At 31.4% G+C, this 72,089-nt stretch overlaps 6 protein-coding genes and 1 pseudogene across 7 annotated transcripts; 4 read left to right on the top strand and 3 right to left on the bottom strand.

Moving 5' to 3' along the window:
* The first annotated feature begins 23,357 nt into the window (after positions 1-23,357).
* Positions 23,358-25,337, top strand: 1-3-1B (syringolide-induced protein 1-3-1B). The gene is made up of 2 exons (NM_001250174.1): positions 23,358-23,931; positions 24,688-25,337. The coding sequence occupies exons 1-2, from the start codon at positions 23,546-23,548 to the stop codon at positions 25,010-25,012; spliced, it is 711 nt and encodes a 236-aa protein (NP_001237103.1). The 5' UTR covers positions 23,358-23,545; the 3' UTR covers positions 25,013-25,337.
* Positions 25,338-30,549: 5,212 nt separating this feature from the next.
* Positions 30,550-31,955, top strand: LOC100306197 (uncharacterized). Its single transcript, NM_001248346.2, has 3 exons — positions 30,550-30,586; positions 31,052-31,310; positions 31,582-31,955. The coding sequence occupies exons 2-3, from the start codon at positions 31,055-31,057 to the stop codon at positions 31,644-31,646; spliced, it is 321 nt and encodes a 106-aa protein (NP_001235275.1). The 5' UTR covers positions 30,550-30,586; positions 31,052-31,054; the 3' UTR covers positions 31,647-31,955.
* Positions 31,956-33,844: 1,889 nt separating this feature from the next.
* Positions 33,845-35,609, top strand: LOC100305928 (uncharacterized). Its single transcript, NM_001248142.2, has 2 exons — positions 33,845-34,054; positions 35,162-35,609. The coding sequence occupies exons 1-2, from the start codon at positions 33,961-33,963 to the stop codon at positions 35,449-35,451; spliced, it is 384 nt and encodes a 127-aa protein (NP_001235071.1). The 5' UTR covers positions 33,845-33,960; the 3' UTR covers positions 35,452-35,609.
* Positions 35,610-36,205: 596 nt separating this feature from the next.
* LOC121174356 (ribonuclease H2 subunit A-like) lies at positions 36,206-39,381 on the bottom strand (annotated as a pseudogene).
* Positions 39,382-44,909: 5,528 nt separating this feature from the next.
* LOC100807364 (uncharacterized) lies at positions 44,910-47,011 on the bottom strand. The gene is made up of 3 exons (XM_003555834.5): positions 46,079-47,011; positions 45,752-45,906; positions 44,910-45,508 (listed from the first exon to the last, which is right to left on the bottom strand). The coding sequence occupies exons 1-3, from the start codon at positions 46,659-46,661 to the stop codon at positions 45,254-45,256; spliced, it is 993 nt and encodes a 330-aa protein (XP_003555882.1). The 5' UTR covers positions 46,662-47,011; the 3' UTR covers positions 44,910-45,253.
* An 11,807-nt stretch (positions 47,012-58,818) lies between these two features.
* LOC100806837 (coatomer subunit delta) lies at positions 58,819-65,700 on the top strand. The gene is made up of 12 exons (XM_003555833.5): positions 58,819-58,933; positions 59,030-59,076; positions 59,653-59,692; positions 61,400-61,623; positions 62,035-62,277; positions 62,368-62,542; positions 62,716-63,020; positions 64,170-64,368; positions 64,452-64,605; positions 64,920-64,982; positions 65,082-65,178; positions 65,428-65,700. The coding sequence occupies exons 2-12, from the start codon at positions 59,074-59,076 to the stop codon at positions 65,515-65,517; spliced, it is 1,593 nt and encodes a 530-aa protein (XP_003555881.1). The 5' UTR covers positions 58,819-58,933; positions 59,030-59,073; the 3' UTR covers positions 65,518-65,700.
* Positions 65,701-66,919: 1,219 nt separating this feature from the next.
* LOC100806307 (vesicle-associated membrane protein 727) lies at positions 66,920-70,916 on the bottom strand. 2 transcript variants are annotated; one of them, XM_003555832.5, is made up of 6 exons: positions 70,583-70,916; positions 69,980-70,223; positions 69,675-69,873; positions 69,464-69,584; positions 67,468-67,530; positions 66,920-67,312 (listed from the first exon to the last, which is right to left on the bottom strand). In XM_003555832.5, exons 2-6 carry the CDS (start codon positions 70,167-70,169, stop codon positions 67,169-67,171), a joined length of 717 nt encoding a protein of 238 aa, XP_003555880.1. In that variant the 5' UTR covers positions 70,170-70,223; positions 70,583-70,916; the 3' UTR covers positions 66,920-67,168. The 2 variants fall into 2 exon arrangements, with proteins under 2 accessions (XP_003555880.1, XP_040869159.1); XM_041013225.1 differs by having other exon boundaries at positions 69,464-69,873; positions 70,583-70,864.
* Between the last annotated feature and the right edge of the window lie 1,173 nt (positions 70,917-72,089).

Genomic DNA, 72,089 nt, shown 5'->3' with positions numbered 1-72,089 from the left:
CTTTATGTAATATCATATTCTTCTCTATTTTAAAATATTTTAGAGTGATAAAAAAAAGTATCAGTTTGTTGCAATAATTTGTTAATTATTATTAGAAAACTTGGTTGGTAATTTTTTTAAATCATTTAAAGAATTTATATGAAAAACTATACGAGATCTACTATAAATTAGTTAATGCATAAATTAACTTTAACTTAAGGAGAAATTCATTTTATTTTTTATACTATAAGTGTTTTTGAATAAATTTATCGAAGCATTCCCTAAAAACCTCACATACCTCTTGGTTATACCAAAATAATATAATTGATTTTTATTTAAGTGAACACTTTAAAAACTTATACTTGTAGTGATGTGTAATTAGTTAACAGTAATTTTGTAATAATAATATATCACAGATAAAATTTAAAATTTATTCTATAAAAATCTTTAATATTTTTAACTAATATTATTGAGATATCTATTAGTAAAACTAAAAGATATCGGTTATCAAACAAATTAAAGTGGAAATCACATCTCGTTAAACAGGTCTTAAAGACTTAAACTATGGGGGAAAATACAGATAAAAGTAAGAAAGATGATTAATTAATTTTTAATGAGAAAGTGGGGACATTTGATTAAAAGCAAAAAAAAAAAGTGAGAGAAATAACCTTTTCAATTGAGGATGTCCTTTGTTGTGGAGTGAGAACGAAGATAAGGGCGGTTTTGGAGTGAAAAGCGTGGGAGATTTTGTTCTAGGTTTAGGTCTAGCTTTGACAGGGTGGAGTGGATTATCAGAGAGTCCACGCATATTCATCTTTATTATCTTAAATAGTGTTCAAATGTTACTTTCAAGTCGAATAATATAATATTGATTTAAAGAAATAAAGCTTTTTCGTCACATATTTTTCATACGTAAAACTGCAAAAAGAATAATTTTCTTATATATATATATATATATATATATATATATATATATATATATATATATATATATATATATTTATTGTAAATATATTTACACTTATAATTAATTAAAATTACACCAAATATTATAACTTTGAAATAATTATTATTAACATGCGCAGCTCTGCCTTGTTTCGATCTAAAGGGGACCATCCCTCCTAAAAATTAAGACATAAAAACTTTGCAAAAATAATCTAAATATATTTAAGAGATAATGTTTTCTCATAAGTTGCCAAACACTATATTTGTCACCTCTCATTATACTTTTGTCACACCAAATATTAAGATCTAAACAGAAATCCATATATCTATCTCGTTGATTTTGGAAGTAGTAGTAAGTATCCATGACTTTCCATATTTCAAATTAACAAATAGTTTTTCTTAATGAGAAATAGTTGGTAATTGTTACTAACTTGGGTATTTGATACCATACTTAATTGTCTATAAATATAGGGTTAATTTTTCTTGCAAGTATCTTCTTTCCACATATATTATTATTATGTTAAAATCTTTCCTGACTCTATCATTAATTAGAGCTTGTGTAAGTACAATTATCTTTTTTCTTATATTTCATTGAATTTAACTATCATTCAATTTAAATATGATCCGAAATCTCTTAAATCACCTCAGATAACTAGTCAGATTAGTTCACATTATAATTTTAATATATATAGCTTAAAAGGATGATTTTAACAACAAATATAATAAATTTTCTTATAAGTTTCCAAACACTATATTTTTTACCTCTCATTATACTTTGTCACACCATATATCTTAAGGATCTAAACAGAAACCATATATTTATGTCATTGATTTTGGAATTAGTAGTAAATATCCTACGACTTTCCATATTTGAAATCAATAAATAGTTCTTGTTTTTTTGAAATATCAAGAAATAGTTGTTAATTGGTACTAATTTTGGTATTTGTTACCACACTTAATTATCTATAAATATAGGGTTAATTTTCCTTGCAAGTATCTTCTTTCCACCTATATTATTATTATGTTAAAATCTTTCTTAACTTTATCATTGATTAGAGTTTGTGTAAGTACAACTCCCTTTTTTTATATTTTATTGAGTTTAACTATCATTCAAAGATCCATTCAATCTAAATATGGCTCGAGATCTCTTAGATTACCTCAGATAGCTAGTCAAATTAGTTTACACGTTAGTTTTAATATATATATATATATATATTTATAAAAGGATATTTTAAACAATAAACATAATAAAATTGTCCAACATGCTAATTGTGAAAATTTTACTACGTTTTTATTTACTCGTTGATATCTTTTAAATTCTTCGATTGATTTATGGAAAATCATGGTTATTACTTCAATTAAAATTATAAAGTGGTTATTTTTTATTTAATTAGTGAGCATACTCATGTCTAGAAATTTTAGGGTATTAGGCAAAATCATTTGAAAGACTTAACGTATGAATATAAGAAAGATAAAACAGAAAATACTGAGAGATCTAAAATATTTTAAATAAAAAGTATTGTTGAAAAATTTGTGAAATAAAACAAATAAATAGTTATTTAACTTTGGACATGGTCAATGTGATTAACAAAAATGAAACTGTCTCTAATTTCATTTATAGATTCCAACTGCTTATTTACAATTATGTATTTTTAATTAATGATATCAAGTTATCAACCTTTTGTCTGATAACCTTTTTTCCTTTTTTTATAACGTTTTTTTTCTTTTTAAAATATTATGTGTTGTGTATTTTTAATGCGGGGTGAACTTCATAAACAAATAAAAATATGGAACATTCAAAATAACAGTAATATGGAACATTCACTGTTTTTTTTTTTTTTTTTGCTCTAGTACTTATCATATATAAATATAAACTGTTATCATTATTTTTTCCCCTATCCATCTGTAACTTTTTTCATAATCACGAGCATTTTATGAATTTAATTGTTTTATTGTTTTTTTTACAAGCATTAGTGTTAGTTTGGTTAACCAATATAATTAATTATGTTTTGAGTTTAATTTTTATATATTGTTAGTGCAGAATATCTTACACAGATATCTAATAGATTTATCTTATCACCAAATTATATTAATAAATAAGATTACAAGATAAAATAAATAAATCCTATTAGATCTATCTATAAAACAATTATAACAATAATGCACATAAACTAAATTCTTAATTTTTCTCACCATAATATATACTTTAATGTAAAATTTGAGCTAAAATTATTTTTGGCTCGTGAAATGAAATTAGTTTTACTTAATTGTAAAACAAAAAAATCCACAAAATACATGTGTGTATATAAGATTTCAGTGGTGAGCTTGGCACAGACAAGCACTCATTTGGAGCACTAATTATAATGTGCACAAACTAATCCAATTTTCACTTGGGATTAGTTAAGCAAACCCTTATTTTGGGTTAGTTCATGTTAATAGTAAAAGATAAATTTTTACTAGTTCGAGTATTATTTTTTGCTCAAAACTAATTAACCGAATCTGTAATGTAATCAACCATTACTTGTTTTAGAATCATTGGTGTATATGATAAGATTCGTTTTTCTACTTTGGGTGTATAAGTTGTTGTGCTAAGTGTGGGCTTGCGTGGGGTGCAGGATTGCAAGGCTAGGATTGGTTTCACACATTTTTGTATTTATACACTCTTGTGCTTTTAATATAATTATTTTATTGCTGACAAAAAAAGTACTTGTTTTAGAATAGTTAATGTTAATTAAAAAGAAAATCCACCAATTTGTTTAAAATTTACTAGTTTAAGTATTACTTTTTTGCTCAAAACCAATCCACCCAATCTGTAATGTAATCAGCATTACTTGTAATACTCTTACTGTTGCACAAGCAAGAAAATTAGAGCAGAAATATTTCAAAATGCAAATGAAATCAAGCGTAATTAAATAATAAATGTTTACAAAGTAATACAAATTTTTATTAGCATTGCGTTTTGGATTGATTATAATCAATTTAAGATAAAATAATTTTATTAAAAATATTTATTTATTTTAGTTGACAAAATATATTTATTATAGTAAAAAGCACTTGTTATACTAAAAATATAATATACCTGTCGGTGTCTGCTTTATAAGTTGTTAGCATATAGTGCATTAATTGAAGAAGACAAAAACTGACATTGATATTTTTTTCGCTCCACGACAAAAAATAATCACTGACCTAGACAAACTAGGCTAGCCATATTGGGCTTTAGCCCAACAAATCCAAAAGGCACGCTACAAGTCTATTCATACAGCATTGTAGAGGGCACCATCTACTGATATAGATTACTATTTCCCAATAGAATTCAAAATACTACAGTAAATCCATCACTGGCTAGAGAGTGAAAATGAAGCATAAGTTTCAAAAGAAACTATAGGATTAGGATGTGCGTTGCATACCAACCATTGAAATTAATAACCTTTCATTTTAAAAGAATAAGTTATTATGTAATATAATAAATTAAACGGATAGAATAATTCTAGAGGGTTGGAATCCAAAACCCTAACCAAATATTTTGAAGAGATAAATAATTAAATGATATGCTCAAAATAGTTGAAAGTATCAAACATAAAACATACTTATATCTTATTATTTTATAAAAAATAAAAAAAATTGGGACATGGCTCCCCGCCTACTTGTAAATAGCTACGCCAATGGTTTGATAAGAATGTTTAAACCTTCAATTCAAATGGACATAAATTAAAAAGCAAACTTATATTGAGTACTCTTGAAGAAATATGTAAAATAAAATAGTTTTTTCAACTCTCCACAAAAATCTACATGTAATTGTTAGAAAATTCTAGTGTTATTTTTTTAATTAAAAGTAGAAATTTATGTTGGCGATTTTTAATTCAAAACTTTACCATATAGATTTACGAAGAGAATCAAGTTGAGACGTAACAAAATCTAGCCCAACCTATATAATTTTCACCACTAGCCACCAATATATTTCCGTGATTGACCTATTGGCAACAAGAGTTGATGGATTTCTCCATGGATATACACTCATGAAGATCGAATTCCTTTGGAGGCAACGTTACATAGAGATATTCCTTCATAGATTTGGGTATCTGTGTCATTAACTCGCGCCCACAGATGGACATTCCAGAATCTGCATGCGATAGAACTCCGGGTGCGCATCTGGAACTGGAAGCAAGCAACCCTGAATTCTTCAATGGTAATTAAATGGCCATGTCAGGTCCCTATTGTCCACATCCCAAATACTTACAATGACAATTACTACTAGCACTTAGTTATGACTCTACATTAATTTATAATCTATAATCTGCATAAAACCTCTTTCAGTTTAATGTATATCAACAGTATCAATTACACTTCATGCATACGTCTGAATAGTATTACTACCTAGTAATTTGTGATATGGGGAGTAATTACACACTTACACCTTTTTATGAGCCTACCGATGAACAATAATGAAATTGACCTTTCATACATTTTACTGATGGTTCTATATCTCCCTTCATTCAAAACTAAAATAAATTGACTTTCAATTTCCTTTTTCTTTAGATAAATATGTAGACAAAATACTAGAAAGTAATCTTCTTAAATATTTATTATGTAACTGTAAACTACAATGTGAACCACAAGCTCATTCCCTTATCATCAATACTGTACAAGAAAACCAAATAAGTTAAACAAAAAAAACACATTACAAATTAAGCTCATTCCCTTATCCTCAATCTCCTATTAAAATTTTCACGTTCTTTTATCATGTTTGTTGTTGTGACCTACAAGAAGAGAAATAATGTTGCTATGTGAGACAAGCAAACACTAGCCACCGTGTCTGAGACCGACCTTTAGATTATGTTGGGAGTAGATCTAATGACACATATATAAACCATGCCATTTGAACCATGCGTTTAGAGATCGTCATGCATCAAGCTCGTTGTCTAGTGTTTGGATTGCGAGTTGACACCATCAATGTTGTGTGGGGTCACTAATGTTGTTGTTATTAGTCTTCATTCAAATGTGTAAAGCACTCTTGTTTTTTCATTTTTTATGCATCACTAGAAAACGAAGCATGAATGATTAAAATTAGTTAAAAAATTATTATTCTTTCATTGATATACGGTAAAAAAAATAAATGATTTTTTTCGTTAATTTTTTTATTGTAGTGTCTTTATTTTATTTTACTTTTATCTTTTTTACTTATTAGATTTCTTAAAAAAAAATTAACCGATAAAAAAGAATGTATTAAAAAATATGAAAAAAAGTGTGTTATTAATATTTCTCTTATTAAATAGATTCACTCTTTACTAAAAAAAAATGAGGTGCTTTTACGATAGTAAAACAATAAAGATAACCTTCCTTTTTTCTCATTTCATTCACACCTTTTGCTAAAAAAAACTGACTTTCTTGATCCCATTCGCATGAGTTAAGCGCATTCAAATCCCGAGGCTCTTTGACTCCAAAGTAAAAAGGTTTAATAATTAATTTTAGCGTAAGATATTTTCTCTCACTGAAGATATTTTAATTACATTTTCCTTTTTTAAAAAAAAATACACACTCTAGTATATTAAATGATGTTTTGATCACTCATGTTATCACATAAAAAAATCACTCATATTATCAACTTTAAAACTTAATGGAGAATTTTCATTTCAATTTTTACCATCTCAAAGTTTGTGCTTAAGATACAAAACCAACCATTGATAATAGTAAAATATAAAAAAAATGGAACTAAAGGATTCGTTTAATTAAAATTGAAATGGTTTGAAATACAACATTTTTATAAATGAAATGGGCTTGTTTATGGATTACCAACCGTTGCAAACATAATTGGGCTATTTTGGATCGCCAGCATAAAAAATGCTAAGGAATTGATATGGCCCCTCCAAAATTGTTTTTGGACCCTACCAATCAATATAAAATACCAAAATACTTTTTATAACACAAATGAAATTATAATTTTGTTGTGTTACACAAATTACAATATAAGGGAATCATAATTCTGTTATATCAAAGAAATTGTAATCCAAATCGTAATTTCGTTGGGCTACAAATTATGAAATTAACACCTAAGTCATTTCTATTTGTCAAATAATGGAAAAAACAAAAAAATGTACAACAAGAATATGATTTCACTGGAAAATGTACAACAAAATTATGTTTTGTTTATACATTATTTGTTAACCTTCACTTATATAACGGAATCGTGATTCCGTTGATATTTTTTCCACAAACTCAGTTACACAATGAAAATGTATTTTTGCTGCACTAACGGGGTTGTGAAAAAAATGTACACCAGAATTGTAATTCTGTTGCACAATATTTTTCGCGCTCTTATTAGTGCACGAAAAGTATATTTTCATTGTGTATTGTAGGGAAGGGTATTTTTGGAAATTTCAAAAGATGGTAGGGGTTAATAGCAACTGTGTTAGGGCCAATAGTAACCCCCAAAATGCTATGGCACTCAACTAATTTTATTTGGGGCCAGTGAGGGAAATCAATGAATCTTGCCTATTTCAGTGGTGTGCAACTAGTTAATGGATCATACTAATGTCTACACATTGTGGTTTGGGTTTGTGTCCCTTGAAAAGAAAGATAGCGGCTCGCTACCCAAGACTTGTGATTCTGAAGTTAGGGAGGGGTCATTGATGAAGAAAAAGAGGCTCAAATAACTGCGGCATTCCGGGATTCTGAAAGGTCAAAGAGGCTGCTGATTTTGTTGTTACAGCACGAAAGGCTTATTAAATTCTTTATTCTGGGATTTCTTTCTTCATGCATTCACATTAATCCGTACTATTCTTTGGCTCTACGGATATGTGAACCAGGTTGCTTTTATTGTTAAGGCTAAATGTTTTGTTTTTATCGGTTAACATTAATTTATTATTTGTTAGTTTTTGTTAATGACAAAATTTGAATCCACAAAATTCCTCTTTTCCTTTTCACTCTACCATCAAATCAAATAACACTTTGAGACTAGTGTTTGGTTCAGTTATTTAAAAAAACACTAATTATACTCATGAGTTTTTTTTTTTTTTTTACAAACACCTAATTTATTTTCTCAAAAAATATTTGATTGAAGAAAACACTCATCAAATAAGTTTTTTTGAAGATTACAAATATAAGATATTTTAAGAGGAAAAAAAAGGTTTTGACCGTGTGGCATATATAATTTTACACTATCATTAATTACAAATGACCATGTATGCATTCCTCATGAACCATTTTGTGTTATGTGTTGTTTGGTTTGGACTTTGATGGAATCAGTTGAAGCATAGACCTCGCGGAAATTAAGCAAATTAGCTTCTAAGAAGCACCACCACCAAGCATGGCAAGATATATATATTTGGTCTATTTTTAGGCATACCAGAAAGAATGCCGATAATTTTGTGCTTAGCGGTTAGCAGGTCCCTTTGCTAAATTTGTATGCACTGAATATGAAAAAAATGGAAGATGGGCCCGCTGTTGTGAGTGCATTCTTTGACTATACAGCACAATTTTCCCATCTGTGTTCAATGAATTGCATTAGGCCGAAATATATACATTGGTTAATGGTCATGGAAAGTGCATGATTCTGCCTTTAAAATAGTATAAATAAAGATATATCTATTTTTAATTTTAATGAATTAAGATTATAATATATTTAAATCAAATAAAAAAAATTGTATCTATATTTATATATTCTAGAGACACATTGACTTAAAAAATAGTGTGTGAAATTAATGAAAATAAAATAAATAGTATTATGAGAAAAACATATAGTCTCTTCCCTTCACTCTTGAATATATAAGTCAAAGAAAATAAATTAATTCATAATCCTTAAAAATATTAGTTTGTACATTTAACTTTATTAATTTCGTTTAAAAATATTGTTTTTCTTAAACTGTCTTTTATTAAAACTTGATATTAAGAATAAAAAATAATTATTACAAACATAATTTCAATTAATTAAATAAAAGATATTTTAGAAATGATTTCATTAAATAAAGTGAACTTAGTTAAGTAAAAATTGTTTAAGTAGAGAGTATCGACTATCAATGACGCATTTAATTAAGTGTCCGGTTCTTTTAAATTTCAATAAAAATTTATGTAATTTTTGTCTCAATCCTTCATAAGAGAAAAATCCAATGCTAAAGTATGCACGGCTTCGTATCAATTTAATAAATATCGATAATGGATACAATTTGGATAGATTATTATTTTTTATACCCATATTTAGAAAAACTATTTATTTCCGAAGTTATATTAACGAGAATAGTATTTTTATTGTTTATTCTCATTGTCTTTTTGTAGTTACATATTAGTATGTAAACATGTTTCTCACACTTATAAGATTATGTTAACATATAAATATGAAATGGGTTGAGTAGTAAATTTTTCGTATCCCCGCTTACCCTTGTGAAAACTTCCATTTAACAAACAATTCATCTACTCCTTATAGATATCTTTTGCAAATCGCCGTTGAATTTGATCAGTTCAATTGTAATGCCTGAAAAATCGATTACTCAAATTATTTTTGTATTTTTCACCCACCAAATGGTTCTGCAAACGCCATTTTATAACATGGTACATAACATAGATTTCTAAACTGTAAGCGCCTTGAACATAGAATTCCTTCTTTCATGTGGGAATACACAATGGAAAGAAGGGCTCACTCTTGTCATTTCTAAACTGTATAGCACTATTCCTCTATAATACAATGTTAGGTTCAAAATTATATGGCGCGGTGATTAAAAGGCATAACTACTTCGCAACGCATCAACGAATTAAGCAAGAAATAAACAATGACAATGAGTAATGAACACATATCAAGAGCATAAAGAATAATATAATACTTGGGATAAGGAAACAGAAAACGTTGTTCAGCTTGAGGCTGAGCTGAGCTGGTTTTCTGTTCTTGTTGGCCTACGTAGGTTGTCTTTCCTGTTTTCTTTAATGGGAGCAACAGAGTTTTTTTTTTATGAGACCCTTATTAAAAAAATTAAATAAATTTTCAAGTTAGCCTCGGATATTCTATCTATTTAGTATTTAAATATAATAAATTTTAAGGATTTTTCGTTAGTTTCCAGTTTTGTAAAATGTTATTTATTTTAGTTTTTTTTAATGTGAAGCAACAATAGAAAATAAAGTAAAGAAATGACCGATGAAATCCCTACTAACTCAAGAAATTGTATTAATTTTTTCTTTTTTCTTTTCTGTTCTTTCCTCCGGAAACCTCTCGTCCCAAAAGTTTCACCGTATAATCAGTAGTGTTAAAGTTCGGGGACATGTTTTTAACTTATTGTGCGCGTCTAATTATGAACTGATACGATTGTGCAGAATAAAATTTATCATTATTGACAAATTGGCTTTTACGGTGAGAGCCTTTAAACAATTCTTAACTAGATTCCCTATCTACTTGCTACGTTTTAATTTTCAGCAATTGAACAATTACAAACAATTTTCTCATGATTTTGTTCCATTGAAAAAGCTGGAGAGAAGAACGACTGTTCAAAACATTTTTATGGATGATTGCTTAGTCAGATTTCTGTTTCCAAAATAACGGCTACTACGGTCAAGCTCAGTTTCTAATTCAACTCAGGAAATTATTAATGATTGACAGCACTACTCTTCTACTCAAACTCAGGGGCAAAATCAACAAATTGAGTTCTTTTTATAAATTAATTATCAAAATGGGTCTGTTTCATTTTTATTTATTAAGGGAGTCTGTTATTTTACTACAAAAGGCTTATCTGAGGGGCGCGTTCCACCGAACGCGACACGTGGCGTGACGCTTTGTAATAAAATAACATATCCCCTTGATAAATAAAAATGAAACAGACCAATTTTAATAATTAATTTATAAAAGGGACCCAATTTAATGATTTTGCCCAAACCCAGTGCCCTTTTCTCATCTATCGTGGCTAATTTTTTGAAAGTGGATATCGAAGGCAACCGTGATTGCATTATCTCGCGAGTCGAAGTAATCAAACATTCCCTTATGTTGATTCAAATAACAGTAGTATTTAAGTGAGACGCAATTTTTATTAGTCACCTCATAAATTAGATTTTGAAGTTAATTTAATTTTTAACCCAAATTAAATCTCCAAGTTCAAATGTTGGAGAAAAAGGTGGCTTTAAACTTTTTTTTTTCCTTTTTTTGTGATGGAGGCTAGATAAATGAGTACAACAGATAAGTTCATAATTTAACTAAGAATTAAAAGTATTCTGAAATTTAAATGAGTAATTTTTTTTATTATCATGTTATAAAGTATTTATTATTTTTGTTCAAAACTAATATTTATTTAAAAATTTAGCTTACTAAATCTTCAACCGAATAACTTTTCCTAAAAATATTTTTTTTTCTTTCACAAAGTTCAAAATTTAATAAATTTTAGTATCGTTTTATGCAAACTATAAATAAAAAGTATGACCACTTTTCTTACCCAAATCAACCATTCTTAGCATGTAGTAAAAGTTTAATTATTGCTCTGGACTACAATCAGTGATTATTTTACTTGTCATAGCAATCAACTGTACCCTATTTTTTGGTGTTTATCAACTTATATTTGTTTTTTTTTTGTCAGCCAATAAAAAATGTTTCATTAAGGGGGGTACAAGAGGTAGCAAAGGATAAAAAAAAATGTTTCCACATCATCCAACAGGTTCAATGCACCCAACCTATTAATGACAGAGCATATCTACCTTAGTAATAACCCCCAATGCAACAGCTGCTCATGCATGTGTATATGCAGAATACCACGTTAACAGAAAATGCTTTGTAAATAACTACACAGCTTGAACCTGTACCAAACCAATCCCTCGCATTTTACCATTCCGTCGCCCTCAAAAGTGGCCCAACCTCCTAAACATACCAATCGAAAAATGATGATTTAAAGTTGTTAACCTTTGCATTGAGCCAACTCCAAGCCTTGAATTTGATCAACTTGGTCACCTTATCAAAATCCAACATTTCTTGTTTGAATAATATGTTGTTCCTATGGCACCACAGCACCCATAGAACAACACTCCACACCACCCTCCAGAGCCTTGTTTTGTCCCTCCCAAGCCAAAAGCATTGATGCTGAAAGAAATGATCCCTACAATCCAAGTGTTGCGCCGAAGACACCCCCACCAAATTGTAGAAATGGCCCCAAACTTTGTAGGAAAAGTGGCATTTAAACAATAAGTGGCTTTATGTCTTCATCTTCTTGGCAAAAATGACACATGTGATCTGAGCTCCTCAACAGAATGTTCCTATCTCTCAAATTCAATTTCGTTGGCAATCTATCTTTAGACAATCTCCAAATGAAAGCGGCCACTGTAGATGGAATTGGAAAATTTCACAATTGATCGAAGAAAAAAGAATCTACATGGCCAGGCATAGGGAGAAGCACCTTGTATACCTCCTGTACACCATATAACCCTGTAGATGCATTTTTCCATGACAAAGTATCCTCCACTTGCCTGTTAAGAACAATCCCCTCCAATTCGGGCAAACAACTATTGAGTGGAGGTATTTCCCAATCAAACCACCCCCTCCTCCACCTCAACTCCCTAACCCAAATATCATTCTCCCAACACCCCATATCCCCTATAGAAGCATGTTTTTGTACTGAGTTAAAATATAATCTACTATACTTTACTTGGAAGGAAGAACCTCCCGTAGCAATCATGTCCCAAAACTTCAATTTTTTTCATCACCCACCTTCCATACAACATTCTTATCAAACCATTGATTCCCTACACCAATCCCACACACATCAGCTAAATCTTTTCACCAAGTGGAATCACTCAAGGACCTCCTCTTGACAAGGATTTGGTTGTCTAGCCCATACTTCGATTTTAACACTCTTTGCCATAAAACATTTTGATAAGTTAATCTCCACCTCCACTTGCCTAGCAAAACCATATTGAATACTTTAACATTTTTAATACCCAATCCATCTTGTGTGCCTTCGGTAAACACACCTCTTACCACTTCACCCAAGCAATCTTTCTCCCACCCTCCACACCTCCTCTCCATAAGAAATTCCTTTGAATACTAATGATTTTTTTTTTCAACACAAGAAGGAATTTTAAAAAAAGACAAAAAGAACAAAGAGAGGAAAGACAAAACCGAATTGATAAGTGTGATCCGAGCACCCAAGAAAAGTGATTTATGTTTCCACTTAGCTAACCTCCCTCTCGATTTATTTAGAATAGGCTCCCAAAAACACTCCCTCCTAAGATTACCCCCAATTGGCATGCCTAAATAAGAGAATGGCAAATTCATCAGAGTACAATTTAGGATTAAGCCATACCTATGCAACTCATCATGTTCAACACCAATTCCCGCCCAACTTTATTTGTGATCACGGAAATCACAAATTCGCAACATAAACACCTACTTGAGCGCCAAGCTTTTAGTGAAGATCTTAAATGATTGACTCAATTGACTTGTCCAACATGGTTGGTAGTAGTTTGAGAGAAAAAAAAAATAGGAACAGACTTTTGTATAGATTATAATTTATTTTTTAAAAAAAGCCTCACATATGATCATGATAAGTGTGAAGTTTTGTTCATCTATATACTAATAGGCATTTCTTCCTAGCTAGTTATCATAAGTTACTTCACATTTAACTTTTAAGTTCAATTTTTATTTTAAATAAACTATTACGTATTGTTTTCAATTTAAATATATATTAAAATTATTATTATCTTTAATTATTATCATTCCTAAAACATATATTAAAGTGACAGTTCTCATTTTCTTTTTTTCAAAATTATATATTACACTACTACCAATCTCAATGGGTGAAGAAACTTATAATATATTCATTCAGCAAAATAACTTATAATATATTCCAAATATTTTTCGTTATTTTTGAAGATAACATGTGCTGGAATGAACATATACGTACATGTTTAGTTTGAGTTATTTCACATAAATAATCCCTTTTTTAGGTGAGATTTTCGAATGAAAAAAAAATCTCTTGAAGTTTAAATTGAAACAAACATGTCCGGCCAATAAAAAATAGCTTTGAAGTTAATAGATAAGTCAATTAAAGACATTGTTAAATATAGATGTTTAGAGGAAATACCCAGTGAATACTAACACGTGAGATTAAGTAAATTCATTGACACATGCAAGAAGTTTAAAAAATGATTTCTACAAGTTAGTGACGGAAAATTTTTGACAATTAAGAATGGAAAAAAAAAAGATGTATTTTTTTTCAATATTGACTATTATCCATACTTATACTTATCTTTAAACACTGAATTCACCTAAAAGTTCAACAATATGAGCTAAAGAATACTATTAATTAATATTCAACATAGAAAAACTTCATATCGTATCTGAAAATATAATACAGAAGTGAATGATTTTATTTTATGGAAAATATTCCTCTTCCCATCATTATTTGGAATAGATTTATCAAGTGAGATTTTCAACAGTTAAATCACGGGCAATTGCATATCTTAATTAATGATTTTCTTTCCAAATGCAAGTGCAAAACTATCACTAACGATAAGGTGCACGCCAAAAAACAAAAGAAACTAACGATAAGGGCATAATATATGATTAGTTTCTGGGCGGCTTCTATATTCGCAACGAAATTTGAAGATTGAAGAAGGCAATGCTAAAGAAGAGAAGAAAGACGGCCAAGTGAATGAGGTGGCAATTCGATCTTATCCAAAAGGAACCTAGACGCCCACGAGTCAAATTCCAAGTGGGAGCCACGTGGCAGAAAACCATACAATACAATTTGTTTGAGTTTGAGTAGTTCCGATTCGGTCCGGTTCGGTCCGGTTCCGTTGGATTGGATATTTTTTTAAACTGAAGTTGGTACTTTCTAGAGCGAATCAGAAGAGGGACCCATGCTCCGTCAGCAAGCCGCATTTGAAAGCTGACACTTGTCTTTAACACGTCATTATCATTCCCAAGAGCCAGCCATCGCCGACAACTTCACAGTTCTTCACACTCTCACAAACCCCCCCTTCAACTCTATCTTTCTTTTTCACTCCAATGTTTTCAATAAAGATGCTTTAACAAGCACCGAATACTATCAAACATTTAATTATTGTTTTAATTTATATACTTTAGCTTTTTATACCATTATTTTTTGTATTATTGTGAACAAAAAATATATGTTACAGTTTGTTTGGTTCGACGGAAAATCACCTGATGAAAGTTATAATGAAATAAAAAGTGTTGAAAACATGAGTCCCACCGAAACAAACAAGCTAAAATGTACAACAAATCAAATGAGATTTTAGAAATATCTTTCACTTTCAGTCTTCTGGTTGTCTTTCAGCAACATGTTTATAATTGATTTACCATAATAATCAAATAAGGTTAGAGCATAATCAAATAGCGTCGTTATCCTTGCCTAGGAATGAATTTGCTAGTAGCATGTGGGTAAGCATAATCGGACTATGAGTAAAATTGGAAATTCATAATTATCTGATTTTACTTTTTCCTTTTATTACCCACATAGTTATTTTAATTTAAATATTTCATTTCTCATACTTACATCTTTTTTTCATTTATTTCTACCAAACACCAACTTAATCAGCATGTAACTAGATTTAAATAATTTAAGTGAATACTTGTATACGAACTTTTAGATGAACTTCTTATATTATTATTCTATATTTTCAACCAATAAGTTTTTCATATGTGTTTAATATTTTAATATGTCATTATTCATATTGATATAGAAAATGACAATAAATAAATTAAAGAAAAATGTCAAGTTTCACTACTGTAATTATAAATAAATATTTTTATAGCATTAAGAGAACATTACTTCGTGTTATTTATGTAATGAATCTTATTGATAAAATTTTATTGTTGTTGTTGATATTATTGCAAGGGAATAAATACATTCTCTTGTGATTTCAAATCAAGAATAAATATAAGCATAAATTGTATACAATGCACGAAAGATCCAGGACAGTTATACTTTATTTTTTTCCCAGTCTGTAGAAGTAAGTTATCGGCATACTTCTTTAAAAAAATCGCCATTAATTTGCATACTTTTTAAGAAAAAATTCTTTCATATGGTTTTTACTTTGGGTATCTTCAGAAACAAATATATTATCAAATTAGCAAGTTCTTTTTTTTCGCTAAAGAAATTAACAAGCTATGCTTCTTCTTCTTTTTTTACAGAATTCTTCTTCTTCTGTTTTTTTTTTTAATTAAACAGAATTCTTCTTTTACTCGTTATGCACTCTGTTTTTCCAACGTTTATCAATCGTCCCAAGTTCTGACGACTCACCAGTAGTTCTACGGTCTACCTATTTGAGATTTTTTAAAAAAAAATACGTTTTAATTTGGAATACTTGTACGGATAGAATGTGACACACTAGGAGTTTACACTTTACACTTATTTGTCAGGTACACAGTTGGTAACAAGACAATGAATTCGTCTTAAAATAATTATGTGACGTACAAGTTCAGTGTTGAGTTAATATTATTGGTCCACCTCAAAACACAAGAAATATATATTTAAAGATTACAAGACAATAAGGGAGATTTTTTTTTTAAAAAAAAAAGCTCCATATTTGAAAAAATTATTAGGTGATTAAGATCGCCTGATTGAAAAAAAAAAGTAATTTTTAAGTAAATTGAAAATTTATATAAAAAAAATTCAAAACTAATGTGATTATTATTATTGATCAATAAAAATATTTATAAAAAGTAAAAAGCGAAGAGAAGGAAATTATATTTTCTATTTTAAATATTAGAAATTCAATTATTATTATGTTATAAGTTATCATTATTATAATTATTTGTAACAAAAATTCTTTTAAATATATAAATTTTATTATATTTGAATTCTAAACTATTTTAATTCTAAACTAAAAACTTACAAAAAATTATCGTAATCTATAAATAAATATGAAAATAGAAATTTAATAATTCCAACAATAATTGCATATACTATGATATTTTAAATTGATTAAAGAAAATTTAAAATTTCTTAAATTAAGAATAACATTATTAATTTTTATTAGGTTGTTAGTGAGTAGATTTTTTTATTGTCTGCACATCACATAATTATGGATTGAAACTATAAATAACATGATGATGTTGAATCATATAATAAACGATCTAATATTTGACCTGCAATCCATGTTGTTAAAAATCAGTTAGAAGTAAAGATAGCAAAACTAAGGTGGATAAAAATAAAAGAATAAGTGAAAATAAATCAGAAATAAAAAGTGTTTGGATAAAACGAACGTGAGAGATGAAGAAATATATGAAAATATATAGAATTGCAATATTTTTAAAGTTATCTTCCTCCAAATGTCCTTTCTCTCGACATCCAAAATTATTTTCATTCAGTCATTCACGCTATATTATTTTCATCCGCTGTACCAAAAAAAGATTTTTAATGCACTTTACTCTTGTAAAGAATTTTTTAATGGTTATATTATTATTTTTTTGCTTGTGTAATAGTACTACTTATAAATAATGATATATGAATACTTTCATTTTCATGTTACAAATATTTATTTGAAACCCTTTTTATTTTATTTTTTTATCATATTATATCACATACTACAAAAGCGATCATATTTGTTTCTCTTGGATTTTATCTTTTCTTATTCCTAAACGTCAAGAACATTGGGGTGTCACTAAACTTTTTCTCTACTTATATTATTACAAAAGCGATCATATGACATCGTCGATAAGTAGAGTAAAATAAAAAAAGAAAAAAAAATATAATGATGCAATTTATGTCAAGTTGAGTTTTCGTATAAATAAAGCTACCACTTTACTTTATTCCATACAAGATATCAAGTGAATTGATGTTAACCGATTAAAAAATTTTAAAAATTAATTATAGTAGTTTTTTTTACAAAATTAATTATAGCAGTTATGTTTAGCAAAAGGCTCCTACATTACTCATATATATATATATATATATATATATATATATATATATATATATATATATATATATATATATATATAATTGTATGCTATAAAATAGAACTTGGTTAAAATATTTTTTGTACATATTTCGTTTACTACCAATGTAGGGGAGCGAATCTCGTCCACGAACGTGAAGAGAATAATTAGATGAAGTGCTTGTGATGCTCTCTTTGCTACGTTATAGGTGCAGTGATCTGTAAAATCTTTGATGTTTCAGTTAGTTCTTGAAAGAGTCAAGAGTTTAATAGAATTGAAATAGTGTGCATTTTGTATCCATTGTACTTTGTCGTTTCTTAATGCCCCCTTGTTGCATGGGTGGTACCACCGTACATGAATAATACGCCATATATCTAATTGTGAGGCGTTTATTATGAATATTTTCCAAATGTGATCTAGTTAGTGCAACTTGTATTATTTTTGTTGTTGTGCTTGATCTTGCGTGTTTATTGTTAGGTCAGGATAATAATTAATCTACTTACTTGAGCTGACGTGTTTCATCGAGAGATCTATATATGAATTATATTAAATTCTTTCCTTTTTAAAGTCAAATTATTATTTTTTCTTTCACAAGTTGTTTTATTCGTGCATTGTATGTTTAATTTTATATTTTATATTTTTAGTTATAAAATATACAAATTTAAAATTCTAATAATTTTGTAGTACACCACTGTAATGAATAGAGTCATTTAAAGTTTTTTTCCATCTATGTATAGTATAGAAGCTCTTCCACTATAATTTTGATACGATATTTTGTCTAAAGTTTCGTTAAAAAAAAAACTATTGCACTATTTGAATATTTGTTAATTTTATTCTTGCGTGTTCTAATAAAAAATATTTGAATCATACTACTCTTGCACTATTCTTGCATTTTTTTTTTAAAAAATAAAAACAAGTATTTTCTCAAAACAACTTTAATTGAGCATGTGAAATACGTCACATTATATGCACCTTCATTGAATCTCACTCGGTGTTGTTGCTATGCTGAAACAAATTTTATTTTTTATGATTTTATACAGTCGACAGTGAACACACTTATAGTGCAAATCAATCAAACAAAAGCACTATCTCATAAATGAAGAGCAGTACTATTTATTACGAAAAATAATACTCCTGTATTTACCAATTAATTACCAATTTATTCAAATACGTACACGTGATGGTGGAAACTGGAAAATGTCAAGTTGAAGTGCCCAACACGTATGGCAAATGGCTGAGAAGTTCTGGTGAAGAATGAATTAGTTCGTGCGATTTTGTGTTCATGATGGGTCAATATCACACGTTCAAGAAATTTAAAGCGACTTAAAGATATTTTTTAAAGTTTATTTACTTTTCCTATATAACACAAACAATAATTTCATTCTATTAATTAAATAGTCAAAATTAACAAATAAGAACATGACGGCTAATCAAGTTGGAGCTTTCCATGCTAATTGGAATAGATAATTGTTGATTCTAGGGATAAACACACACACACACGAAAGATTCTTCAGTTAAATTTGATTGAACAAACAGTAAACTAAAAACGGTTGGTGTTGGATTCTATTCGCCGAAAGAGTAATTTATTGGTGTCGGTTTGACTAAGACCCTTTTTTAGTTTTTATACAGAAAAAGATGAAGTCCCACTAAAACTAAAACACATTCTTTCCTCTACAGGCCCGCGAGGTTTCAGGAATTGGAATAAGAAAACACTGGGTAAACACAATAAAATGGAAATTTCCTGTATTCATTTATCACATACACGTACGTTTGTTTTGAAGCCAAATTGAGAAGTAGGTAAAGCCAATACGTTACTGCGAGCAACGCGTGTAATCTCTTCATGTGTGCATGCATTCACTACCCAAATAAGTGTACTCTTGCCCACATCAGGGAATAGAATCGTATTCACTTCACCACACACACGAAAGTGACTACTATGCAAAGCTCTATAGCGAATATCAATAATTCATTATAACAGGAACAAAATCTGGTTAATCATTTTCTGTTTTCATTTTCTGAAAACTGTTTTCATTTTTAAAAGATTATAATTCTGAAAATATGTTTAATTTGACTTTTTATTTTCTGTTTTTAAAAAATAAAAATACTGAAAATTTATGATATATTGACTTTTTATCTTTTTTGTATTTTTAAATTTACTTAAAATTACATTAATTGACATCTCATTTTCATTTTACTCGAAATCGAAATGAGATTACTGTTTTCAACTGAAAATACTGAAAACGAAATTTTATTATTTTCATTTTCTGGTTGTTTTCTGTTTTCATTTTTACTAAAAATGTTTTCAAAAATCCAATCAAACACATTTTCATCATTATTTTTTATTTTTAGTGAAACTGAAAATTCACTGAAAACAAAAAAACAGGCAAACCAAACATCCCTTAATAATTTATAGGCGCGATAGTTAGAGAGCATGGTTTAATAAATCGGCTGCATATATCAGCATCAGCCACTTTTGAGGGCAACGTTGCTCACGAGAATGACAATCCGGCTCATGAACTTTAGAGAATGCTCCCAGCAGCTTCGAATTTTGAATGGTTGATTTTAGAGATTGCGAATGCCCTTGGAGAAACACTTTGATTATGTATTTATTTAATATTTTTCTGTCTTATATATTAAGACTTTATATCATAAATAAATTTATTATTCATTTCAAACTAAGTTTCAAGACATAATTGAAATAAAATCCACTTTACAAATGGATCCAATTGAAAATTAAACAAGAGAATTTTAGTTTTACTTTTTAAGCATACGTTGAAGACCTCGCAATTTAAAACCAAACATGCATGCCTCCCAAGATTGTTGACCACCTACAAACATTGTCACCTTTAATTTAATAAATTTTAGTTTTAGGAGAGTTTTAATACTGAAAAGGAAATAGCACATATTGAGGAGACGTTTGCATTGTGTATTTATAGAAAAATGAAAATGGTTTGCGTGGTAGGATAATGTTACGTTTTGTCGGTCGATTAATTGCCTTTACACATCCTTAGGATAGAGGAATTGTCTATACTTGTGTCAAAAAGAAATTTTGTAACTTATAATGTATGATATGTTATGAAAAATGTATTAAATTTGATATTTGGTGTGCAAATCGTTAGCGGGCTTAAGTCAAGTGAGGTTTCTCTTGGTCTTATAGACAAAAAAGAACATGTTATCCCAATAAAATATAAAATTCAAATGTTCCTACCGAATGCCTATTTCTACTAACAAGTCGATAGTTGTTGCGAAATGTCACGGTGAAAAACCTAGATTGTTTGTTTCAAGATATAAAAATCGAGAAAAATGAACTTTGGAATATGACGCTGTCAATTCACAACAGTATAAAATTTTCATATTTACCTTGTTTCTAATTTCTATGGTGAAAGGTGGGTATGGGAATGAAAGTTTTTTTTACAATAGTCATGTCTCCATTTCATTCTTCTACCTTTTTTTCCAATTTGAATTAAATAGGGTTTTTCCTAAAATTATGAAATATCAATCAAACATGTTCATTAGAAAGATATTGTTAGGCATAATATTCTTAAAAATGTAATAATACACCTTGAAACAATCGCTCCTGAAATGGACGATTTGTAAATGTATGTTTAGAATAAAATTTGCAAATTTAGATTTGAATAAACTTCATCTTGCAAACTAAATTTTTAAAAATAACCTTCATTTTTCTTCCATTTCAAACTAAGTTCTAGACAAAATTGAAACAAGACTCAATTTACAAGTAGATTCAACCAAGAAACAAACAAGAGTAATTTCTAAATTTACTTGTTGAACTACATCTTAATATGGGTGATGACCACATACAAATATTCTCACACTTAAATGAGTTTTAGTTTGCTAAGGTAACTTTTCACCTAATGTAATTCTTAAAATTTGGAGTTGATTGACGTTAGGGTAAACGTAGTCTGGATGGATTCCATGATTTCACATGTTGAACAGTAGATACCCTATGTTAGGATAATATAATGAAAAATCTCTTAAACAAAAGAGTCTGACGTTCAAGTAAATACACGAGTGAATTAATAATGGAATAAAAAAAAGAGGAGATAAAACTTGTATTTATATTGTTGGATGGGAACTTCGGGTCTTTGATGGTAAGAGTTGTTAGAGCGGCATAACAACTCTTGTAGATAATTCATTACTTATAAATAATAGTTAGTAGATAATTCATAATTTATAGATAAATAACTAATAGATAATGCATAGTTTATAGATAATAACTAATAGATAATTCATCATTTATAGATAATCTATCACTTATTGATAATTCATTGTTAGTAGATAAATATATACCTACATCTTGATAAAAAAATAATAACATTATCACTAAGATTCAAATACATAGATATTTGTTAATAATTTGTCGGTCTAATAGCCGGACCGGTGAGGGAGCTACACCTATGTTTTGGTGTAAGGAGTAACTAGAAGGGCTGACTGCGCATTCTAACACCACATCGATTTGGTAGATCCTGAATGTTACACTTACAAAATCATAAACTCTGACTTCTAAAACAAGCAAGAGAAATTCCCAATTTTACTTTTTGAATCTACGTTTAGGGCACCTCGTTGCATAACGCATGTATAGAAGAATGAAGGTGGTTTGTGTGGCAGGATGATGACACGTTTTGTCGGTTCATTAATTGCTTTTACGTAATTTAAACATAAAGAAATTGTCCATATTTATGTAAGGAAATAATTTCATAACTTACGTGACCAATATGTTTCGAGAAATATGTAAAATTCGACATATAATTTTTACATTATTAACTAACACAAGTCAAGTGAGGTGTCTCTTAATGATCACAATTCTAAATTGAATAGCTCAACACATATTTTTGTGATTGGACTAATAGTATATTTAGATTGATAAACAATTCATTTCAAGAATAAAATCATGGTCAAATCACCACAAAAGCAATTATTTATTATTTTTAAGAAAATCACAATGAGTTCAACTCACCATCTTATCAAGCATGTACAAAATTTTAGATCTTCATTTGGCATGGTGCGAAGCTAGAACAAGATTTAATCAATTTTTTTAAGAACAAATTAAAAATTTATATCAATAACTTTCACCGAAATTTATTTTAGAAAAGTAAAAAAAAAAACTTATTGATATTAATTTCATTATTTTAAGTCTAAATAAACACGCTCCCGTAAAATACAATAGTTTTTTTAAAATGGGTAAAAAATCATAAAAAAAAGATAAAAAATGTCAATGAGATGATATATTTCTCTAAAATGATTAATTTTAGTTTTATTATTATTATTTTCAAAAAACAGATGAAACGGGGACTTCTTTCTTTCTTAGCTTGCACTGTACAGATTCACAAGGAAACAAAGAAGGAAAAAAAAAAAAAAAAGCAAAAACGTGTTGCTATTGAAGACCTGATGAGCTGGACCCACCACAACAGATTTTCCCAAAACCCACCAAAAACTAAAATAGCTTTTTCACGAACAATTAGAAGAAAATAAAATACTTTGTTTCCTGAGCCTTTAATTAATTTCGCGTCCCCTATAAATGAATCGCGTTTGTTTTCTTAAATCCCCCACCAAACCAAACAAACGAAGAAGCGAAATCTCCTAGAAAGCGAGTTTCTCTCTTCTCTCTCTCAATTTTCACATAGTCAGCGAAAACAAACAAACTATTGGAACACGAAACACAAACATCATAACATAAGCAGCAGCAGCAGCACCACCCACCTTGTTCATTGTTTTGAATTCAACTGAGAAAAACGACAAACGAGGATGTTTCAAGAGAGCAGCGCGACACGGTGGCCGACTCAGCCGACTCAGTGGACTCGCTACCACGACAAGCTCTTCGAGCGGGCTCTGCTGGTCGTGCCGGAGGACCTGCCGGACCGGTGGGAGAAGATCGCCGACCAGGTTCCCGGCAAGTCGGCGGTGGAGGTCAGGGAACACTACGAGGCCCTCGTTCACGACGTCTTCGAGATCGACTCCGGCCGAGTCGAGGTCCCGAGTTACGTCGATGACTCGGTGGCGACACCGCCCAGTGGCGGTGCTGAAATTTCTACTTGGGACAACGCTAATCAGATCTCATTCGGGTCCAAGCCTAAGCAACAAGGCGACAACGAAAGGAAGAAGGGCACGCCTTGGACTGAAGAGGAACACAGGTTTGTTAACGCGTCAACGATTTCGCTTCAATTAGATTTTTTTTTTCTGTGTTTGGGGTTTTTTCTCTTTAAGAGAGCTGTTTAGGTGTGGTGAAATTTTCCAAGCGACTTTGAGTTTCTGTTTGATGTTGTTTTGACCTGGATTTTTTTTCTTCTGAATTTTATTTCTTGATGACCGTTCGGTTTTATAATCCGAGGACTTGGTTGTGTATTTTTGTCTCTGAGAACATGTTATGTCCGAAGATTTGAATTTTCAGCTTTACGTACTTGGCTGGCGCCTCTTTATGAAAACCTTGTTTTAATTTCTTTTTAAAGTTTGGCCTGTATAATTTCACTCTCTTTAATTTAATAATTCTCTCACCAAGTGTGCTGTGAAATATGATGAATTGTGAGTCCTCTGTTTTGTCTTTGTTTGAATTATTGTGAGAGTTTTATCATCTTCGCTGACACGAATGCATTTTTTGTTGCTTATTTTCCAACGCCTGACTTAAACCTTGGATTTTAGGAAAACTGAATTAGAATTAAAAAAAAAAAAGAGAGGCAAATATCAAATGTCTGCATTGCAATATTTTTTTGTTTGTCAATTTGAAGATGGTGTAAACCCTCATTTGCTGTTTCTTGCACGTTGGTTCAGTTAAACTCGCACACACAACATCTTTATTCCACTATCTGTAGGTTTGAGTCCTTATTGCAAGTGCCATGAAGGTGAAGGGCAATGCTAATTTCATGGTTGCTGATCTACCTTTTTTGTGACAGGCTGTTTCTCATTGGGCTCAGTAAATTTGGGAAAGGAGATTGGAGAAGCATTTCAAGAAATGTTGTTGTGACAAGAACACCAACTCAAGTAGCTAGCCATGCCCAGAAATACTTTCTCCGCCAGAATTCGGTGAAGAAAGAGAGGAAGAGATCAAGCATTCATGACATAACCACTGTGGACAGCAACTCAGTTCCTGTGCCCATTGATCAGAACTGGGTTCCTCCTCCGGGTGGTTCAGTGCAGCAATCACTGCAATACCCATCAAGCAACATGCTCGATCAAATGGGTACATTTGGGTATTCAAACTATGGCTTTGGCATGTAAAGAATACTAGACTAGAAGCCGTATGTTCTGTATATAGTGCTGTAGATTTGATTCATAAGTTCCCCTATGTAAAGTTTTATGGTTTTGCTAGCTGACAAGGGTGATTAGGAGTATTGCTAATTATTGAATTCATTAGTGTAGGTTTCGTTTGAATACCTTTGTGGATCCTATAAATGAACCATGAGGATGAAAGGGTAGTGAATACTAATAGTGAACCTTTAGGAATGAATTCAACAGGTATGGAAATTCTTTGTATGTGCCCAATTCAATTACTGCTTTGCAATTCGGATTATAAGTATTGAAATGAAACCCTAAACCTTGGCCATTTCTTCAGTGAGTTCAGTTGAGTGAAAGCTTACTGAGTATGCATTATTGCATTCAATCAGCAAACAAAGCCTGTTTCGGTTGCTGTTTCTTGATGGCTTTTTATGGTTAAAGCCTGCAATTTTATTGAAGTTAATGAAAAGAGTTGCAGAACTTTTATGTAGAAATGTAGAATAAAGGCTTGTGTTTCAGAGGCGCCGTTGTTTACTGATCTTGTGCCCACTAGGTCATTTTAATTTTTTTTCTCCTTTCTTTGCTGAAGACAAAACTTCACCAAAACCATGGCACTTTAAAGCGCAATATAGGAGAATCTTCAAATAAGAAAAGAAAAGTAAAAAAAAAAAAAAGGGCTGAATCAAGGATTTAAAATCATTTTCCATCTTGGTTTAACATAATTAGAATTCTTCCCACAACTGGGGATTCCCCATTCGGGGTCCTGTGGTCGGGAAAAAATTTTCCCCGGGGATGGAGATGAAAACCTCCCGCAGCTAATTTGGGAACAAGGATTATGCTTTTCGCCCCGCAGGGTCCTTATCCTGCGTATATATAATTTTACTTATATACCCTCATAACTTATAATATGTATAACATAAATATAAGGAATCGGGACGGGGACTATGGTTCTGAGTCTGCATTTAGCATTGGTGGACAGTTTCTGAATTCACATCTTAGCAAATTAAATGAAGACACTGTTGAGGCATTGATGTGCTCTCAAGATTGGTTGCGTAATGAGATTGAAGGTAATAAATTTAATTTTACTTGTAAATTTTTCTTCTAAGCAATTTATTTATTTTAATGATTGTATAATTGTGTCATTAGGTTCCTTAAAATCAAAGATGAAATTTTGCTCAATAGTTGATGATGCAGACACAACAACGCCAATGGTATGAAAATTTTATTATATTAATTCATGACTTTTTTATATTTTCTAAATACATGTTTACATGTTTCATTGTGTAGGTTTGATGTTGAAGATGTTTCATTGCACTTGGATGAAAGTATGAAGACTTGATTTAATATGATGTTAATTTATTGTATTAAGACTTGATTTAATATGATGATGTTAATTTATTGTATGAAGACTTGTAATGTTATACTAGTTTTATTATTTTTATTGTGTAATACTATAACATTAATATGTACTTGGATATTTCTTGGATGTTTTTATGCTTGTGTGATTTTATTACTATTATTATTGATTTATTTTGGTATTTTTAGTCATGTTTTATACTTAGAATTGAACCTTAAATTTATTGTTGTTGAAAAATCAAGATAAAATAAAAAAAAATATTTTTTTATAATTTTTGATATTTTTTAATGTAAAATGGAGTCTCCGCAGGTCCCGCAGAGAGTCGGGAACGAGGATGAGACAAAAAATATTCTCACAACGGAAAGCGGGAACAGGGAACAGGATAAGATTCGGGAACAGAGAGCGGGGGAGTACTCCCCGCCCCACGCGGGTGCCATACCTAAACATAATCAGTTCCAAATTACAACCCAAGGAAAAGATAAGCTATCAGCAAATAACAACTTAGCTAATTAGAGGCCAATCTGCCTATTAATTCCAATTGTGGTTTGTGAGAAAGAAAAGTTTGAGGATCCAGTGCATATTTCTAGTGTTAACTTATTGCTACACCCATCCCTCAAGCCCAAACGGTTATTATTAGGAACATTAATGATAGATGAGGAATTACTTCCTACAACATGCATGAATCTATTTTTAATCCCTTTAGGATTCCCATAATTCGGTTATTAACGCAGAGCAATACCCAATATGAGATATAAAATCTTTAGCCAAAACTTCATTATCACCTTGTATAAATGAATAAATTCTTAAAATTGAATGGATCAATCATGGTGGTCCTTAATTTTTTTAAAGTAAATGCTTATTCAATGTTCTTAAAATATTAGTTAAGAAATTAAAGTGACAGAGATTTTTATTGGCATGTGTAAAATTGTTGTTCAGGACTTTTTTACATTCTCCTATAATTTATACTAAATTTTTAAATTTGTTAATCAATGCCCTAATAAACCGGTTAGTAAGATGCCAAGATCCATTTTTTAAAGCTTATTGTCTTAACAAAAGAATCATCATATTGATCATTTTCACTTTATTCTTCATTATTGTTTTACAGAAAAGAAATGACACTTGCAAAGTTAGCCAAGAGTTCATAAAATTTCATGGATTAAAACTCTAATTGGTTTAATCCGGACTAATACAGAATTGACTTCCTAAGACGCCCCAGCACATCCTGCATCTCCTGGGTTACTTTTTGATGCACCATGATTACCCAGGAGGAAAATGCCAAAAAGAATTATCATAATGGCTTTAATCCCAACCCAAAGATTGCATCAGCGTCAATCTGAGAACCTGTGGTTTCCCCCACATTGCATGTAATTATTTAACGCACCACTTGTAGTACGGATTACTCAATCCGTAATCCGTAATACACCGTGCATAATTTTTCCCATTGCATAGTGTTGCTAGGTGTACCTAACATTAAAACAAAATTTTAAAAATGTTTTATAGTGTTATTTTTAATTTATTAATAAATTAATTTTTTTAATAATAAATGTTTTTTATTTATAAAAAAAATAAGAATTAATTAATCCGTATGAGTTATATTAAAATTAATTGTTAAATTTTTTTTAATTTAAATTTACATATGTATTAAATATATATTAGAAATTTTAGTGTTATATATAACTATTATTTATTTTATAACATAATTGATCTATTAAGTCAGTTGGTTAGAGCATCGTATTAATAAGAAATCACCGGTTTGACTCCTGTTTGGATCATTAATTTTAAATTAATTCGTAAGCCTCATATATATTAGCTAATCCGTATCTCTTTTATAAAAGGACAAAATGTCAAAATCATACAATTACTGGGTGTACCAGCAATTTTTCTAGGTGCACTTAGCAATTCCCCCACTTTTCACACTGTCCAACTGGCTGGGAAACTTTCATTTCAATGGGCTATTCCTTTTTTCTTTTGGGGGGGGGGGGAGGGGGTGTCTCTCTTAAAAGATGCTATTTACATAATTTTTTCCTCTTCACACCATCACTTATTTTTGTTTTTTATATTTCTAAAATACCCCTCCTTCCCTCTCACATTCACACTCTCATTTTTTTCACAGATCTTACGGAATTTTTCTGTAATATAGTTTGTTAAAATACGTTATAGTAATTAGTTTTCGTAAAAAATATTATTTATATGAAAAAATGCAAAAAGATATGTGGACAATATAAGAGGAGAAACAAAAGAGGGAATGTGATGCCCCTTTTCTCTTTCTTTGAAGCTTGTGCTTGAACCGAATTTCAGAAGCCCGATCTAGAAAAATTTGACAAGGTGTTTCAAGTTTCAACACCATTATAAGATAATAATAATAATAATAATAATAATAATAATAATAATAATAATAATAAAGCAAAGTTAGTAAGAAATAAATAACAAATTAAAATTAAGGTACATGAGAAAACCATGCACTGGGTGAGGTTATACTAACTACAATTATGTGATAAAATTGCTAAGAAAGTAAATTAGTACTTTGTGAATAACATCATAATATTTTATTTGTTGGGGGTGCTACTGCTAAGCCCAAAACTACACAGTTACAGATCTAGAAATAGAAAAGTAAAATTCAATACAGTTTCTAAATAGGAACTCAGAACAGCCTACGAGATGATCATCGACTCATAATAGATATGTAACCCTCAACTGTAAATTGCAAAGTGAGCATGATAATATTTTTATATTAATATATTTGTTTGAAAATATATGTTGTTAAACAATTTTTAGTTTTAATTTTTAAAAGTTTATGGCTTAATTATAAAAAAAACTTGTATATTTGGATAAATGTCAAGTTGGTACAATTATTAGTTAAATTAAGTAAAAAAAAAACATTTAAATTATCGACTTGAGATTGTGAGGTTAAAGTACTCTAAACTTAATCCACTTTATAAACACCTTTAGCTGAAAGCCGTATATTACTTATTAACAAAAATAAAAATTAAATGATTTGATTTAGATGTATCATAAAAGGATACCGTATTTTTCTCCTTTATCTTAATCAAAAGAATATGTTCAATGAATATCAAAATAAAAAGCATAGTAATTACTCGGGGTTGGTCTAATTTTTTCAGAAAATCTTCCTTAAAGTTATTCTTGGCGGCAATGGAGTAATAAAGCTTACATTCAGCAGCAAAAATGCTTTACGAACAAAAGGAGAATCAAGACATAATCGTTGAATTGAATAGAATATTTTTAAGGATTTATTCCTAGTAGTTTGTATTATTTTTTTTGCAAAATATGTTAATAGCAAGGAGCATTGTTATTCTTGTAAGATACAAAAAAGATTAAACTTTATTTTAGATTCCATGCATTTGGATAAGGGGAAAAGAAAAAAATTAAAATAAAAAATTATTTTATTTAGTTGAAAAACAAAGATAGAAACATTTTTCTATTTTTTTTTCTAATTCAAATTATAAAATTTCTGTCTATATTTTATTTCCTCTCGTTAAACAAATGAGAAGTTTGGAAAACATGATTTATAGAGGACAGAAAAATTAAGAGAAAATAACACAGTTCTCATGAATCTTTATCAATTTAAAAGAGTTGTTGAAAAGTGGAGAAGAAAAGAAAACATTGTAAGACAAGCATGTCAATTTTTCTAGAGAGCGGAGGCGAGGTTTTATGTAATAGCAAAAATTACTTCAATGACATAGATTTTTATTATATTTTATTGTAAATGTAATTTTATTTTTATTTTTCTATTAGATCATATGAGCAGAGAGATATCCCAATTTTCTTTTTCTATTTTTAATTCAAATAAACTACAAAACAATACAAATTTTGTTCTACCTCTTTTCATGTTACTTATTAAATTTTTTATTTTAACTAAAAAAACATTCATATTATTTTTAATTAGGATTTATTCAAAAATAAAAAAAATTATCAACAATAATTTTAAAAATATTTTTCAGTTAAAAAGATAAGAATCTATAATTTGGATCTCCTTCATATAAAATTAAAGAAGAAAAATAAAGAAAGAGTGTTGCTGAGATTTGACTATTTGAGGGATAAAAGGGTAAAGTGAAGTATAGTTGTTTCCCGCCAAAGAACAAAAAAATCATTTAAGTTTCCCGCTCTGTTCCTTTTCCGCGCTCTCTCCATATCAAAGTGCAGTGACTGTGACTCGCCACAGACTACGCAAAGGCAAAGGGTTTCTTTCCAATCATTCAAAGGTTCACTCTTCCCTCTCATTTTCTCTTCTGCTTCGGTTTTGTGTTTTTTGTTGCAGAATATTATTCACTGATTTCCCACATCTTTAGGGTTAGGTGATCTGTAATACGCTATACTCATGTTCTTTGTTTGTGCACTCAACGTGTTTGTGGAAAATCCTCTCAGACTATCGTGTGGCATAGTTGTTATTTTTCTTTTTCCTCGTTAACACCCTCAACTCTTACTGTAATTATGTGCCGAGCTGAAAAATTGAAACCAGATTTTTTCAGATCATGCAATCATTAGTTACCCGTTGTTTAAGTTATTTGTTTATCAGCAAATGGTAGTTTGTTAGTTTTGTTGGAAATGTCATTGGGAGGATTCGAGCTTCAACTCCCCCCCCTCCCTTCCTAACCACTAGGCCAACCTTGTATCTCCATTTTGTTTAAGCATGCCTGCAAAGCTTGATTGTTTTTGTCTTGTTTCAGGCCATGGACATGTCAAATCCTTCTGTATTTGTAAATGCTCAGTTGATTCCCAACTTTATAGGGAAGAAAGTAAGAGCAGTGGTTCAGGTGAGCCAATGTGATGGTGGGGTTACCACAGCAAAATCCACTGATGACTGTCAATTAACCATAAAAGGGTTGCCACAAGTCCCTCTTATGAATTATATTGAGGTCATTGGCATTGCTGAAAGTAACAGTTCTATTGATGCCGAAATATGGACTGACTTTGGCAGCACCTTTGGTACGAACCATTACAACCTTTTTTCTTACTTAATTGTCAATAAATAGATTCACTTTTCTCTCTAATTGAGAAACGAATCACTTGAAGTAAATGTTTCTTCTTACATGTTTTTTGTTCTCAATTAAACCCCGAATTTGATTTATTGGGCGATTGCTCTCTTCCTCTACCATGGACACAATAGAAATTAGAATCAGGAACTGTTTGTTACTTCTTATTTCTATTGTTCTGTTCCTACGTATTTATGTTGGTTTTGATCTTGCCCTCTCTGTAGACACCTTCTCTTACAATCAGTTGTGCCAACTAGCCAATGGTGAATTTAAGGGTCTGTTTCTCTAGGGACATCAAGGAATGTCGGGTCAGCAATTGGATGGGGTTTGTTTGAAGTTGCTGCTTTTTATACTTGCACCTGTTTACATGTAAATGTAGGAACTATGCTTTTGAGTATGGTATCCGCAGAGGAGCAGGGCACATGTGCTCTGTAGGAACTGTTTCATTATCTCTTATGTTAGGTTGAGTTTGGCTTATGTCTGCATCTGATTCCATCGTCTTCAATTATACTCCCTTAAATGAAATGAAGTAGTAGTTTCATACAGAATATTTTGTTCTTCACCTAACTAAAATACCTTGGATGTTTCCCCCCTTCCGGTTGTATGTTCATTGTAAGAAACTTTGTTACGTTCTTCTTTATTGTTATATTTCTTGTGTACTGTATGGATTTACTTAAATGTTTTAAAATTTGATTTTAAATAATAATTTTATAAAAGTGATTTATATTTAAAAAACAAATTTGTAATATAACTTTTATAAAAATTTTAATTCTCAATGCATTGGGAAACTACAGTATAGGTACATTAAAGTGATTGCTTTGGGGTTGGGAAACTACGGTATAGGTACATTAAAGTGATTGCTTTGGGGTAGTAACGACAACAATAGTATGGTAAAGACTGATAGAGGAAACAATAATGATAGTCTCATAAGAGACATGATGGATTGGAGGTGATGATAGTAATAGTAATAATGACTCTTGTATAAGAGCATTTTTAGCGAGAATTGCTTGTGAAATTTTTAAACTTAATAAGAATCAGTTTCATGCAAATTTACCATGGAGCAATTGATGAAACAATTATAATAACCGATGCTTATATTTAACAATCTTTAAGAATTGTAAGATAATTGTATACTTATTTTAAGTTTTTAAAGATCATTAAAATTCATAAATATGATGTAATATTGTTTTTATCAAATAGTTAGAGAACTCCACTATAATTGCACCATGTTATTCATACTATAAAGCTATTGAAAATAAGTCGTAACCAATTAGTCTCGTACAGCTATCAAAATCACATAATCTGATGCTATCCTCTTCGACCTTGATTTGAATTCAGTCTTCTCACATCACATGTTTCTTATTCATAAAATCTACACTTTGTTCGACGGCTGTTCTTTATTGAAGTCGTATGTATTGTTCAGCATGAATGCGACATATCGCGTGATTTCATACATCTCGTGTCTGAAAGAAGATCTACTGTTACAGCTAAATGCAGCTCAGCTAAACATGCATTTCACGTGAAAACAGTTCTGGGATTAAATATAATACAGCTGTGCCACACAGTTATTCTGTCATCAATCATAGTAGTTATTTTAACGGTGAAATTCATTGGACTTGGATAGATTTATTAATTATAATTTTTATGTGAATTTCATCGTGACATACTTATTTTGTTCAACTTTACTATAAATTTAAATGACTTTTTTTCCCCTCTAATAATGCAATCTTTCAAGTGAGTTACATTGCTTATCATTTTTCAACAAATCAACTTTACACAATCACGTTTTGGTTAAGCATTCCTAACATAGTCAATGGGTATCTTATATATAACTGCCACCTCATCGCTCTCTGATGATAACCAGAAGCGGAATTGGTGCCTTAATTGTAAAAGTAAGATAGGCAACCTGGTTAGAGTTGCTATAAGCAAAAATAATAATACTAATAATAAAGCATACTCTTATTCTAGTCGTTCAAATGTTAGTGTTAGTTACTTTAATCTTTAACTCTAAAATATCTTTATTCTAGTCCTTAACTTAACAAAAAAAATTCTTTTAATTTTTTACTTTAATTTTTATTTGTCATTTTTTTAAAAAAACACTTAAAAGTTAATAAAAAACGAGTGATTATTTCTCTAAATTAAATATTAAACATAAACGAATTATCTGAATTTTTATTTTTCTAAAACAAAAATAATAATTTTCACTTTATAAGAGCTAACCTGATCATAAAAAATAATATGCTTTACTGTTATGAGTTTATGTGGCACACGAAACCATGGTCCATGGTGGTTAAACTTTCTAATCACTCGTTTGATGACAAACTAATTGCCAAGAGATTCGTCATTTAATATTTGGACCACTCACTATATTTTGTTATATATTAAAAACTTTACAGTAAGGCCACTTTCCGCTGAAGATAAGGCCAAACTTTGTTTTGTTAAATATTATTCTTAAAATCATTCTAACCTGCAACCAGCTCCAGCCGCACAATCCATTCATTCAGTGAGCGAGAAAGTGAGAAGATGCTGGCACCAATTTTCATTTTCATATAAAAGAAGAATCATCATCTGTATAGATTACTAGTTATTTACTAAACAGACAAATGGGTTTCAGAGTATTAGGAGTTTCTCTTCTTATCTTCATCTATCTCATTAATCTTGCTCCTGCATATCCTCTTCAAAACAAATTGTTTTCAGGTACAATCCTAACTTCTCTCTTTTAAATAACAAAACAAATGTCCTAAGTTCTAAGTCAATTTTTATCTTGCCAATCCCTTCCCCTCTAGGCTCTAGTATTTTTTGTGTTCTTTTTATTTTTCTTCACTACAGAAACAGATATGAAGTCATCTATTATTGCTTATAGTTACAGCCCTTTACTACATTTGTTGGTACCTGTTGAGTGTGTGCTAGCTTGCTAATAGGTATCATGTTCATTAAGTGTAGGATAAATAACAAAGACAGTAGGATATCATATCAAGATTGAGGAAAATGAGCAAAATGATAATATAAGCCGCACATGCATAAGCTTATTGCAGGGTAATTAAGCCAAGTTTCTAACTCTCGAACTGCCGAGTAACCCTCGTTTCCGGTGCTAAGCACTTTCTATTCTGTATCAGGATTCAGGAGTCTCTGATGTTTTAGTATAGTACTATTACAACTCTATTACGCGCCTTTTTTTTCCTTAACCATGCCTTGCCATCTTTTCATGATTCGCATAAGTGTGAAGATTGAATTTTTGCATAGATTATTACCTTTCCAATGTTCCTTGTCTCCACTATTAGAAAAATCCCAGATGCTATAACTACTTTTTGCTCAAATTCCTTTGCAAGACAAGGCATATGAACTTTACTACAGGTAGATTGGGATAAAAAAACGCTTTTGAAGATGTCTTACCAGTTACCATTGGTCGTTGTCTTTCAATGTTAGTGGTCTATCGGGGTATCCGTTACCAAATTATGGACTCATCTTCGAAAACGTGTGTACTTTTGTATAGTCTACAAATCTTTAACAAGTGAAAGTGTATAGAATTATGGCATTTATTTGCCTTCAGCAGCCTGTGAGGCATTCCTAAGTGAAGAGGTCCACTTTGCAGTCAATACTTCAACGTAAGCTGGAAATATAGTTATTGTTATAGCACTAGTATTTATCAGTGGGATGTGTGTACAAGTCTTCGTAATAAATAACCAAGGCCCTTTTTCTTTTTTTTGCAATTTTCATTTGGGCTGAGTTTGTAAGCAATACTAGGGGAATTAACCTTGTTAGTTTCTTTCTTAAGCATGTAGTAAGACAATTTTTTTTAAATAGAATTTGTGCAGAATAGCAAGTACGAAGATAAGGGAATATATGAAAGTAAGATAGAAGGAGGTGCTGGTCATGGAGGCAGTTCACATGGAAATGGAAATTCAAGATCACCTGAAACACGAGGAGGAGGTGCAGCAGTTATACCCGTTTATGCAGCAGGTGCTGCAAACAAAAATCACCAACATCAGACCCGTCATGGTGCTGCAAACTGCAACCTTAATAAAATCAGATTTTCCAACATGCTTATGATCATCTTGGTCTATCCTCTCATACTGTCATTTTTGTTGATGTAGAAAGCACAAAAAATCAGTTCATTGTATATTATGTAACAACTGTTACAGGTTCTTTCGAGGAAAGTGGTGTGGTCTAGTGATTTTTTTTTTTAGTTTAAATCTACGACACAATTTGCAGAATGTACCATGTTGATGAATAAAACTTGATATGAATTGCGAGGAATATGTTCAAGACTGACAATATCGAATTAGGCACATAGAAAGCCCATAAACTTTAGAGAATCTGTACCAAAAGAGAAAAGTTTACAGGTTCAATGTGGGCAGAAGGTGCTGAGTTGACTCGTTTATATACCTAACTGCAATTGCAAGCTTGAAATGTATAAATAGCATAGGTAACTATAGAGAATCTCCCTTGAATGTCCCTCCACTTGAAAAATTGATACGTGACGAATACAAATTCTCTTTCAAATGTTACATTTTCTTTCTTAATTATTTTTTTTTTTGCCAAGTACTATTCTTTGATTGGAGTGAAAGAAGAGAAGTGAGTTGATTTTAATAAAACGACGAATGCATGAATAAAACTGAAAACAAAGTTTTGCTCCTAGCACATTCAAAATATATTATCATTTTCTGTAATCATAAGCAGTGTTTGCAAGTTGAGTCTAACCATTTTATACGGAGAACACAACTCATTGTTTATCATATAGCTTTGAGTAAGAGGAACACATGTGATTTTGGTAACAATCATTCAAACCAAAAATGTATTTAATTGCAATCACTGTTTTCACTTGCTTGAAACCTCCAGATTTTAAGACTAAAGAGCCAGTAAATGACGTGTGCAGGACTGTTGGGGAGAACTGGTATCCCGCTCCCCAGCTTCAGATCCAAACCTGGAAACACTCGGTAATTCAACTACTCCATTCAGACATCCAAGAATTTGTCTGGGTGAGCTGAGTTGAGGACATTTACATCATATACATGGAAATAATTTTTTAAGAAGATGGCTTAAATTTCAACTTAATAGATATTAAGTATATTAATTAAATTGACACAGTACCTAGTACACATCTTGCTAGACTGAGTACCATCCAAGAAAGTGTATATACAGAAAATGTTATACAAGGATGAAATTCGAATAATATATAGTTCCACATAAGTGAGGTGCTCAAGTTTCCGAGCCTGAAAAAACCTACAGCGTCCTTTACCACTTGATTCTATTTCTTCACTTCTCTTGGATGTGGTGAAACCCACATTGCTTAATCGATTCTTATTGTTGCTGCCACCACCATCTTCATCCAAATTGTCAGACTCCCTGTAAACAATTCCAAGTGTTAATGAAGACTGATAAGCACAAACCACTCTTACAATAACCTTGGAACATAAAAACAGATAGAAAAGGGAAAGGTGACTTGGCCCATATCCAGGGTGGGTGGCCGTGCAAGTTATTCCAATTTCATCCAAATCGTATACATGATGTGTGCCAAGAAACCAACTTTTTCAAAAGATTAATCCATCTTATGTCAGAGTGAAGCCAGGAGGGTTTGCTTTCAACATGGTTTACCAAGGGTCAGGAGTTAACACCCACTTCATAATTAAATTAAAGCACAAGGTATAAAGGACCGGAGCATTGTTCATGCTTCAAGCTCAAAGCTTGTGTGAGTAGTTGGTGTTAAAAATATCAAACCTTTAAGCCCTTAAAACTCAAAAATAGTCTTCTGAGTTAAGAAAGAAATTTAAAGAAAATGATAATCAGATATAGTTTGTAAGTTGAACCCAATACCTGACCTAGGTTGCAATATTTAACCATACTCTAAGTTTTATGAACATATAATCACATTGTAATAAATACATCACATCATACCAAGTTAATACTGATTTGAAAGTTTTCAGTCTCGTATATCCCCTTTTCCTTCCTCTACCTAAAACCCCATAATTTCAACAGAGAACATGGCAAAGAATTGATATGATGAATGCATTAACATATATCAAGTAGAACAAACTTGGGAATCATGTGCTCTACAACAGTCACAGATTTCCCCAAGAGCTTAAGAAAACAAGCTTACCATAACACTTCTGCAGCATCTTTTGCAGGTTCCCCAACTAAATCGGACCAATGTTGGAAATCCAAAGATATGATGTTTTGTGATCCTCTAGCCAAGACTTGGTTTGGGGATCTACACAAATGAGAACATAACCAGATTTATTTTATGTACAATGTTAATTGGAATAGACATGGCATGAGATAGAATCACATGTCTTACCTCCAGGATATCCAGATCAAAAATTCCTCTGCATGTTTTCAGCAGTCTCATCAAGCACCCAGTATAGGACTTTATACCACTAGTAATTTCGTAAGGGAGAGACAGGTACCTTTGCAACTATGCTTGCACCACTGACAATGGGGTAAAGGCTATCAGCCTTCTTTGCAACCACAAATTTGATAGATGGAGAACTATTAGACAGCTTCATTTCATATTTCCCTGCATCTCCAACTGTATCAATATAAACCGGCAAGGAACAAATTATGCACTTCTTGCCTCAGTAATTGAATTATCATCTGCTTACTACTTAGTATCACACCCCATATACTTAAAAACAACAAGGTTTAACAAGCTCTCTTTTGGTACTCAATTCCACTTAATGTTCAAGGGAAGAAATTAAGCACACTGTTCCCAAACATCTTCTACAAAGACACACTTTGGTAGAGAGGTGAGATAAACTAAATTTTTTTAGTACATGTTCATACTTTTTTTATTTTGTTTTCCAAACATCTTCTAGATGTTTGTCTGGTTTGAATTTGATCAACACCAATTTATGCTCCTTAAGACCCTTTGTCTTTGTCTTCATTAAAGACTACAAAATATATCAATCGTTACAATGAGGATTATGAGTTCATACCTCTGGATGAAAGCAATTTGGTGTGGTATAGGCACTGATTCCACCAGACATTTGCACATCTAGACAGAAAAATAGTGATCAAATCTAAAATTATGAATTACAAAATTACAAGAGACAGATAATTACGAAATATCTAGAAACTGAATAGAGAGAGAGAACGGTAATAATAGAAGATAGAAAAGTGAAGAGAGAAAAGAGACGAAGAAGTAGCAAAAGCAGAGTTTAGCTGACATTTTTTGCAAGAAAGCAATAATGATCTCAGCTTGCAGTTTTGAACGTGAATGAAGTTGAAAAATAGACCCAACGTTATCGTTATGTAAACAGCGGGAAGATTTGAGTGTTAAATTTGAGCGTAATTATAGTTTACTGTTCTGACATAACCAAGATGATGGTAGTTTCAAACCAACTTATTATCTTAGTTTGGCACTCGTTAGAGCAACTTTAGAGATCGATCTTAAATTGAGATCTTAGATCATTTTTTGGAGGCTCTCAAAGCATCACATAGGATTGAGGATACATTAAGATCTCTCTCATCCTTTTCTTTAGTGATAAATCTTATTTTAGGATCTTAGATAATTTTTTTAGATCTTACATGCACCATACTTTTAAATATTTTATTTAAATATTTATTAAATTAAATATAATTAATTAGGTAATTAAATTTAATGAAATATGAAAGAAATTTTTTTATAAATATCAAGAAATAGAAAAATGAGCATAAATTTAATTTTTATTTATGACTAAATGTTAAACAAATGAAAAATACATAAATTTGATAATAAAAAAATGCAACACATTAATATCAAAGAAAACTCAAATTTGATTATTGTTGCGACTATAACGTTCCCAAATATGCTATACCAAGTTTGCTTGAAATTGTTGATGAATTCCTCTTGTATGGATAACACATCTTGTTTGCAAGTATGTAGCAAAGTCAAGAGGAGCACCACGAGATCCTTCAACATTTGTAATGTCATTATCTATGTGATCATAATCAACATTGACATTACCATTGAATGTATCTCGCATGTCTTCGACATTCATGTTATGCAATATAATGCATGCCAACATTATATCTTTCATTGTATCCATGTTCCAGGCACACAATGAACCACATATAATTGTGAATCAAAATTTGAGCATATCAAATGTTTGTTTCGCATCCTTTCTCGTTACTTCTTGACATTTTACAAATAATTTTCTTCTTTGACCTTGTGGCATTGGTATGGTCTTCACAAATATGGTCCAATCAAGATAAATATCATCTGTAAGATATTACCTCATATTATATGGAGTTTCATTAATTGTAAATTGTACTAGAGGAATTCGACCTTGCAAAATGTCATTAAACACATGTGATTGGTTTACCACATTAATGTCATTTTTTGGACCATTGTTTGAACTTGCAACTCCAAAAAATGCATGTCAAATCCACAAGTCTTGTGAAACGACGACTTCAAGTATTATTGTGGGTTTGCGATGATCACTTCTACGATATTGGCTCTACCATGCAACGGGACAATTTTTCCACTCTCAAGGCATGTAATCAATAGAATCTAACATACCTAGAAACCCTCATACATCTCCAATTTGTAATAGGTGATTGATGTCATTGTTGTTAGGTCTTCTCAAGTACTCTTGTCCAAATATCTCATTGGCATCCCTTACAAATGTTTGTAAGCATTGAGTTGTAGTGCATTCGCCAATTCTAATGTACTCATCCACACAATTAGTAGGTGATTCGTATGTCAGTATACAAATAGTTGCAGTGCACTTCTGCAATGACAAAAGACCCATTCTACCAACAACATTAGGTCTCATTTGGAATTACTCATCGTGATTACTAAGAGCATCAGGTCTCATTTTGGGTCAAAGGAGACATGTTGTAAATTTGTAAAAATTTATATAACTTTGTTGATCAAATTGATTTGGATCCATTTGAGAAAAAAAAATTAACTGAGATTGAATTTGGAAAAAAGAGATTGACAAATGAAAAATGAAAATGAAGATTTGGTGTACAAATTTTTACCGTTTGAACCAACTTATAGTGTACAAAATTTTCGACCGTTACTGTACATTTTTTTCCCTCTGTGGCCTCCCTTTCCCCTCTTCTTCTTCTTTCTTCCTCCCTCCCCTCTATGGCCTCCCCTTCCCCTCCCCTCCGCGGCCTCCCCCTTCTTCCTCCTTCCCCCTACGCGACCTCCAGGTAAGTCCATTTTTTTTTTGTTCTTTGCCTTTTCTCTTGGTTTTTTTTTTCTTCAATGACCTTCTTCTTCCTGCGAGTTTCTGTATTGAGGTTTAAAAAAAAAATCAGGTATGTTAAAGATCTTCAGGATTCTTGTACAAGAACTCATTCTTCACCTTGAAGATCTCTACTACCATTTTATTGCAAGATCCACACAAGATCATATCTTAAGCTCAAGCTGTGACACTAAAGTTACTCTTAAAGCATATGATGATTCCACTGATAGGGATGGAAAAGTGAGTTTGGACCCGATAGTTTGGTGGGTTGGTTTGTCATCATATTTTAATAAAATAATATGATTCATGTTATTCTATTCTATAATTATTGCTCACTACTTCAGCTTTTAGGATTCAAAAATTAGAAACTTAAAACCTAAAGTCAATTATCATCTCAATTCCTCTTCACAATTGTCTCTTCCTGTCTCTTCACTAATTTTCCAAAAATTAGTGAACCTGACTTCTAAATCTATAATCCTTTGATTGCACCGCTACTCGTACTATAAAAAGGATCATAATTCCAAAAAAACATAAGAATGTTTCAATAATAATAATAATAATAATATATACCATTAATAAATGAAATATGATATTTTGACTTACTCATTTCTTTTTCATTTTGCCCCTAAAACCTTTTTAAATTTCTTTTTTTATCCCTACAACTACTCTTTTTAACCAACTCACCTTTTTTTTTTCAAAAAATTTAAAAAGACATGGAGTGTCTTTTCCCATTAATAAAGATAATAACTACTATTTGATTTACATATTTTCTTAGACCATTTTGTCCTCTAACTAATTCTAAAAATTACCTTTAAACCGTTATGAGACAAAAATGATTGCTCAAATGTAACAATTATTTATATCTTTTAATTATTTTAATTTTTAATTTTTAATCTAATTAAAAAAAATTGGTAGTTGAGGCCCGTAATCTCTGATCCCAACTAATAATAAGGGGCAAAAGTAGTTCATGCCAACAAAGGCATCCGCCTATCCTAAAAAATCAAAATCGTGCCTTTGGGTAAAAAGTTTTAACTTAGAAAAGTAATTTATTAGAGAATTTAAATTTTTTTAATCTAAAATTCATTGTTTAAATTTTTTTATGAAGAAATTAAATTTTTGGAATTTTAAACAACTAAAAATGTAGAATTTTAATGTCCTCCTCGATAGAAGAACCTTCCAAAATTTGTATTTCAACCATATCTTCTATTTGAAAACACATGAACCATATCTTTTCTCCTCTTTGCATTCATTTTCTTTTACCCTCACAATTTTAATTTTTTTATCCAAACACAAAATTTTAAAAATAAAAAAATTTCAATTGAAGTATTTGAAATTCTTAAAATTTAAAATTTCTCAGAATTTTAAATTCTCTCATCCAAACAAACTCTATATTTTCGCCTAAGAAATAAAATTGTCCCCTTCCTAATATTCATCTATATAAAGAAGCACGATGGTGCTCTTTGCACAAATTTTGTTGAAGTCATTTTTTATGCATTTTTCATGGTTATTTTATCTGGGGACCTTCTTGTTACACACGTAGAATAAAACCGTGAGTTTTGCTAAAATAATCTACAGAAAATAAAAAAATTTAAGGTCAAAACTCACATTTCAATAAGCACAAAATACGATTTTATCATGCTTTGATCTCGAATTATTTTTCCATGGAGGAGAGTAAAAAAAGGATCAACTATATATCCCATCAAACATTGAGATCCTAGTTGTCCTTTAGCCGTCCTCATTTACATTTCTAGCTGATATACACAAATTTTCAATTTCATTTTGCATTTACCTCATGTGCTCATCTAGCGCCTGATAGACATTTCCAAATTAACGAACTAATTTATTGGTCTTCAAATGCATCGCCTCTTACTGTAAAGGGATTATAATTATGTACAAAATATTATTTATCATGTTTTGATCTCCAAGTACTTATCTATGGATGATAGCCAAAAAAAGGATCGACTATCCCATCAAACATGAGGATTCTGGTTGTCATTAAGTAGTCCTCATTGACATTTCTTGTTATTTGCAAATTTTCTGTATCATTTTGCATTTATCTAGCGTTTGATGAGACATCTCCAAATCAAAGAACCTGGCTTCTGGATCCATTAACTTTTGAATGCAACACTACTCTTGTTGTAAATGCTTATAATTACATACAAAATATGATTTATTATGATTTGATCTCGAATTACTTTTTCATGGAGCAGAGTCAATTCACTAGCAGCAACATGCAAAAGGATAGAGCCGTAAAAATGGATCGTAACCCATGGATCAACCCAACCCACCATGAGTTTGGTAGGATTTGGCTAAAAAAAAAAAAAACTATTTCTAATAACATGAAAAAAAATAGTTTAGTCTACTTACGGTTCGACCTAACAAAATGAGTTACCCACTTACTATAAGATGCTCATGTTGTTTTGGAATTTACAGATATGGACATGCATGATTCAAATTTTTACATTACGTCCTCATTTTGAATTCTCTAGGTTTGGACAAATTGGGGAAAATCTAAAGAAATTGGGACTGGACTTGTATGGAATTTTCAGATCCAGATAAAAGAAAAAATGAAAATTTTATTTTGAAAGGAAAAATGAAATTCATATTTTGAATGGGTCAATTTGTTTAGTCCATCAACTCATGGTAGGTTATATCGAACTAATATTTTTAAGACTCATCAAGATGTAAATTGAGTTTAATTGACTCACTAATTAAATCAACTAAAGTGAGTCATGTCTAACATGACATGTTTTGATTGGTTAAGTGTGAGAAAGGAAAGTGAAAAGTGTGAAAAATAATAAAAATATGAAAAGTGAAATTATTTGATTGGAGTGAAAGATGGATTTCACAAAATAGTAATTAATTGCAAGAATGAGATGAAAGTGGTGTGAGAGATTCAATACCGAGTAACAACGGTGCCTATGCTGCTAGTCACTTTGCCTTTCAGCGCACGCCATTGCCTGTCAACGTTTTCTTTTCTTTTGCCTCATGTTTTCTTACATAATAATAATAATATAATTACACTAAAAAATAATATTAATAAAAATGTATTTTATTTAATATTAAATTCTTTTTCTTTCTTTTATTATCTATCAAATTACTTCACTCGTCTAAATAGGATAATAGAACATAAACACTCCTACCTTATTTAACACCTTAAGAGAGAAGATAAAAAAAATTAATATGATAAATGATATGATTTAATATGAGAGACACAGAGAGAAAACAAAATTCTCAAATATGTGTATATTATATTTAAATGTCCATATATAATTTTTATTCATTCAAATATTTTATCTCTTTTTCACTCCAACCAAACAATTATTTTCTATTCTATTTCACTTCTTTTCACTCATAGTAACTAAACACAAGTTTTATCTCGGCCCAATCTCATGACACTGCACTGAGTACCATGACCCAAATTTTCATTTATGTACCATTTTCCCACTTTCCTTGCTTGAACCCAAAAATGGATGATTTTAAACCTTGAAACAGAAGTAAGAAAACAAAATGACATAAGTTACAACGGCAAAAGAATTGCAAAATATTACATAAATACTTATTGATAAGTTCATCATTCGGGCAAAGGTAACAATCAAATTTTAAGAGTTTACAAATAATTGGAGTGTTTGGTAGTACTGAAAGTTGAAGCGGTGGTTAGTGGTCAGAATAGTGCTAGTGTTAGTGAACTTTTCCGGTGATAGCATTGTGTGATTTTAATAAAGATGAGTGCAGTGAAGGTAACAATAATGAGGTCATGATAGAAGAGGTAGATGATAATTGTTAATAATGGCAGTGAGGTTGTTAAGATAGGGGGAGTGGAGTGTAGACACAGGTAGTTATGCTAACAATAACAGGAAAATTGTGAAGGATGAGAAAAGTGGGGTGATGGGGATGGAGATAATGGAATTTGGTAGAGTCGTATTGGCAATGTTACGGGTTGAAATAGGTGGCAGAATGACAATGGTTATGATGTTATGGGTGACAAAATAATGTACAATATTTATTATAGTAAGATAATATTATTCTGGCTACAAATATGATAGATCTATTTTCAAATGATTAGCTGCCGAATATATCCCACATACGCTCCATGAGTATGCCAAGCCATAATCTATTATACTCGATCTGTCATATATTTGAAGTTTTACCTCAATTATTTGTATTTGTAAGGTTCTGAACAATGGATTAAAAAAAAAAGACTTAATTTTAACGCAGTAAGGAAGCAGGCTTTGCAATCTGATACCTTAACAAGAGGGGAGGGAATTTTGGAAGGGATACCACGTGAGCTATCAACTAATGGACAAACAAGAACTTGGCTAAATAATTTCAAGAAACTGTGGAGTGTGGAGTTACCAATCAAAACAGGCAAACTGGCATACTTAACTTACTTTTGAATATATTTGGATGTACATTAATTAGGAACATGTTCATGACAACGTTATCCAAACTATCACGAGGAAAAGGAAAAAGAAAAACTAAACGCCCTGCTTTTCCAAATCCTATCCATGCTTTCTGCTTCCTTAATCAAAAGACCAGGCAGACACATGTTCAACAAGAATGTCCCAGATCACAAAAGCAGAACTATGAAGAAACCCTACACATATGCTTTAGAAGAACTGGCACAAAAAAAAAAAAAAAAAACAATTTTACATCTATTGACAAAGCAAGCCTGACAGTTCATCCATGTGCGCACTATGATTGAACCCATTAACTAGATCTCTCACTTAACTATCTTCTGGAGCATAGATTCCATTTTTTCTTTGTCCCTACACTTGCTGATCAAGTCCAAGTACTTCATAGCATCATGAGGAGGGAGACCTTCAAGAAGAAACTTCAACAACCGACCATGTGTTCCTTGCATCACATCAAAACACTGCTCAAGTGCACTCACTTCTTGCTCTTTGCTCAACTCCAACGCCTCCATTAGCGGAAGTAACTCCACCTCCTCTTCTGCAAAATGCTGTTTGCATTGCCCCTAAAAACAAATTAACAACAAAATCACGCTCCTAATATAGAAAAACACACACATCCAGATCTCAAAAAGACATAAAAAAAAAAAAAATCACTTCTGAAATCTGTTTCCAAATACACTAATAGTTTTAGCATCCACGTCTCAGGCTTGATTTCTTATTTCTCAAAAGATTTCCAAACATGCTAGCAATCGGATAGAAACTATAAAAATCTCAATTTGTTAATTATTTCTGGGAGCTGAACATACCTGCAATGATTTGAGCCGAGAAGAAAGGCTGTACAAAGCCTCATGGTAATCAGGGCTGCCAGAGTCCAAAACCCCAACAGATTTTATGACTTCTTTTATGCCATTCATGAGAGGTAGGTCCCTAGCATGTTCCTCTTTTGCAGCTTTAGCAAGCCCTGCATTTTTATTTTCCAAAAACAATTAACATAGTATAACACAAATATTCATTCACAGCATTGCTTCAAAGGCAAGTAAAATTCCACATGGCCTGGCCTACTACTAAACCATACCAAAATATGTGACATCAAATTTATCTTATAATAAAAAAAATTCTAAAAATTATCTTACCTCGATCGGCCTTATCAAAAAGAGGGAAGAGAATGGTTTCTTCCATCTGCGCGTGTTCCATCATGAGCTCAAGCAGCTCGGAGTAGCTCCGGCCGAATTTTCTAATCTCCATCCTGGGAGTCCCCACGGAAGGATCAACGATCTTCTTTCCGCCACGTGTCGTCAGATCCTCCGCCCACTTAACCATTCTCTCCACGTGCCACAGCATGCTCGTGTGGTGCACCCGCGTCAAGCTCGCCAGCAACGGCGTCGTTTCATCGTCCCTCCCACTCCCGCTCCCAAGCGAGGGCCCAGGGAAGCGCGCGTCGATGAACCGCAGGAGCGTCTCGCGTGAACCCGAAACAACCTCCGACCCCACCTGAAGCGTAACCGCACCACCCTCCGGTTCGGACCCTCCCACGCGCACCGTTTCCGTTTCCACGAAGTCCAACGAAACGGACTTGTGGAGAAGCGCGAAACGGATGTAGGCGGCGAGAATGCTCTTGGGCGAGCCGTGCAAGCGGACGGTGGGATACACTTTGGCCCCGTCGCGTGGAACAATCTCCGCCGTTAATTTCTCCGACTTCCCCAAACAGTTCCCCATTATGCTGATGGTTTGGTTTAGGTGTGGTTGGGGATTAGATTAAGATACTGGTAGTAGTGAATACAATTGGGAAGGGTGATGCTTAAACGAACTGAAAACGACACCGTAATTTGGATTATAGCGTCACCGACCGTGGCCCGTGGGTATATTGGGTTTAGAGTTGCAGATAGGTGGGAGTGAATGACAAGGGTTTGGTGGGTTGGCTTGCAGGTGAAGCCATGGATGGATACTGTTACGCTGTTTTATGCTTAGTTTCGAAGAAACAAAGCAAAATCCACTACTCCCTTTTTCTTTTCTGCACTGCACAGAAAATTTTGGCTATCTTTTAATAATATTATCAACTAACATCAACTGATTGGTAATGGATTCAATTTTTTTTAAATAAGGATTTGATTTGAGTTTTATAAATAAATAAAAAACATATATATTTTAAAAAGGAGATTTCATTAAGATAAATTTTTCAACCGAGGAATTACAAAAGTTAGTTGATTCGTATGGTACTAATATTATCAGATGCAATCTCAATCCACGTTTTACTGATAATTAATGCAAATAATATTGGGGAGCAAGAAGATCCATTGATATTAGTAATGTTATTTTAAGGACAATTTCTAATAATCTTATTTTGTTCTATTCTATTATTCGTGAGTGTGGAATCATCCATGTTCAGGATCGTTCAGTCACTGTTCTCAGCACGTGCTAAGGTTATTCGGCTTAGTTGATCCACGAGAGATACGTGATATTGTAAACTACTGTACTATGTGTACGTGTTATATGAGAAAATAAAAAGGAAACAGAGTCAAATAAATTAATGCAAATACTACTATTGGTCAATACCAAAATTTGCATTCATTAAATACTTTTCTGTTATGAAAATTTACTAATAGGTGTCTTTGAAATCTTGATTTAAGAATTAAGAATATGATTTTTTTTTGGTAAAGAATATTATAACTGCATAATAAAGTTAGTCAATCTTTGTCAAAAAAAAAAAGTTAGTTAATCTGAATTTTTTTTAAAATGTTTTCGTATTTATTAATTTCTTAATCAAGCCTTCCTTTTTTTTATTACCTTTATTGCTTTACTTTTCTTAAATGAAAAATATTTTTATATAATTAAAATAAAATAAATTTTTAATTTTCTTTAATTTTAAAAATATTTATAAGTCGTGTATTTTTTTTTTAAAAAAATCTAAAATAGCAAAAGATAAAAACAATGGATTTGCTGCTAAAATATTTCCTCGAAGTAACCGCCACACTGCTTGTTGTTTTGTAGTGCTTGGCCGTCGGGCTAACATTTAAGGAGTCAACTTTTGTTTTACCGTACTATTTATTTATATAAAACTACGGATAATTAATCTTTTATTCTTTTATATATAATCAAAATCGCTACTGTCTAAATACATTGATCAGTTAAAAGAATCCCCTAAGATTAGTTATAGTCACTATTATGCACTAAAAAAATTAAAAGAAAGAAAGGCAAGTGTGGATAATAAAATACACCTACATCCTTTTTACATTTTTTTTATTAACAGCGACAAATAAATAATCCAATCAATATGCAAGCGAAAACGTACACTTGTTAAATTTGTTTTCAGATTAGTAGTCATAATGATTTTGTAAAATTTTACATGCCATCGATGCTACGTAATACATACACCGCAATAATAATATACAGAATGAGGCAGCAGAGGAACAAGTAACTCAAATAAGGACTTGTTTGTTTGAATAGTGAAACGGAATTATGCATTTTTATGTACTAAATCACAGTTCAAAATAAATTCTTTCAAAAGGGAAAAGAATCGCTATACCAATGTAAAAAAGGGCAGTTAAAAGAGTTAGAATCAGAGTTTTTATACACTGTATTGTGATACTTGGCATATGTATGGATAAATATCCTATGATGACTGTGGAATCATTATTTGATAATTGATATATGTATTTCATTGGGTACTTTAATGTAGTTGAGATAGTATAATGGTTGAATACGTTATAGTATTTTATTGTATTTATATTATAAAATATAACTAAAGTTAATTTATGCGAGAGAGAATGAGTCAACTAGCCGTTGGGTATGAGTTGATGATACAATATGATTGATATTAACAGCACATGTGCCACTAGCCATGTGACTATGTGAATGATATAAAAGACCATATGTAAGTTTTCCTGAATGAGTGGTGGATGATAATGTCGTAATTGTGGACCATGTTTAGGTTATTGTTGGGCAGTACTTAGGAAGAGCAAGAGATTATACGTGTGGCCTTCCCCATTGGTCCCACTCATTCCAATTTCCAAATATGTTGGCCCTCCTAACACTTATTGGAAATTCGAAGAAGGTTATTTCCTCTTGTGCCATATCGGGTGTTTGTGGAAGAGGAAAGAAAAAGTTTTTGTCAATGACAGGGTAACTAAGAATATTCACTTATCAAAGAAGTGGTACGGTACGGGCCATGTCCACCTGTATATTATGAGCTGTTTCAACTTTCAAGGACCCATTAATATTTACTTGTTGCTTAGAAATTGAATCTATGATTTCTAATTTTTGGTGGTTGAAGAAATATGAGGAATAAAAAGTTCACTGGATTTCGTTGAAGATGTTGTATAAGATTTTAGAAGCATTTGACTCTACTTATTTTTTGGGCTTGGAGGATTAGTATCCTCAAAGGATTCATATCCTCAAAGGATTCATATGCATGATATATAGGCAATGGGAAAAAGAAAAAATAAGATTTTTGCTGATAAGTGGCTGCCCTAACTCTAAGATCCGAATTTGAAGGTCGATCTGGTCTTTGAACGGATATCAAATCACATTAACCCACATGCTATAAGATGGATTTCCTTATTGATGAAGATCTATATGCGTTGAAAATATATTGATTCATTTTTTTTATACTTAATGAAGCCGCCCAAACCAAAAGCCTATTATTTGGCTTATCACTCGTTTAACAAACAATTTAGGGAGTTACTGTTCTCACCCTAGTGTGTAAATCATTATCCTACATAAAGGAGAAATACAATTAATAATTATTTTTGATAAAAATTAGAACAAAATAATCAAAACGTTGTATTAAATTACCTCACAAGTGTAGTTTGCACCATGCACATAATCCGATAGTTGTCTAGCAAACTCGGAGGATAAGGTTGTCGTCCGAAGTGAATGGTACAATACAGGGTTACATGGTGCTTTTCCTTCTTCTGGTGGAGTCACATATGGATGTGAATGCTTGAAATGTCAATCCAGGTAGTCGGAAATGCAAGCTCATGGAGCCTCAAGTGACACAACCTCACCCAAAAGGCATTTCATGTTGCTATTACCACGTCTTTATAACATCCCAAAATTAATACAATAATTATTTAGATAAATATATTTAAATATATCTTTTAGTAGAAGAAAATATAAATTAAATTATTTTAATATATTATATTGTTAATTTTATTTTGAAAATATGTTAATATAATAAATATATTAGATTGGTTAAAGATAATAAAAAAAAAGATCAAGAAAGGTTGGTTAAACAAGTCTCAAAATATAAGAGTATTGGAGTCATGCAATAATTCTTCATTTATGCTTACACCACTAAAGGCGATCGAAGCATCAAATTCCCATCAAAATAATAATTTTGTGTGGAAGGAAAATAGAAGGAACCATCACGGTATTAGAACATAATTACTATCACAAAAATCCATTTAATATCATACCCAATATATTTAAGGTTTCAAATATAATCCAACCATATTTTTGTGAATACCGATAAATTTCAATCCCTTTATATCAAAAGCACAAACAAAATTATACATTCTCAAAACAATTATACCGTGGAAGTTTTAAGAGTACATTTTACTTACCTCTTGAAAACCTTCTTAAGCTTTTAGATTAAATGTTACGGCATATCCTATAGTCACATGACGTTCCCTTCCTATGTGTTCCTATTTTTTCAACTGTTTTTATCTCACTTTATACTTTGTTTCTAAGTTTCTCTCCAATTGATGTCCCTTAATTCTTCTAATCTCTATTTATACTAATTTATAACAATTTAATTATATACTATTGATTGCATCATATCTTATCTTATTTATCTTAAATATAAATATAATATAAATCTAATATCTTATCTTAATTTATTTATCTTATATATAAATATAAGATAAACTAATATGTGTTAGACTAAAATATCAAACATGTGATGTTACAAACTACAAAACAAAACACAAGGCATTAACAAATACGAAAAAACAAAATCAAAATATACCTCTAGCCATTGCTATGAAAGAATTGTCTTGTTTTGGTTCTTTCAAGCTCTCACTCACTATCTGTAGACAGTGTATCAAACGAAAATGAAAGATATGAGCTCAGGGACCAAATACGTGTGTTATACATAGGCATTCTACCATCAAGAATGCATTTAGTAGACATTACCACTCATTAGTAGTCATATATTTGGCTTTTCAACTCCAAAACTGATGGAGCAATTGATATTCCAAAACGTACACCAAAAAATTATTACATTCTCTCACTTGATCTAAACGTTTTGACTCATTGATTAAAATAAGTCAATGCTCAATCTTCTTAAGAAATGAACATAAGAATCATAGCGATAGTTCCTCTTATAACGAGTAATATCATCCATGTATTACAACATGCTCAATTTCCCAAGTAGTATACTTAAGGTGATAATAAAACTTAATGAATAAACTCAATGTTTATTCTTTGTTCAAAATATAATTTTTCTCAAATAAATGAATGTGCACCTAAATATGAGAAAATATCACAATATAAAAGTTTCAACTCTAACATGTATGTATACAATCATAAAGTGGAACCAAGTCTCGTTCTCTCTACATGATCCTTTAATTTAAACGGTGGCATACCCTTAGTCAAAGGATCAACGATTATCAACTCAATGCTTATACGTTCAATGACCACTTTCTTGTCTTTTACTCTTTCTCTAATGGCTAAGTACTTAATGTTAATGTGTTTACTTCAACTTCCACTTTTGTTATTCTTATCCATAAAGACAGCAACTGAGTTATCACTAAAAATTCTCAAAGGTCTTGAAATAGTATCAACTATCTTCAGCCCAAAAATAAAACTATTAAGTCATATACCATGTGATGTAACCTCAAAGAAAGAGACAAACTCAACTTCCATGGTAGAAGTAGCAGTCAAAGTGTGCTTAACACTTCTCCGCAAAATAACTCCACTAGCCATCAAGAAAATATACACAGATGTTGATTTGTGAGAATCAACACAACCAGCAAAGTCTGAGTTTGAATAATCAATCACATTTATATTGTTTGTCTGTTTATACATAAACATGTAATCTTTGGTCCTTTGAAGGTATCTCGTCACTTTCTTTGCAGCTCTCCAATGGCCAATACTTTGATTACTCTGATATCTTCCTAACATTCCATTAGAGCATACATGAGGCTTCCAACAACTGAAGCATAATGAATGTTTTTCATTTGTACCCTCTCAAAATTCTTTAGGCATTGGTTCAAATTTAACCTATCACTCTTCACAATGGGAGCGACACTTGGTGAACAATCTTTCATCCAAAATCTCTCTAAAATTCTGTTAATATAAGTTTCCTGTGATAGACCTAAAATACCTTGAGGTCTGTCTTTATGAATCTTAATGCCAATGACATAATATGCATCACTCATATCCTTCATGTCAAAATTCTTAGAGAGAAATTGTTTCACATCATGTAGCAAACCCCTACAAGTAAAATATCATCTACATATAAAACAAAAAAACATATTTTACTCCTACTAACCTTGTGGTATATGCATTGATCCATAGGATTTTCATCAAAACCAAATGGAGAAATTATCCCTTGAAACTTAAGGTACCACTGACGGGAGGCTTGTTTTAAATCATATATAGATTTATTAAGCTTGTAAAGCAAATGCTCACCACTGCTAGAGGAGAAACCTTGAGGTTGTTTCATATAAATCTCCTCCTCTAAATCACCATTAAGAAAGGTTATGCTTCACATCCATTTGTTGCAACTCAATGTCAAAATGAGCAACTAATGCCAAGACGATACGAAAAGAATCTTTCTTAGATACAGGAGAAAAAGTTTTTGTGTAGTCAATTCTTTCTTTTTGAGTAAATCGCTTAGCAATGAGTCTTGTCTTGTATCTCTCAATGTTGCCTAATGAATTCCTTTTGGTCTTAAAGACCCATTTACAGCCAATAGTCTTTGCCCCATTAGGCAACTATACAAGGTTCCAAACTCCGTTACTCTGCATGGAATTCATTTCATCCTTCATGGTATCATACCATAAATTTGACTCTTTACATCTCATGGCTTAATCAAAATTTTTGGGATCATTTTCAACTCCAATATTATAGTCAGATTCTTGCAAATATACAATATAATCATTAGGAATAACTGATCTACTAGATTATTAGCAACAGGTTGTGAAATGCTAGTCATTTGTTGTTCATCGGCCCTTTGAACTTTAGGGGTATGAATTACAACTAATCTTTCACTTAATGTGAAAGGTTGAGACTTTATATGATCAATTTCAGAACCTAAATCCCTCAATTGATCACTATCACTAATCAAGTCAATTTCAAGAAACTTGACATTTCTTGATTCCACAATCCTAGTAATATGATATGGACAGTAAAACCTATAACCTTTAGACCTTTCGGCATAACCAATGAAATACCCACTAATAGTCTTCGGGTCAAGTTTCTTCTCTTGTGGGTTATATACTCTCACTTCAGACGAACAACCCCAAACACACATATGTTTCAAACTCGGTTTCCAACCTTTAAACAACTCAAAAGGTGTCTTTGGGACAATCTTGATTGGAACACAGTTTAATATGTACATTGTTGTCTTTAGTGCTTCAGCCCACAAGGATTTAGGAATATTGGAGTTGCTAAGCATACTCCGTACCATGTCCAATAATGTTTGGTTCCTTCTTTTTGTCATACCATTCTGATTTGGAGAACCAAACATAGTGTACTAGGCAACAATCTTATCTTCTTGAAGAAACTTTGCGAAAGGACTAGGTGTTTGTCCATTCTCAGTATATTTGTCATAATATTATCCACCTCTATCTGATCTCACTATCTTTATTTACTTGCCACGTTGGTTCTCAACTTCAACCTTAATATTCTTGAAGGCATCCAATGCTTCATTTTTTTATGAAGCAAATAAACATTCATATATCATGAATAATCATTTATAAAGGTGATAAAATATTTCTGACCACATGCATCCATATCTGGACAACAAATATCAGTATGAATTATTTCTAATATGCTTGAACTCTTGTTAGCACTTTTAATACTAGTTTGAACATGAATTAAACTATAAGTGACATAAATTTGTAAGCCAAGAAGATAAAGACCATCAGACAAGATATCATTTCCAACATATTCAGAATTATAAAATAACTCAAACTACGTGTCTTTAAAATTAAAGGAATAACCAAAAGGTACAGGTCTAGAAACATAAATCAAGTTTCGAGAAAAACTTGACACATAAAAGGTCCTTTCTAATTTAAAAATAAAGTTACTATTTAAAGTTAAAATGCAAGTTCCAATAGCCTCCACAGGTGAGCCTAACTTATTGCCTGATAAAATGTTTTGCTCACTTCCCACTGGTTTCCTTGGGTTTTGCATACCCTGTAAAGAATTTGCAATATGGATTGTAGATCCAAAATCAATCCATCAGGTGTTAATATTAACACTGGGCATATTAGATTCATAACATACTAATGAGATTGATTTACCTTTCTTCTCAAGTCATTTCTGGAATTTAGGGTAATTCTTCTTCATGTGTCCCTTCTTCTTACAAAAGAAACACTTTACCACCTTCTTAATATCAGCTTAAGGTGGTATTTTACCATTCCCCTTTTGATTAGCTCAAGACTTAGTTGCTTTGTTCTTCCCACAAACCGTTGTTAGCAATGCACTCTCACCATCTCCATTACATCCCTTTCTTCTTCCTGAACACACATGGTCATTAATTCATTGATAGACCATTTGTCCTTATGTGTGTTGTAGGAAATCTTAAACTACCCATGTTTCGGCAGAAGGGTGTTCAAAATGAAGTACACCAGGAAGGACTCAGACATATCAACCTCTAGTCTCTTAAGTTGAGCTGAAATATCTCGCATTTTCATTATATATTCACGCACACCTTTCACACTAGTGAGCCGGAGAGAGGAGAACTTCATGATCAAGGTGTTTGCTAAAGCCTCATCTGAAGTGATAAACTGGTCATCAATAGCCTTAAGCAAGTCTCATACCTTTTCATGTTGGTCGACAAAACCATGTATCCCAGCCGAGATTTTGGTCTTAATGAACATCACGCTAAACCGGTTGGATCTCTCCCACCACTCATATAGCACAATAGGAACTGGGTTACTTTCATCAATGATTGCAGGTGGTTCATCTTTTCTTATAGTATAGTCTATGTCCATCCATCCCAATTGCAGAAAAATTCTCTCATTCTATATCTTATAATTATCTCCTTTGAGTTTGGAAACATCACATTGAATATAAAAAAAACTAACAGTTTGAGAAACTACAAAAATCCAAAGGCTTATGTCAAAATTTGAGACATATTAATCTTAATTGTATGTTTTACCAATGTAAACATACCAGAAAATTGAATCTTGTGACATAAAAATTATTTGTGGGCTAAACTTTTAATTCTATAAGAAACAATTAAACTTTATGATAGAATAATCAAATTACATACTCAAATTCATGCTTTACGGGCACAACATGGAAATAATTTGATTTTCTATCGCAAATATTTACTTTATGATAAAATTGACAAATTATACATATCTTATAATCCCTATAGGTAAACCGTGAAAAATAATATGTCATTTTATCCCAATTAATTATACAAATATAATAAAAATTTCTGTGGGATAAAATTCATTATATAAAGTACAATTAATCGCAATATTATGTCTAATTCCTCATATGATCTTTAAACAAATTAATATATAATTTTAATAAAATTATAGATGTTGTGGCTAATCCATAATTAATCAAAATTATAAAGATCACTTAGACATAAAACTTAATTATACGAGAATAAATCATATTATGTATTTCAAGATCAAGATACTATACAATTATGAATAAAATTCTCATATACAATTTCATAATTGAAACATAATATTACGCATTTGATTTCAAATATATAAGCACCGAATAATTCCAAAATATATTCATGCATGAAATAAATGAAAAATCCATAAATTGCAAAGGTGACCAGAAACACATAAGTATATAACATATGAAAAACAAATAAATATCAAAGAATCTTAAGTGATTAAGTGGTTCACGCAAATTCCATCGAAAACCAAAAATGGACAAGACAAAGGTAATTAAGGTTCTGATACCAAATGTTAGACTAAAATATCAAACCTGTAATGTTACAAACTACAAAACAAAACCCAGATCATTAACAAATACGGAAAAACAAAAATTAAAATATACCTCCAATCATTGCCATGAAAGAGCTGCATAATTTTGATTATTCTTTCAAGCTTTCACTGTGTATCGAATGAAAATGAAAGATATGAGCTCAAGACCAAATACATGTGCTATATCAAGAATGTATTTAGTAGTCATTATCACCGATTAGTAGTCATTATCACTCATTAATAGTCATTTAATATTTGACTTTTCAACTCCAAAACTGATGGAGCAATTCACATTCCAAAACGTACAGACCAAATAATTATTACAATATGTTCAAAAATTATAAAATAAAATAGTTATCCTATTTTGTCTTATCTAAACTATACATATGTATCTCCTATATTGTCATATATATATATATATATATATATATATATATATATATATATATATATATATATATCTTTTTATAATAAATATTATCATTATTTTTGGGATGTTACATACAACACAATTTATATAAGGATAAATAGTTTATTTTCTTAGAAACACACAAATAAACAATCTCTCTTGCTATTTGGGGGTTGCTCAAGGACCGAGAAAAATAAAGAAAGTGAAAAAATTCTGTCCATGTAATTGGTAGAAGAAAAAAAGGATAACAAATTACTTGCTTCAATAGGTGAATAAAACAACCATTTTCAAAACTTCCATGGTATGACTTTTAAATGATGTGTTTTTGTATTCTTGATATAAATTTGAGTATCCCGATAATCTCCATCGAGAATTCATTAGGCATGAATTCAACGTTTGAGTTATTTTAATTATACAAGGTCAGATGTCTGATGTTTACTTATTGGTATAATCACAAAAATTATAGTGATGATGCTTATTGTTTCTTGTTCTTTTTCATGAGTGGATAACCTCGAAGGAAATTGTGTGTTGATAATTTCTTGATTTAAATAGCTAATGAGAGAAGATAGTGTGGCTTTAGTTTCTTTAGAATTAGCAAAATACATTTTCAGTAGCTATTTACATTGGTCTCATCTTTCTCTTCAAATCCTTTAGCTACCGTATATAAATATAAGTCCAGCTACATTTGAATTATATTGAACTTTATTATATTATATTCACATGTTAAAATTACTTCCAATCTTGAATGACGAATAATATATACATAAACATTGATGCAAATTGAATATGCTTCCAACGCGTTTATACCTTGTATTTGAATAATTGAATATAATATTAATGACACCTTTATCTAAGATGGAGATATCTCCATCGAAGATGAAGAGGAGATTTTGGATATCTTCATTTTTTATGGGGAAGACAATAGGACGTCATTGCATACATATGAGCTCATAAAGTCTTTGAAAAATTTGAAATTTGAGATCTACATTGATTTCGAGAATCAAAGAATTGAGTATAGTGATTTTGAGAATTAGTGAGTCGTGTTTGTGAAGTTTATTTGAGTGCAATGAGATGTCAAAGCTTATTTAATATTTTTATTTATTAAGTATGTTATTGGAGTAAAGTATGATTGTCTTCAATTTAATTTTTATTGAAGTGTATATATATATATATATATATATATATATATATATATATAAAATGTGAACTCCTTTTTGATTGATTTATTAACTGGGATTATCATCTCATTATAAGTGTTATTTTTAGAGTTCGATAAAGAAGTTTTTGACTTTGAGGAAACTTGAAGACATAATTTTCTTAGTTATATTTATTTTAGTTTGGTTAATACTTTAGAATAAGACGCGATTACTTTCGTTATATTTTTAGCATTCAATTAGTTTAGATGCCTATGTTTTAAGGATAATATTTTTTTTATGTAAAGACTTATTTGATTTATCTTATTATATACGAATTGTTATTGCAACGAAGTTATAGTCTCACTCCCCATTGCACTTCTAAAATTGTTGGCCACTTAATTTGTGGGATTTTTTAAAATCCAATCCACCCACTTAGTGCACAATTTAAATTTTGTTATATTTAAAGATATCATTAAATATTTTTCATATATTCTAAAACAAAAGGCTTGTGTTTCTTTTTCTTTTTTGGTTGCATTTTTTTATGTAGAAAACATATTATATTTGTCCTTGGAGACAAATAATTTGTGTTTACAGATTGCATTAAAAAAGAAAAGAAAGTTTCTACTGGTTTCACACAATTCAAAGGGAGTCAATATCTTCATTAAATAAAACAATAAGTTTTAAATATATGAACTTGAAATATTTTTTTATGACGAGTTATTTGTTTAAGATTTTGTTATTTTTTATATGAACTTGAATTTGTAACTATAAAATTTAGAAAGTTTGGAATTAAATTCTAACTTATACGTGATAATTGCTTTTTATTGGGTTGGCGTTGGTAGCCTCCTAAAATTGAAGGTCCCAGGTAATAAAAAAACCTAAATTACAATTTTTATCATCTTATAATTTTTAATCCACAATTTTAATTTTTTTTATTTTTCTCCTCAATTTTGATCTTTTTATTTTTTAAAATTAATAATTTTTTGTCTAATATTCAATTTCACATACATTCATTTATTTTATTTTTATATTTAAATTAATAAAATTTTATTATAATATTTTAAATAAATATGTTAAGTGGATCAAAATAAAAGAAAAATAACATATATAAAATTGAATATTTGATGAAAATTATACATGTTTTAAAATAGGAATCAAAATGGCGAAAATAAATAAATAGAAAACGCACCGTATCGTGTTTTCATTAGATCAAGCCCGCTTTGTCTTCCGTTGGAATCCTTCTCTTCAGTTGGGTTGTGTCTTGGCTCGCTCCCTCTCGGATCAGATCTGCGCTCTCCGTTTTCAGATCGCGTTTTGGTAAATTCTTTCTCCACTCTAGTCTCTTGCCACTTCGCCATTCAACACCTCACTTCGGGATCTGATGCTTTCTATCACTGTTTATTTTTTTGGCAGTTTCAATTCGACACTTTCCTCGCTTCAAAGATTAAGCGAACAATATGGTAACACTCCTCACACTCCCTTGGTTTGGCATTCCAGGAATTGCTTGTCTCGGTTAACTTTTTATTATTTAACACTGATTATTTTTATATCACGTTGATGGTATGAATCTCCTCCTACAAATGTTAATTTCGTTATATGTATATAGTTTTAATCCGTGATCTAGAATTACAGGCTGAAGGGACTTACTAATATGTCTTGATCTGTTTTAAAATTGAAACCCTTGTATAATTTTTTCCCCTTCCGTGGTAAAATGATCTTCTGGTGTAGCTTATGCTACATTTGTTGTTTTTGTTCATCCTGATTTTAGCTACGTAGCTTTGAATGTTCTAATGTTTAATGTAATCCACAATTATTGCTATTTGCTTTCCAAATGCCAGTTGGGATGGGGTTTGGACTGAGGTCACAGGCTCATTCCCTTGTGAAAAATGAATAATAAAAGAAAATTATAGCTTTTGGCTTAGGAAAAAAGAAAATTCACTTGGGAATGGGGTTGCTACATTCTTTTTCTATCACTTCCTCTCTGCTCCATAAATTCTCTATTTTATTTTTATTTTTTCATTATATTTATCCAACAGGTTGTCCTTGCTGCATCCATTGTGAGCAAATCTGGCAAAGGTAAGTTCTCTGCAGCCCTATACACCTGACTCATTCCATTCTTGTTGTTAGGATTATTTTCACTGATAGTGTGTGTTAGGCTAGCTCCCATTTTTAGTTGTTGTATTATTTATACCCTCCATAAATGACAATTTCTCCTGAGGGAAGGGAAGAGAAACACATTAGACATATTGTCCATTCAAGGTTAATCTTTATAAAAAATAATAATAATTATAGTCTGGATATGTGGTCTTTTTTTTTAATATTATTTGAATTTTAAACACCCATAAGCTGTAACTGTGTTATTTATCCTTCACCATTAAAATATAAGATGGTCTATGCCTTTTCTATTTAGGTGAAACTATAGTTAACTTCTCCCTTTTTAGTAATAGGAATTCCATTGGAAAATGTATGATATTAATTCCAGTTCCAGGAGGGGTAATTGCTTTCCAGCAGTATATGCATTAATTAGACATGCAAGGAGTCTGCTGTGAAAGTTATATCTTTTGATCTGGTTCAAAACTTGGTTCCTGATGTTGAGATAACTAAGTGCGTGTTTGGGTGAGCGTTGACAACATTGATTTAGAATGAAATTAATTTTGGTTAAAATTGAGTGTGTTTGCAAAATTGATTTTGGTTAAAATTGATTTTCAAGTGAAGTGATTTATGTTATTATACTTTTATCTTGTAAGCAAGTTTGCTATAAAACACAGTGTAAATTTTGCAACTCAATACAAAAGCTACTTTTTTTTATCACTTTTAGTCAAACCAAGGTTTTGAGGCAGAATGAATTTTACCTAGCAATAACCAAACATCTATGTTTTTTTTAATAAAATCAAGTTTAACTTTTTAAAATCAATTTTCACTATTCCTTCCATGAAACCAAACACAATCTGATTTATGTTTGAGTTTGTGTTTGCAAAATTAATTTTGAAGTGAAGTGATTTATGTTTGGATGTTTTTATTTTAAAAGAATGTAGCAATAAATCTTAGTATAATTTGTTTTTATCTAACACAAAAGGTTACCTAAAGTTGCTTTAACTCAATTAATTGTAGATTCAGAATCAATTCCTCCATGTAGAACCAAACATATGAACATTTTCCTAAAAAATACATTTGTTGTTATTTCATCATGATCTTGTATAGTTCAATGTAAATTTATATGTGCACCGAATGTTTTTACCCTGAAAGCAAGTTTGTTGTAAAACTTAGTGTAGATTTTTCAACCTAATGTAAAAACTACTTTTTATCACTTCTGGTCAAATTGAGATTTGGAGGCAAAAACAATTTTACCTTAAGATAACAAAACATACACATTTTCACTAAAATCACATTTGATAGGGCAAAATCAATTCTGATACTTCCCACTGTGAAACCACATATACAATAACATATGTATGTTCTATGGGCTAAACTGGGAAATATGACCTGCTTATATGCTTCTTCTTTTTTATCTGTATAGTCTATCTTCTCATCACTCTGTAAGCAACGTATTTATGAAATCCTTTACCTACTTCAGTAATTCAATCTGTTAGTTGTGTAGGTTTCTCAATATTACATCTTATTAAATTGGCATTACTTGATTTTTTAATAATCAGGATTAATTTTTAGTTTATAAAGAAAAGCTAAGTCTTGAGTTGATGTTGAATTCGGAAGTGCCTAAATAATTATGTATTCGTATCCGACATCAATTCTCTTATGCTGGCAAGCCCTTTTCTTTGTTTGCAGTGCTAGTTTCTAGACAGTTTGTGGATATGACTCGCATAAGAATTGAGGGTCTTCTAGCAGCATTTCCCAAGTTGGTAGGGACTGGAAAACAGCACACGTATGTTGAAACTGAGAATGTGCGCTATGTTTACCAGCCAATAGAAGCACTGTACCTGCTTCTTGTAACAAACAAAAACAGCAACATACTGGAAGATTTGGAAACTCTGAGACTTCTCTCTAAACTTGTATCCTTTTTTCTGATGCTTTAAGTTTGACATTTTCTGTTATTACGTAAATATTTTTTCAATTGCTTGGTCTTTTATTATCTAGTTAGTAGCATTATTGGTTTTCTCTCTAGTATGACCTACTGGCCTGAATCTAGAATTTGTTTTGTCATCTGTGTTACTCATTTTCCTGTCATTTTGGTTTTCTCACGTAGTTTTAATGGAGCAATCATTCAGTTTATAGTTTTTTCTTACCTTAAGCATAGCATTTAATATATGGATTTTTATAGGAAGGTTCAGGAGGGTTTAAGATTGATCAAATGGTTGGTAGTGGGAGGTTATTTTAGATTTATTGATCATTTTTAGAGCCATTTGGTAAAAATTTTGCCAAAATATCGATATTACAATGAGTTCATTCCTAAACACTTTTAGGTACCTGAATATTCTTACTCCCTTGATGAAGAGGGTATTTGCAAACATGCCTTTGAGTTGATTTTTGCATTTGATGAAGTCATCTCTCTTGGGCACAAGGAAAATGTGACTGTTGCACAAGTTAAGCAATACTGCGAGATGGAGAGTCATGAAGAGAAGCTGCACAAGTTGGTTTTGCAGAGCAAGATTAATGAAACTAAGGATGTTATGAAGCGAAAAGCTAGTGAGATTGATAAAAGCAAGGTATGATTGAAGGGACTATGTTTTATTATTTGTTTATATTTAAAGTCTGGATTGCACATCATTCATTCAGGTCATGTGTTCTCTCTACAGATTGAAAAGAACAGAGGTGATAAAGGAGGATTTGGTCCATTACAGTCAATGGGCTCTGGAAGAATTGAAAATAGCTTTAGTGATTTGAGCATATCTAGCAGTGGAACTGGTTTTGGAAGTGGCTCTGGTTTTGGATTGACTTCTGATGTTGATTCCTTTGCAACCAAGTCTAAAGGTTGGCTTTCGTAGATTTTCATGAGTTCTTCTAGAATGCTTCTATTTGTAATGACTTAAAAGGGCATCGAAGCATGCTGGATCTTGTCTTTGGTTTATTCTATATTCAAAATAACATGTTGCTAAATGAAGATTAGCCTTTTCATTTATGTACTCCATTATTCTCTTGCTTAGGTCGTCCAACTTCATCAGCCACTGCTCCACCTAAAGGTCTTGGAATGAAGCTTGGTAAATCTCAAAGGACAAACCAGTTTTTGGAATCATTGAAAGCAGAAGGTGAGGTCATTCTTGAAGATGTTCAGCCAAAACTCTCCCAGTCTCGGGTTTCTGCCCCACCACCTACTGATCCTATCACTTTGACTGTTGAGGAGAAACTAAATGTGACACTGAAACGAGATGGTGGTGTCAGTAATTTTGATGTTCAAGGCACATTGTCTCTCCAAATTCTTAACCAAGAGGATGGACATATTCAAGTACAGGTATTGCATTCTGACTATTCCTTAATGTGTGTCCATTAGGCTTCTGGTTTTCATAACATGAGTATTTTTTTTTAAATAATTATTTATTTATTGACATGAAACAATTGTTTCATTAAATCTTATCAGCATTAAGGGGAAGAAGTTCATATTAAATGCTTTTTTTTTTCTCTACTAGGACAACTACCAAAGCCTTTCCCAGTAGTTGGGATCAGTAACGTGGATCAAATAACGCTAGTGTGTCCTGTCAAACACAAATCCCTTAGATCTATGAAACAATTTTTTCCCCTCTGACTTGTTTCTTTTATTTTCTAATTTTTCTTTATTTTGTCCACATACACTCCTCACACTTTGCATCCTCTATAAGTGTAGTTGATACTGATTTCGTAGGTAGGCAACTGATTAATTTTCAAAAAAATAATGTTTCAAAAGCAGCACAAGGCTCAAGTAAGTCAATCATAAGTGTTAGCCAGACATTTAATTTGAGGCATAGATGTTAGCAGCTTTTGGTGTACTTATTCAAATAATCTTCTCATCATGCACAACCTTAAAGTCATACGGTTGTGGTTAATTATATCAGTTTGTCTTTTTGCTTAAAAAAACTGGAGACTTTTGAACCAGGCATGCTGACCAAAAGGTAAAATATAAGGGAGTAAGAGAAAAGGAAAACACAAAAAGGGAAAGAGACCATATAGCTGTGGCAATTCAGTTAGGCAAAAAGATGAAAATTGAAAGGGAAGATAATGGTGGTTACAATTCCTGTAGGGTGATAATAGTGCCAGTTCCTTGGTTTGTCCATAAAGTATTCTGATTCTTTTGGTGTGATGTCTATCTAGGGTTTTCCTGAAATAATAACTATTGGTTAGCATGAATTTCTAGTTTCTTTTATCAGTGAAGAAGAAAAACAAAAAGGTATATGTATGTTTGAAAATTCAAATACAATTATGATTTATTTTTATGTTCAGTTTTTTTTTTTCATTTCAACATACTTTTTTCAAATTTTCTGCACAGTTAACGCTGATCCTACCATCCTTCACTCTGTAGTGCTCCTAGGTTTTTTTCTTGCTCAAGACTGGTTTTGAATGCAGATATATAGGCTTGGGAGGACAATTAAAAGTATTAATACTTGCATATTGTGCCTTGCTTTTGCAGGTCCAAACTGGTGACAATCAAGCTGTCTCTTTCAAGACACACCCTAACATGAATAAAGAATTATTTGCCAATGATTATATACTAGGCCTAAAAGATCCCAACAGGCCTTTCCCCACTGGTCAAGCCAGTGATGCTGCAGGTGTTGGTCTTTTAAAGTGGAGAATGCAAAGTACTGATGAGTCAATGGTGCCTCTGACAAGTGGGTTTTATTACTATCATCGATATGCTCTATACTATATATTGATGTATTAATAACTTGTGTGCTATATGTGTCTATTGCAGTCAACTGCTGGCCCTCTTCTTCTGGAAACGAAACTTATGTCAGCATTGAATATGAGGCTTCATCAATGTTTGATCTGCAAAATGTTGTGATCTCAGTACCTCTTCCAGCTCTTCGAGAAGCGCCATCTGTTAGGCAGATTGATGGGGAATGGAGGTGTGGACTTCATTTTCCTTCCTCTTAAATAAGTGTTGGGAACAACCATAATTTCTGTTTTGGGTTGAATTTTGCAGTAAATAAGCTGGTGGTTTTATATTAGAAATTATCTGTGTTACACATGAAAATGGTGGCTTGCAGTCTTTGAAACATGAAAGTACTGAATCTACTGACCAGATTTGCTTGGAGTAGAAAGCTCTATGATTTTTTTTAGATCATAAATTGTTGAATTTAATCATTAATATTTTAGTTTTGGTTCTAAATCATATAATTTCACTTACAATCTTGCTTTGTTTATAAAACTGGCTTTGCAGGTATGACTCTAGGAATTCCATTTTGGAGTGGTCTGTCCTTCTGATTGATAATTCCAATCGCAGGTATGTCTGGAGTGATTTTTTTAGAGCTAACTTATGCCGTGTTATTATCTCTTTTTAATTTCTGTTTACTTTGTTTTGTCTGACTAATATGTTTGGCAGTGGGTCAATGGAGTTTGTTGTTCCACTAGCAGATTCATCAGTGTTCTTTCCCATTTCAGTCCGCTTTATGGCAACTGATACTTTTAGTGACCTGAAGGTTTGTTGACATTTTGACTTTAACTGTGGCCGTGTATGTATAGTGCTATGTGAAAGATGTTTCAAAATGATCTAGTTGAAACTTAAACACATTTATTGACCTGAATATTCTTTTGTTTTTCGGCTGGGAAGTCCTATATCATGTCTGAAAATAAAGTATCTTTTCTGTCAACAACTTTTACCTTCCACGTCTAAATATATTGATTTAATGGGAGCTTGAACTTACCCTTTTTTTTACTACTCATTGCAGGTTACCAACATCATACCATTAAAGGGTGGCAATCCTCCCAAATTTGCTCAGAGAACACAGCTGATAACGGATAGCTACCAAGTTGTGTGATTGACTTTCTTGAATTTGAGCTCCTATAACAGTTTTGCTTTTACAGTCGTAGTTCTTTTATCAATAGGCCATGCAAAGTTGTACTTGCCTCTATTCATGAATTTGTACTTAGTTTTACTTCGCAAGACATGGCGCAAAGTATGATTTACATAATTAATGCTAAAGCGTGTCTGTTTTACTCTAGCATGCATCTTTTATGGGGAAGGATGCATTGCCTATCTTCCCTTTTCTGCGTTATAGACTAGTCTTATATTTTTCGAAGACAGGCGTGTCAAATGCATTCTAAATTTTAATGCACGGGAGTAAACCAATTAGACGGGGAGATTTAACTTCTTATCTGAATCCATTCGGTATTTAATGTGTAACTTTTGCTGCGAAAATCTTTTTATCCACAGTACAATTTTCACCCAAAAGACCATTTTGAAATTTCAGAGTTAACTTCCAATTTAGTTCGAGATTGCATGAATCGGACACTTTATTTCTTTTGAAGTTCCATGTTATTATTTGACCTTGTAACAAAATTAATATTCTAACATCTGCAGATAACAAATAACATTTTTTCAAAGTAACATTTGTCCATAAAACAAGAAAACTATGAAATCAAATCCAAGCAATCTCCACCGTAAGCCTAAAAGCGACGTCACCTAATATTGGATCCAGAACTCTTCTGATTAAATAGCGAGAGAAAGTTCCTGTCATAGAAAGAAAGGCACAGTTTTAAATCAAATTTAAAATATAGCTAGTGGAGACAAATCAAAGCATTTATTCTAAAATATAACTAGTGGAGACACATTTTAAAGATATTTTTATTTTAAGAATTTGTTTTCTCTTTTAAGGTTAAGAAAAAAGGAATTTCAAATAAGTCTGTGTAAAGGTAGAAGGTACCCACTCAAGTGAAAAGGTACCATCTGGGAAAGCCAAAATGGAAGCTGATGAAACTTAGTCCATCATTTTTAATCTTTTCTTACCCCCAAACTGGGGTGATATAGGATGAAATTAATAATTGCTTTCTTTTACTTGTTTCGGTGTTACTGTCTTGTAAAGCCCAATCGGGGTTGAGTTTTCCAGCGAATGCAAAGGCAGAATGCTAATGTGACAAAGGCGTGCTTCACTTTGAAGTGGTAGATAGAGGTTCTGCAAGCAGAGAACGAGTTGCTGATGAATGGCTTGGAGGATCTCTGGTGAGAAATTACCAGCGTCCGTCCAACTCATTATCAAGGAGGCACCAGAGTTGTCACTTTGCATTTCAAACCTTTAAATGAACTACTGGCATTGATGGGAGCTGCACCTGAATCCATAGAAATGGCATGCAATTGCATAACGCATTAACGCCTACCCATATATCCTACCCTTTTTAACCCCTGCTGCTCCAGTTAACATTTTTAATTGAAAATAAACAAACTTGAAGAGAGGGCAAGTGGCAATAGTCTATATAATGGTAAAAACATTGTCATGATATACACAACCAATCCAGAATTCGAGATATGTCATCTAAATTAAGAGCTTGGTTCAAAATAACTAGCAGCTCACCACAAGGTTAATTACAGTCTATGACAGTGATCATAAATTCCAGTGCCAAATTTCATGTACACGTAGTATATCATTTTGAGCATCTCTTGCCTTATACAGGCTTAAACTTCTTATGGCTCTATCAACATTTGAAACCCCGACAAGCAATAACCCACAGAATTATAATTAAGATAAGGATTCCTCCTCCCACCATCAGCTTCATTTGGAGATTCTGCAGCCACATCTTCCTTCTCAGCTGCCTGCCCTGCCTCTGGAAGCTGTCAGCCTAAATTTGAATGGAAAATACAATAACATCAGCAAGATTACTGGAGAGTTCGGCCAAGTTGATTCAAACACTAATGTTTCTTTTGGATAAACAAAGGATTTATTAAGAAAGGAGAGATACAAATGCTTGATTAGGATAATAATAATAATACATACCTGGAACTGCAAGTTTTCCGTTTTGTCCACCAACAGTTCAATCTTCTCTCCACGATCCAAAACCTTTAAAACAGCAAGTACAGATGTTGTTTAGAAGTGCTTAATATTGAGCAACAACGTGGCTTTTTGAAAAAAGTTGAAATGTTTAAGCAGTCTCTTGTTCTAGTTTTGATCTACCAGTTCTGTGACAGTATACATGTGATGAAAATCTTCTCTTCTCCCTCAATTCTATGTGGGTCAAATTCTATAGCGGTATAACCTTTCTTAATATTAATTCACCAAACCTACTTAACTAAGGGCGCCAACATCCTTTTTATTGGTCTAATTGTCACAATCGCTGAGCTTATGCTTTTATAAATACATATTGAGTTGCCAAAAGGGTGATTATTGAATTACAACCTTTGAAGGACATACTAATATGCTATGAAATCAAACCCAAGCAATCTCATGAAGCTACCATGGCCTAAAAGGAACATTTTCATCTAATACTGAATCCAGAACCTCTCTTCTTGTTAAATACTAACAAGAGAAGTTCCTGTCAGAGAGATAAAGGCACAGTTCTAAATATAGCTAGAGGACCTTATAACCCACAATGGCAGGTACACAGTATAATGTCTCTCTCTCCCCCCAACATAATGGTCCAGTGTAGGAGAGGATCTTTGAGTATGCGCAAAAATTTAAAATTGAGATGATATGCAACCATTTCTTGTATGAGCAATGAGCCATGTCATTTTTACTAGCCAGATAGGTACAATCTCTGATGCATCTACAGAAACTAATATTTTGTTTTTTCATGTCTAGAAAAGCTTCTAAATATCTTGGTTCAATTAACAGAAGCTGCCTGTCTTCATCTACTCACCCCTCAGGTGGCTCAATCCACTTACTGGCCTAAATCCAAAATATAAAAGTATGCATCTTTTTATTATTGAACATAATGTTAATCTTTACTCCCCCTTTTCAACTGCATTTTAAGGTTAATGCAGAGAGATTAAGAAACATAACTAATATCCTTAAGTATATGGAAATTATTTGTAATTTCCAAACATGTCTTTTATCTCCTCTATTAGCAGGACAAATAAATAGGTAGTAGTTGGATGATAAAAAAGTAACACACATAAGATAATAAAAAAGCTTATTAAGTCAGAAAGAAACTGGATAATGTGTAGCCTTTTAGTGATTATGTACATTGTAAATAACTAATAAACTGAGTTTATTATTATAAATAACTTCATACACAAAATTGTATATTTACTATTAAAAATATGTTAAGATTCCATAATTTTAATTAGTGTAACATTATTAAATAGATGTGGGGCCTAACATATGCTCATTGGCCTTGCCCTTTAGCCAGTACTGAAAAATGTTTATTACCATCCTAATATACTCATTAGGAATGAGGATTCGAAATGTCAAACATTGATCAATCAAAGAGAGATTCAACAAACTGTTTATTCGCACTGACTCCTGAGATTACAAAATCATGGTGAATAGTTTTAAAAAGGGTATTAAAAGGGTGAGGCACTGCAATATCAATTGACATTAAGAAAATCTGCTAGGTTCAAGTTGAGAAGCATGCCACCTAACACAATTGAAATTGTGTGATTTGTGTGAGAGAAAGAGATTAGAAAAAAACAGAACAAACATTGCAATAATGTATCTAGGCTATATCATATCTTCTATTTCAAAGAGTTTCTCATATGCCCGTATCTATGTCATGTTGTAACCGTATTAGTATTAAGTAATAATGGGCTTTAAATTTTTATGAGTCCCACTAGGAAGCCACATTAAAATTCACTGTTTGAAACAGCATTGCAATACTAATGGTATCATCTTTCCACCATTCCCCTTCCCAAAAATTTAAATCACTTCCAAGCAAAATTGCACAAACAATAGAACAGCACATCCAGAGATAAATTCTAGGATCCAGAGCTAAAAACATTTGGTAGCAACTAGCAGCCAAAAGAGTTTGCATGTAATTAGGCTTAGTATCATATACCTTCTCAATATTGTCCATCATTATCCCCTTGACCTCAGTTATTTGAGCCTTCAATTTTGATAGTTTACTCATTTCTTCTGGATGGTTCATGCAATACTGCATATGCTCCTTGAGTGCTGGTCTGCATAACCAGATCAAAAAATTCAAAACACTAAAAACAAAAGTAAAAAGAAGTAAACGAATATTTAAAAAGGATAAAGTAACAACAGACCCAAATTCTCTATCAAGATTATATGCTATGCTAAATCTGTCCTCAAACAAATCGTCATCGTCATCATCATCGGCGAGTGGATGGGCACCTTCATTCTTAATGCTAGCACCATAGCGCTTCATAAAGTCATCCTTCACCCGTTCAAGAAATACAAAAGGAACACTCCTACCAGCCGATTCATCAGCAACAACAAGGAAAACTGCAAGATGGAGAAAAAAGCTTTCAGACATTGGCATATATATTAACAGCCAAATCAGCAGAGCAGGCAATGCATAAATAAAATCTCAAGCAAGAAGAATCAATACCAAATCCAGTGTCTAGGAGGAAATTAAAGGTGTGACCATCACAGGAATATGTGTATTTGCTGCTATTTGAAGGCAGTTTCTGCAGGCACTGAACAGCAATGGTACTGAAATTCCCCGTATATTGCGTGTGCTCTGCTAAAACAACAGTTCCTTTGGCAACAAAGCTATATATTAAACCCCTCTGACTCATCTCCAATTTCCAACAAGCTCCACCACCAGAAGGTACAAACAATCACACCAACACCTGAATCGCACAACAATCAATCCAAGATGTAAATAACAAAAATTGATCACAAAAGAAAAGCCTTGTAGTTTAATTGCAACTTGCAAGTACTGACCTAATAGGCCCTAAATGCTAAATCTAATCGAATTCAGAATGTAAACCTAATATGATTCAATTCAAGCAATGATGATCGCAAGAAAAATCTCATTCATAGTTTTTTAATGTAGAAAAAGGGGAAGGGGGTTGCATCAGTGCATGCACACTTTGAATTTGTCAAAATCTAGAGTCAAACTCAAGAACCCAGTTCGTTTCCGATCCTTAATTTTATGGGAAAGTAGGAAAGAGAAAGGCTTGCGCAAATATAGAGTGGGAGACCTAACCTCGTGATCTAATCGAGAAATTTACGAATCTGAATGAAAATTGACTGTTAGAGGGAAAATTGGCCTAGCCCGAGTGGAATAACAAGATGAAGGGTCTCTTCTCTTCTTTGTGTTCTGATGATGTGATTGTGAAGATGATCCAACGAAGACTGAAAGACACAACGGCAGCGCTTTTTATCAGTTTCTTCAAGCAACGTGGTATAGCTGCTGCTGCTGCGCTTCCTCAAAAAAAAATTTCCCTTTCCTTTGCGTGTATATTAAGATAAGAAAGAATAACTGACTTACACCCACGAACACGATTATTTGGATGAAATTAGAAGAAATTTGACTGTTTGAAATAGAAATTATTAAGCTACAATATACACATCTAAATTCAAGAGAATGATTTTTTTACTAAAAATAAAATCAAGAGAATGAATTAAACTTGTTTTAAATTAAGTTAATTACTCTGGGGTGCGGGTCCCCATACTTTTATAAAATATTCAATTATGTTCCTTAAGTTTTTTTTTTCTTTTAATTGAGTCCTAAATTTTTGTTTATTTTTTAATTGAGTTTTCTTATCTAATGATTGTTATAAAAAATTAATAGCATATACCTAATTAGAGGTATAGATAACGAATTGATATTTTTGGAGTGTATTATAAGTAAAATTTTAACCTTTTGCCGTATCAAATAATTGTGAATAAATATTTGAGTTGAATTAACCAAAAAAGTTGAAACTTTACAAATATTTGTGCATATAACAAATTCTAAAGGCACCAGTTTTGTATCTTCACCTCTCATGAGATCTTTGCGGTTAATTTTTCATACAAATGTTAGATGAGAGATGTAATTAAAAAAAATTCAGTAACTTAATTAAGAAAAAAAAGTTTCAAAGACTAAAAATTTGATAAAAGTATAATTACCTCCAGTTAAATTAATCAGAAAGTTTCTGAACACGTATAGATTTGAAAAATTCTTAGATTGTGTTTGGTACTCTACAAGGTTTGGAAAAAAATATTCTTAGGCATTGCTGATTTTTCCTAACCAAGAATCAAATATTTTAATCAATATTTGGCAAATTCTTTAACAAAAACTTTCCATGAGAATGTTTATATTTTCCTTATTTATTTTAACCAATAATCAAATATTTTAATCATTATTTACCACCATTATTAAAATAAGTATTTTATGTGGGATAGATAAATAGAAAGGATTCTTGTGTTCACATCATGAATAGTTGTCACTTGACAAAACACTTGCTCTGCAGGCTGCAGCATATTTTATCCATCTTATCTTTGCATATGCTCCCAATAACATTTTTTGCTCCACAATCAATATTAACTTTTGTCTCTCTATGATAAGAATGAAGTTTGAATATCTCATACAAATCATCTAAATATTCTAATACTAAGTCGATCTTATTGGATCATAAATATTAACTTATGTTCCTTATTATATGCTTCCAAACTCAATAACAATAATAAAAACTTAATACATTATAAGACATGTTATTATAAAATTTTAG

This window comes from Glycine max, chromosome 20 (genome assembly GCF_000004515.6).
Source record: "Glycine max cultivar Williams 82 chromosome 20, Glycine_max_v4.0, whole genome shotgun sequence".
NCBI lineage: Eukaryota > Viridiplantae > Streptophyta > Magnoliopsida > Fabales > Fabaceae > Glycine > Glycine max.
Note: the sequence above shows the minus strand (reverse complement) of the source record. Positions and strands in the feature narration are given on the sequence as shown.

What these genes read in the sequence shown, in the direction of transcription:
- 1-3-1B (NM_001250174.1), top strand. Translation starts at nt 23,546, where the DNA reads ATGTTTCAAGAGAGCAGCGCGACACGGTGGCCGACTCAGCCGACTCAG. An exon ending in TGGACTGAAGAGGAACACAG is followed by an intron (nt 23,932 to 24,687) that starts GTTTGTTAACGC and finishes TTTTTGTGACAG; the next exon opens with GCTGTTTCTCATTGGGCTCA.
- LOC100306197 (NM_001248346.2), top strand. Translation starts at nt 31,055, where the DNA reads ATGGACATGTCAAATCCTTCTGTATTTGTAAATGCTCAGTTGATTCCC. An exon ending in TGACTTTGGCAGCACCTTTG is followed by an intron (nt 31,311 to 31,581) that starts GTACGAACCATT and finishes CCCTCTCTGTAG; the next exon opens with ACACCTTCTCTTACAATCAG.
- LOC100305928 (NM_001248142.2), top strand. Translation starts at nt 33,961, where the DNA reads ATGGGTTTCAGAGTATTAGGAGTTTCTCTTCTTATCTTCATCTATCTC. An exon ending in TCAAAACAAATTGTTTTCAG is followed by an intron (nt 34,055 to 35,161) that starts GTACAATCCTAA and finishes TTTTTTAAATAG; the next exon opens with AATTTGTGCAGAATAGCAAG.
- LOC100807364 (XM_003555834.5), bottom strand. Translation starts at nt 46,661, where the DNA reads ATGGGGAACTGTTTGGGGAAGTCGGAGAAATTAACGGCGGAGATTGTT. An exon ending in TTTTGATAAGGCCGATCGAG is followed by an intron (nt 45,907 to 46,078) that starts GTAAGATAATTT and finishes ATAAAAATGCAG; the next exon opens with GGCTTGCTAAAGCTGCAAAA. An exon ending in CTCGGCTCAAATCATTGCAG is followed by an intron (nt 45,509 to 45,751) that starts GTATGTTCAGCT and finishes ATTTGTTTTTAG; the next exon opens with GGGCAATGCAAACAGCATTT.
- LOC100806837 (XM_003555833.5), top strand. An exon ending in TGTGAGCAAATCTGGCAAAG is followed by an intron (nt 59,693 to 61,399) that starts GTAAGTTCTCTG and finishes CTTTGTTTGCAG; the next exon opens with TGCTAGTTTCTAGACAGTTT. An exon ending in GTGAGATTGATAAAAGCAAG is followed by an intron (nt 62,278 to 62,367) that starts GTATGATTGAAG and finishes TTCTCTCTACAG; the next exon opens with ATTGAAAAGAACAGAGGTGA.
- LOC100806307 (XM_041013225.1), bottom strand. Translation starts at nt 70,169, where the DNA reads ATGAGTCAGAGGGGTTTAATATATAGCTTTGTTGCCAAAGGAACTGTT. An exon ending in TGATGGACAATATTGAGAAG is followed by an intron (nt 67,531 to 69,463) that starts GTATATGATACT and finishes GCTGTTTTAAAG; the next exon opens with GTTTTGGATCGTGGAGAGAA. An exon ending in CGGAAAACTTGCAGTTCCAG is followed by an intron (nt 67,313 to 67,467) that starts GTATGTATTATT and finishes ATTCAAATTTAG; the next exon opens with GCTGACAGCTTCCAGAGGCA.